At 44.3% G+C, this 59,721-nt stretch overlaps 1 protein-coding gene across 3 annotated transcripts; it reads right to left on the reverse strand.

Moving 5' to 3' along the window:
• Positions 1 to 20,785: 20,785 nt before the first annotated feature.
• LOC100380695 (solute carrier family 28 member 3) lies at positions 20,786 to 40,478 on the reverse strand. 3 transcript variants are annotated; one of them, XM_082966212.1, is made up of 17 exons: positions 40,291 to 40,478; positions 39,208 to 39,284; positions 39,015 to 39,106; positions 32,924 to 33,113; positions 32,625 to 32,769; positions 32,335 to 32,448; positions 31,984 to 32,061; positions 31,788 to 31,868; positions 31,466 to 31,546; positions 31,233 to 31,358; positions 28,990 to 29,120; positions 28,722 to 28,890; positions 28,366 to 28,563; positions 27,834 to 27,915; positions 27,410 to 27,508; positions 27,198 to 27,312; positions 20,786 to 21,125 (listed from the first exon to the last, which is right to left on the reverse strand). In XM_082966212.1, exons 1-17 carry the CDS (start codon positions 40,357 to 40,359, stop codon positions 21,011 to 21,013), a joined length of 1,962 nt encoding a protein of 653 aa, XP_082822338.1. In that variant the 5' UTR covers positions 40,360 to 40,478; the 3' UTR covers positions 20,786 to 21,010. The 3 variants fall into 3 exon arrangements, with proteins under 3 accessions (XP_082822338.1, XP_082822337.1, XP_082822339.1); XM_082966211.1 differs by having other exon boundaries at positions 39,208 to 39,302; positions 40,291 to 40,477; XM_082966213.1 differs by lacking the exon at positions 31,466 to 31,546 and having other exon boundaries at positions 39,208 to 39,302.
• Between the last annotated feature and the right edge of the window lie 19,243 nt (positions 40,479 to 59,721).

Below are 59,721 nucleotides of genomic sequence, written 5' to 3' on the forward strand. Positions count from 1 at the left end.
GGAGCCTTCCTCTGCGCCGGTGCCCAGTCCAGGTACGGCGGCCAACCCAGCTCCATGGCCGGAGCCTTCCTCTGCGCCGGTGCCCAGTCCAGGCACGGTGTCCAACACAGCTCCATGGCCGGAGCACTCCTCTGCGCCGGTGCCCAGTCCAGGCACGGCACCCAGTACCGCTCCAAGGCCGGAACCTTCCTCTGCGCCGATGCCCAGTCCAGGCACGGCGTTCAGCCCGGCGCCATGGCCGGATCCAGGATCTGGGCGGGGGCGGCGACCCGCACTGGAGCCGCCACCGACACTAGTCACCCCCCCTACCCTCCCCATTTGGTTTCAGGTTTTGCGGCCGGAGTCCGCACTTTTGGAGGGGGTACTGTCACGCCCTGACCATAGAGAGCCCTTGGTTCTCTATGGTGTAGTAGGTCAGGGCGTGACTAGGGGGTGTTCTAGTTCAATATTTCTATGTTGGTGTTTTGTATGGTTTCCAATTAGAGGCAGCTGGTAATCGTTGCCTCTAATTGGGGATCATATTTAGGCACCCTGTGTTTGTGGGATATTGTTTGGTTTTGTGCTTGTTGCACCACGTAGTCACGTTTTGTTGCTTGTTATTGTTTTGTTGAAGAAGTTTCACTGTAATTAAATATGTGGAACTCAACACACGCTGCGCCTTGGTACGTTTCTTACAACAACCGTGACAGCTATATTGCGGCTTCTCTGGTAACAGCTTCAAATGTGCCCTTAGATTAGGTTCTGATCTGCTGTTACATTGCTTAGTAATATTAACACATAGCCTTACCAACAAAATTATTTTAATTGTAAGGTAAATATGGGTGGTGATAGGGGCCCGTAATTTGTTTTGGCACCTAAGCCCATCATGATTAAGCTACGCTACTGATTCAGACCCTTTGCTATGAGACTCGAAATTGAGCTCAGGTGCATCCTTTTCCATTGATCATTCTTGAGATGTTTCTACAACTTGATTGGAGTCCACCTGTGGTAAATGCAATTGATTGGACATGATTTGGAAAGGCACACACCTGTCTATATAAGGTCCCACTGTTGACAGTGCATGTCAGAGCAAAAACCAAGCAATGAGGTCCGAGGAATTGTCTTTAGAGCGCTGAGACAGAATTGTGTCCAGGCACAGATCTGGGGAAGGGTACCAAAACATTTCTGCATCATTGAAGGTCCCCAAGAACACAGTGGCCTTAACCATTCTTAAATGGATGAAGTTTGGAACCACCAGGACTCTTCCTAGAGCTGGCCACCCGGCCAAACTGAGCAATCGGGGGAGAAGGGCCTTGGTCAGGGAGGTGACCAAGAACTCAATGGTCACTCTGACAGAGCTCCAGAGTTCCTCTGTGGAGATGGGTGAACCAAGTCCGGGCTCACACATACAGGTGTGCCAAGCTTGTAGCATTGTACCAAAGAAGACTTGAGGCTGTAATCGCTGCCAAAGGTGCTTCAACAAAGTACTGAATAAAGTGTCTGAATACTTATCAGTTTTTTATATTTAATACATTTGCTAAAATGTCTAAAAACCTGTTTTTGCTTTGTCATTATGGGGTATTTTATGTGGATCGATGAGGAAAAAAACTAATTTAATCCATTTCAGAAAAAGGCTGTAACATGTAAAAAAAAATGTGAAAAAAGTAACGGGGTTTGAATACTTTCCGAATGCACTGTATATCGGTGTGCCCGATGCCGCCTTCCTCTCTCTGCACTCAATATCAAGTGCGCCTATAGACTATTTAGTGTGGTCTCAATCCAATTAATCCTAGCCGATAGTCTACGAAGTGCATGCTCGGAGAAACACAGATCAGCAGCTGCTGGGATGTTGTAAATAGTAGGCACAAGTAAGCATAATTCATTTAAACCATCTTCATTTTAATTAGACCTTAATAACAAAAAGAGGGCTTTGTGTTGGAGCCTATTTCTTCCTATTTAAGAAAGAAGAGGTAGGCCTTCCTATTTAACAGACGAAATTAGGCTATAGGCTGCTATGTCCATAGATTTGTCGGTCAATTCCTTCACCCACCATACACTCTTTAAATAGGCTATACCTCCACGTCAGTGAAGGGCAGTTAAGTTAAAACCAAGACTCGCATTGAGGGGTATGAGAGGGTATGCCATAGCCTACCTTTTATTAAAGAAAATTGCAAAAAGCACAGGCCTACCTAGCTTAAGATTTTAAAGAAAATATAACTGATCCGATTATGTAAAGTCATCTATAACAGAGCTTTGTTCCGCGATACATTTCTGCTAGAAACCAGCTGTAAAATACCCGGAAACAACGTGACTCTGATGCATATGGGAATAACATTGTTTAGTTTCTTTGAATATTCAGAGGCTGATCTACAACCTCTTATAGCCGACCTGTCGTTTGCCTGCCCCTGTGGTTACAATAAACATTGTTACTTCACACAGTCTGCACTTTGGTCTTACCTTAATTCCTGATAATTGGAGAATTATGATAAGATGAACACATAAGCCTATCTCTCTGTCCACTCTCAGCCTGCAATTTCAGTAATTAGTGTGGTATTAAAAGAGATTATGCTAATGCTGTATGTAAAATTACGTAGAATTGCATGAAATGTTTATAAAATAAAAAAAATTCTCAGACATGCAAATACAATGTGAAATGTCAGAATAATAGTAGAGATAATTATTTATTTCAGCTTTTATTTCTTTCATCGCATTCACAGTGGGTCAGAAGTTTACATACACTCAATTAGTATTTGGTAGCATTGCCATTAAATTGTTTAACTTGGGTCAAACGTTTCAGGTAGCCTTCCACAAGCTTCCCACAATAAGTTGGGTGAATTTTGGCCCATTCCGCCTGACAGATCTGGTGTAACTGAGTCAGGTTTGTAGGCCTCCTTGCTCACACATGCTTTTTCAGTTCTGCCCAAACATTTTCTATAGGATTGAGGTCAGGGCTTTGTGATGGCCACTCCAATACCTTGACTTTGTTGTCCTTAAGCCATTTTGCCACAACTTTGGATGTATGGTTTGGGTCATTGTCCATTTGGAAGACCCATTTGCGACCAAGCTTTAACTTCCTGACTGATGTCTTGAGATGTTGCTTCAATATAGCCACATAATTGTCCTACCTTATGATGCCATCTATTTTGTGAAGTGCACCAGACCCTTCTGCAGCAAAGCACCCCCACAACATGATGCTGCCACCCCCGTGCTTCACAGTTGGGATGGTGTTCTTCGGCTTGCAAGCGTCCCCCTTTTTCCTCCAAACATAACGATGGTCATTATGGCCAAACAGTTCTATTTTTGTTTAATCAGACCAGAGGACATTTCTCCAAAAAGTACGATCTTTGTCCCCATGTGCAGTTGCAAACCGTAGTCTAGCTATTTTATGGCGGTTTTGGAGCAGTGGCTTCTTCCTTGCTGAGCGGCCTTTCAGGTTATGTCTATTTAGGACTCGTTTTACTGTGGATATAGATACTTTTGTACCTGTCCTCCAGCATCTTCACAAGGTCCTTTGCTGTTGTTCTGGGATTGATTTGCACTTTTCGCACCAAAGGACGTTCATCTCTAGGAGACAGAACGTGTCTCCTCCTTGAGCGGTATGACGGCTGCGTGGTCCCATGGTGTTTATACTTGCGTAGTATTGTTTGTACAGATGAACGTGGTACCTTCAGGCATTTGGAAATAGCTCCCAAGGATGAACCAGACTTGTGGAGGTCTACAATTGTTTTCTGAGGTCTTGGCTGATGTCTTTTGATTTTCCCATGATTTCAAGCAGAGGCACTGAGTTTGAAGGTAGGCCTTGAAATACATCCACAGGTACACCTCCAATTGACTCAAATTCTGTAAATTATCCTATCAGAAGCTTCTAAAGCCATGACATAATTTTCTGGAATTTTCCAAGCTGTTTAAAGGCACAGTCAACTTAGTGTATGTAAACTTCTGACCCACTGGAATTGTGATAAAGTGAATGGTAAGTGAAATACTCTGTCTGTAAACAATTGTTGGAAAAATGACTTGTGTCATGCACAAAGTAGATATCCTAACCGACTTGTCAAAACTATAGTTTGTTAACAAGAAATTTGTGGAGTTGTTGAAAAACGAGTTTTAATGACTCCAACCTAAGTGTATGTAAACTTCCGACTTCAACTGTATGTCACTCCCTTTGGTTCCTTCCCCAGGCGTCATTGTTTCTGATTCATGTCTGTGTGCTGTTAGTGTTTCTTGTTTTGTATTATGTTCCGTTTATTTTATTAAAACTGCATTGAGAATTACTGCCCGGGTAGGGAAGATTGATTATTGAGACTACCTAAATCATATAAACTGGAAAAGCCATCTCAATAATGGGTGTGGTACATTTACATTTATGTCATTTAGCAGACACTCTTATCCAGAGCGACTTACAAATTGGTGCATTCACCTTATGATATCCAGTGGAACAACCACTTTACAATAGTACATCTATATCTTTTTTGGGGGGGGTTAGAAGGATTACTTAATCCTATCCCAGGTATTCCTTAAAGAGGTGGGGTTTCAGGTGTCTCCGGAAGGTGGTGATTGACTCCGCTGTCCTGGCGTCGTGAGGGAGCTTGTTCCACCATTGGGGTGCCAGAGCAGCGAACAGTTTTGACTGGGCTGAGCGGGAACTGTGCTTCCGCAGAGGTAGGGAGGCGAGCAGGCCAGAGGTGGATGAACGCAGTGCCCTTCTTTGGGTGTAGGGACTGATCAGAGCCTGAAGGTACGGAGGTGCCGTTCCCCTCACAGCTCCGTAGGCAAGCACCATGGTCTTGTAGCAGATGCGAGCTTCAACTGGAAGCCAGTGGAGTGTGCGGAGGAGCTGGGTGACGTGAGAGAACTTGGGAAGGTTGAACACCAGATGGGCTGCGGCGTTCTGGATGAGTTGTAGGGGTTTAATGGCACAGGCAGGGAGCCCCGCCAACAGCGAGTTGCAGTAATCCAGACGGGAGATGACAAGTGCCTGGATTAGGACCTGCGCCGCTTCCTGTGTGAGGCAGGGTTGTACTCTGCGAATGTTGTAGAGCATGAACCTACAGGATCGGGTCACCGCCTTGATGTTAGCGGAGAACGACAGGGTGTTGTCCAGGGTCACGCCAAGGCTCTTAGCACTCTGGGAGGAGGACACAATGGAGTTGTCAACCGTGATGGCGAGATCATGGAACGGGCAGTCCTTCCCCGGGAGGAAGAGCAGCTCCATCTTGCCGAGGTTCAGCTTGAGGTGGTGATCCGTCATCCACACTGATATGTCTGCCAGACATGCAGAGATGCGATTCGCCACCTGGTTATCAGAAGGGGGAAAGGAGAAGATTAATTGTGTGTCGTCTGCGTAGCAATGATAGGAGAGACCATGTGAGGATATGACAGAGCCAAGTGACTTGGTGTATAGCGAGAATAGGAGAGGGCCTAGAACTGAGCCCTGGGGGACACCAGTGGTGAGAGCATGTGGTGCGGAGACGGATTCTCGCCACGCCACCTGGTAGGAGCGACCTGTCAGGTAGGACACAATCCAAGAGTGAGCCGCGCCGGAGATGCCCAACTCGGAGAGGGTGGAGAGGAGGATCTGATGGTTCACAGTATCAAAGGCAGCAGATAGGTCTGGAAGGATGAGAGCAGAGGAGAGAGAGTTAGCTTTAGCAGTGCGGAGAGCCTCCGTGACACAGAGAAGAGCAGTCTCAGTTGAATGACCAGTCTTGAAACCTGACTGATTTGGATCAAGAAGGTCATTCTGAGAGAGATAGCAAGAGAGCTGGCCAAGGACGGCACGCTCAAGAGTTTTGGAGAGAAAAGAAAGAAGGGATACTGGTCTGTAGTTGTTGACATCGGAGGGATCGAGTGTAGATTTTTTGAGAAGGGGTGCAACTCTCGCTCTCTTGAAGACAGAAGCGACGTAGCCAGCAGTCAAGGATGAGTTGATGAGCGAGGTGAGGTAAGGGAGAAGATCTCCGGAAATGGTCTGGAGAAGAGAGGAGGGGATAGGGTCAAGCGGGCAGGTTGTTGGGCGGCCGGCCATCACAAGTCGCAAGATTTCATCTGGAGAGAGAGGGGAGAAAGAGGTCAAAGCATAGGCTAGGGCAATGTGAGCAGGACCAGCGGTGTTGTTTGACTTAACAAACGAGGATCGGATGTCGTCAACCTTCATTTTCAAAATGGTTGACAAAGTCGTCCGCAGAGAGGGAGGAGAGGGGGGGGGGGAGGATTCAGGAGGGAGGAGAAGGTGGCAATGAACTTCCTATGGTTAGAGGCAGATGCTTGGAATTTAGAGTGGTAGAAAGTGGCTTTAGCAGCAGAAACAGAGGAAGAAAATGTGGAGAGGAGGGAGTGAAAAGATGCCAGGTCAGCAGGGAGGCTAGTTTTTCTCCATTTCCGTTCGGCTGCCCGGAGCCCTGTTCTGTGAGCTCGCAATGAGTCGTCAAGCCACGGAGCAGGAGGGGAGGACCGAGCCGGTCGGGAGGATAGGGGACATAGAGAGTCAAAGGATGCAGAAAGGGAGGAGAGGAGGGTTGAGGAGGCAGAATCAGGAGATTGGTTGGAGAAGGATTGAGCAGAGGGAAGCGATGATAGGATGGAAGAGGAGAGAGTAGCAGGAGAGAGAGAGCGAAGGTTGCGACGGCGCAATACCATCTGAGTAGGGGCAGAGTGAGTAGTGTTGGAGGAGAGCGAGAGGGAAAAGGATACAAGGTAGTGGTCAGAGACTTGGAGGGGAGTTGCAGTGAGATTAGTAGAAGAGCAGTAGTAGTTGGTAATTCCAACAACTAACATATTGGATTAGTTTAGAAAAATATATGTTATATGTGTGTGTGTGTAGCATAAGATTAATCAACCAATCAATGTACATGCAAAAATACAGGTATTGAAACAAACAATTCTGAAAATCAACCTACAATAGAGCAAGCTGGGAAATATGATGACGCATGGTTTTGAGTGCTTTTGAGCAAACATGCATTTGTAATTTTACTCAACAAGCTTATTAAAATTCAGCTCACTTCAAGCAGAGTTTGTTGAGTAAACAAACTTGAACACATTAGCTAAAATTCTTGTCCTGAAGTCCACTCAACTCACAGAATAACGTTGATTAAGCAATTGGTTACTTTGGCTTTTTTACAGTGTAGTAACTAAGGCTTCTACCAAAACCGCCATACAATCCACAAATATGGTTTTCACCCACAACCTGAATTTCAGTCTTGAAACTCACTGGAATATAGCAGTCCAAACCAAACAATCCTACCTTAATCTCTCTCTCTCTATCTCTCTAAGATGGCGCCGACAGAGATGGTCACCCCTCTTCGGAGTCCTTAGGAAACTATGCAGTATTTCATTTTTTAATGTATTATTTCTTACATTGTTACCCCAGAAAGTCTTAAGTCTTATTACATACAGCCAGGAAGAGCTATTGGATATAGTGCAGGAATACGATTTTCCCGAAGCGGATCCTCTGTTTGGACCACCACCCAGGACAGTGGATCTAATCCCAGAAGCCGACCCAAAACAACAGGGCCGCAGAAGGGGCAGACGGAGTGGCCTCCTGGTCAGGTTCCGTAGACGTGCACATAGCCCACCACTCCCGAGTATACTACTTGCCAATGTCCAGTCTCCTGACAACAAGGTAGATGAAATTTGAGCAAGGGTTGCCTTCCAGAGAGACATCAGAGATTGTAACATACTCTGTTTCACGGAAACATGGCTCTCTCGGGATATGTTGTCGGAATCAGTTCAGTGCCTCTTCAACCTCAGGAGGCTGAAGAAATGTGGCTTGTCACCCAAAACCCTGACAAACATTTACACCTGCACAATCGAGAGCATTCTGTCGGGCTGTATCACAGCCTGGTACAACTGCACCACCCTCAACAGCAAGGCTCTTCAGAGGGTGGTGCGGTCTGCACAGCGCATCACCGGAGGAAAACTACCTACCCTCCATGACACCTACAGCACCCGATGTCACAACAAGGCCAAAAAGATCATCAAGGACAACATCCACCCGAGCCACTGCCTGTTCACACCGCTACCATCCAGAAGACGAGGTCAGTACAGGTGCATCAAAGCTAGGACAGAGAGACTGAAAACAGCTTCTATCTCAAGGCCATCAGACTGTTAAACAGCAGTCACTAACTCAGAGAGGCTGCTGCCTACATTGAGACTGGCCACTTTAGTAAATGGATCACTAGTCACTTTAAACAATGCCACTTTAAATAATGACAATTTAATAATGTTTACATATCTTACATTACTCATATCATATGTATATACTGTATTTTATACCATTTATTGCACCTTGCCTATGCCGCTCGACCATCGCTCATCCATATATTTTTATGTATATTCTCATTCACCCAACTAGATTTGTGTGTATTAGGTAGTTGTTGGGGAATTGTTAGATTACTTGTTAGATATTACTGCACTGTCGGAACTAGAAGCACAAGCATTTCGCTACAGTCGTATTAACATCTGCTAACCATGTGTATGTGACCAATAAAAAGTGATTTGATTTGATTTGATTTCTCATGCTCTCTCTCTCACACGCTGTCTCTCTCTCTCTCTCTCATGCTCTCTCTCTCCCTCCCTCCCTCTCTCTCTCATGCGCTCTCTTGCTCCCTCTCTCTCTCTCTCTCTCGCTCTCTCTCTTTTGCCTCTATTCAGTGTTGCAGCTATGCGTAGTTAACCTTACCCAACTAATGGGAAAGCCTATTAGCCTCGGCGCGCTGAAAGAGCTACTATGACAGAGCCATGACAGCGCTACAATACAGACAGACAAAAACGTCTTCTTCTCCCTGACCCACTTCCAAGGCAGTCAGTCTATTCTTTCACCATATGAAATAATTACGTCCATTTGAATATGTGCTACACGGAAAAGAAAAGATTTAGAGAATGGGTAATTAAGCATAAAAAAAGACATAATACATTGGCCTCCACTTGTCCTTTCTTTAAATGGGAGAGACGGCTGTCAAGCTCGTTAATTGGAAGGTAATGAAAGTGGTATAAATCATGTTCATGTTGACCTGACACCACCTCAACCCCCCTTGCCTTCCTCATTCTGAACACCTGGAGGCCCAGATTAATGTTCATTAGGCACCAAATGGAAGAAACGCACTGAACTTCACCATTAAGAAACAACCATTTTTGTGATTTGTTGCATAATGTTTTCAAACGTGATCATTTGCATGCCCTAATGAACTGTCATGGCTGTCAAAAGGATCGGTCCAAAATGCAGCATGGTTGCAGTTCCACATATTTATTTATCCGTGAAACGTAATGCAATACACCAAATACTTCAAATAACAAAACAACAAACCGTGACGCAGAGAGAAAACACACTACCGTAATTTTCGGACTATTAAGCGCACCTGAATATAAGCCGCACCCACTGAATTTAAAAACAAATATTATTTTGAACATAAATAAGCCGCACATGTCTATAAGAAGCAGGTGCCTACCGGTACATTGAAACAAATTAACTTTACACAGGCTTTAACGAAACACGGCGTGTAACAAAAATAAATAGGCTTTAACGAAACACGGCTTGTAACAAAAAATAAAAAATTAGCAGTAAGCTTTAGTTGTCTCACGCTGCTGTTTCCAACGTCTTATCATCGACTCATTAAGACCAAGCTCCCGTGCAGCAGCTCTATTTCCTTTTCCAACAGCCAGATCAATCGCCTTCAACTTGAAAGCTGCATCATATGCATTTCTCCGTGTCTTTGCCATGATGAGGGTGACAAAATGACTACCATAATCAGAATGATGGGAAGTTTGAGAGCGCTCGATTGAATCTAAACAGTAAACAAAAAAGTTGTTTGACCTTAACCCGTTCGGCAATTTCATTGGTCTAATGAAAGCTTCATGCCGCCAAAAAACTGAGCACGTCACAGAATGTGTTTTTTTGGAAAAAAAAAATTGAAAGCGGGAAAAATCCATATATTAGCCGCGTGATTGTTTAAGCCGCGGGGTTCAAAGCGTGGGAAAAAAGTAGCGGCTTATAGTCCGCAATTTACGGTACTCAAAATATAATCACCCACAAAAACAGGTGGGACAAACATCAACTTAAATATGACCTCCAATTAGAGACAACGACGACCAGCTGCCTCTAATTGGAGATCATACCAAACAAAACCAACATTGAAATACAAAACTAGAAACTGAACATAGAAATACAAAACATAGACAAACACCCCTTGTCACGCCCTGACCTACTCTACCATAGAAAATAACCACTTACTATGGTCAGGACGTGACATGAACAGGAACCTGTTCTCATGTGTTAGGGAGGAGAAGATGATACAATGGAGAAAAGGTGAGGTTAAATATACCTATGCCATGGGTCATTTATACGCCTCCTTTAGGGAGTTGACACAGACTCCCTCACGCCACCCACTGAACTGTCCATGTAGATATTGCTCTAATCTCTGAACCAATAACCAAATTTCACATGCACTAGCCGGCTACTTGATTTGTTCCTGGGGGCTGAGGTGTTGAAATCGATACTGTTCGGAAGCATTTTTTACGTGTGTGGCGGGGGTGGGGGGGTATTCACGTGCCTAGGTGTGTTTATTGGTACTTTTTATGTTTATTGGTATAGATATTGCCATTTATTTATGATGCAGGATATGAATGTAAAGTCATCAACAGGAAACCATTGAGGAAACGATGAATTAAGGGAAATGAGGCCTCAAACTGAATAGTGTGAGAGAAATAAAGGCCACATAAAGGTTGAGGCGACAGAGCTCTAATCAGCGTCAATCAAGATGTCTTTCCATCTCTGACTTGCTGTATCCGAAACAATGAATGAAAGGTTTTTTGGCAGTTTTTTCTGTTGCCACAGTGATTAGCAGAGGATTAGGACAGATGTTCTCTAAATTGAAGGATATTTTTAGCTCACATCTTACCCAAGCCCTTCACAATAACACGTTGCCCTTCTTTAAGAGTTCTCAGATTGACCGAAGTATGGCTGTGCAATGAAATAGTTTTTGATGTTAATTTTGGGATACTTTGTTGCCCATGATATCCATACCTATGAGTGTGTGTGTGTCATTGTGTTTAACTGCATCCGTGTGCCTGTAACGTATTGTTTTCTGCTCACTCTAGCTGTTAAACCGCTCCATCTTCACCTGCTACTTTAACAATTGTAGATTGGTAATCTTCGAGTAACTTGAAAAAGTATTTTGATGGTATTTATACTTTTTTAAATGTATTTGCATAAAATGTCAATGGTCATTTCACTGGTAAAAATAAATGAGCCGGACTACTGTTCTTGAACAATTTAAGCTAGACACACCAAACCGACTTTAAATGTGCTCTGACTAAACTTTTATAATAACCCTGCTAATACTACTACAATAAACATTTTACACTACCATCCACCAACTTTTAGTGAGACTGTCTGAGGCCTTGCGATATCGTCTCCTTTGACCTTGAGTAGCCTACCATAAACATGCAATTTCCATAGTCTGTTCCCAGCAGAATAGGTCAACAAGGCTTTGCTGTGTCTCTGCTGATTTACACCATACCAGAGCGCTAGTTATTATGCATCCATGTTGTCACGACTTCCGCCGAAGTTGGTGCCTCTCCTTGTTCGGGCGGCGTTCGGCGGTCGATGTCACCGGCCTTCTAGCTGCCACCGATCTACGTTTCTTTTTCCATTTGTTTTATCTTGATTGTACACACCTGGTTCCCATTAAGTTATAATTTATTCCCTATTTAACCCTCTGGTTCCCACATGGTTTTGTTCGTGTTTGTTCTTTGTTTAGTGTTCAAGACTTCTGTGAGCTGGTGTGTTTCCCTGCGTGGAAATTATTGTTGTTTCTTTTCGAGTAAAGTACGTATTTTACGCAGTTCTTTGTCCTGCGCCTGACTCCGTCCTAACCGCTGCACACTGACACTTGACACATGTTCTGTATTGTAATGCTACCAATGGGCATAAACCTTCAAGAAGATACCGGATGGTCGATCTCATCTCTTGATTATAGACTGAAAAGGAAAACCTGCACAGTGTACAAGTGCTTTCCCTATTTTGAATCTCCTGATTTAATGGAATTGACTTCAACCGTCTTCTAATTGAGTCACCTTTCCCCCCATGGTCCTTCCAGTCTGGACTATAGCAGGTGTGGTTGTTAACAATGTTCTTAACAGCGAGGTACCAGGAGCAAGAACATAATGTCTACGAGTGTCGCACAGCTGGAACGACACAAGCCACCAGAGAGCCCGCTGCTAATCACTAAATTGTCACCACACACCAGCATTCTGTAAACAGCTAGCGCTCCGGCAACAGAGGTTAGGCTAGAGCGGCTAAATTATACCAACATAATTATGATCATCAGCATCTCCCTCTGTCAGAAACACAGTCACTCTGTCTAGAGACTTGATCAAGTTTTATTAATCTATTCAAATCGAAAATGTAACAGCTGGCAGCCAATAGTCTATCAATTAGAATACATTACATACGCTTGCAAGTTCACTACCTGTGTTTTTTTTATTAATAGGAAACATTGGCACATGTATGCTGCGACTACTTTTGTATTTAATATTATCCATATGAAACCATTTAACCCCACTTTTTTATTACATATAGGGGCGGCTTCCCAGACACAAGGCAAGCCTTGACATGGAATCCACAGGGGAAAAGGAAGGGAGGACTACCAAAAACACATGGAGAAGTGACATCGAAGTAGAGCAGAAAGATTGGCTACCTCTGGAATGAGATGGAGAAGACTTGGTTTTTAATCCAGGACTGTGCCCTCTATGAATCTCTATGCTTTTTACCAAAATGGAATATATTTACTTACTAGGTGAAAATTGCTTACAGTACCTAATTCACATATAAGCAACGGTATTTAACCTTATATTTTGGGTTATGATAGGGTAAGACAGGCAGTTATACTGAGCTCATACAAGCTGTTATTCAAGAGTCAATGGGGATTTAATTACCATTTTTAAGAACTGAAAATATCCCAGATTGTGCCTTTAAATGACACGTTTACATCCCTTACATTCAGACATGTGAGGCAGCAGGAGACATAGAGCTGGATGGTGCATGGACTTGGTTAGAGCATTAGAGCCTGCAGAGGCTTTTTGAAACAAGCGAAATAGCAAGAGCACATGTCCTTCCAGAGGCACCAGATGCTCTTTACCAAGGCCTCAGAAACTAACATCTCTGATTTGAGGGAAACCTTTTTGCGAAATGTTCCTTTGCCGTAATTGAGATGCCTTTCAGACTGAAATCCAATTAATAAACCCACCCAAAATACCACCCCACAGTCATGGAGGAAGAGAGGGGAAGAAAATGAACTGGATAATTGAATGGTCCTCTGCACGTGTTCCCTGAAAAGACTAGTGTCCACCAAAAAAAACGTAGAGAATGACGCACAAAATGGAGATGTGTCTGCGTCCTGCTCCCCCAAAGGTTTCATGAGTAGAAACAAGAACAACAATACATTCTGTTGCTACTTAACTTGCACATAGACCCAGTGGACCAAACTTAATCCCCAGACCTTTTTAGGGGTTTTAATATCCAATCTCTAATAAGATGTGCATTGAACAGGACGGATACAGTAGATTGTTACTAGGTCCTAGACCCACATCCCCTCTCAAGTTAAGACATTGTTCTCCCTAGCCGAAAGCATCCTAATGCATCTTCAAGGGCTCTCGTCTCTCTCTTGTAGACACCAGTTGCCATGGTGACGTTAGTAATTCAGCAGGAATATGGTTATAAAGGTGAATTTCCATGGTTATAAAGGTGAACGCGTGGAAACACCAGGAATTACAGAATGCACTCCTTGTGCACTTTGAAATGCTTTTAAAATCATTAAACAGACTTTTCTCCAACCAATACTTTATAGCCTAAAATAAATTATATTTTTAGACCAACTTGACCTGCAGCACCCTTTGTAAAAACGTATACAAAAAACAAAAACAACAACAGTGTCACGTCCTGACCAGCAGATGGAGCTAGTGTTTTAGTTTTGGTCAGGACGTGGCAGGTTTGTGTTTGTTAAATGTTGGGTTGATGATTGGGACTTCCAATTGAAGGCAGGTGTGTATAGTTGCCTTTGATTGGAAGTCCTATATAGGTGTGTGTGTTTGTCTTTGGGGTTGTGGGGAATTGTTCTGTGTTGAGCCTATGCTTTGCCAGACTGTTGGTTGTTCGTGCATTCTTGTGAGTTCTTTGTTATTTTGGGTGTTCATTTTTGATAGTTAATAAAAGTCAAGATGAGCCTGCACATACCTGCTGCGTATTGGTCCACATTTTCCAACGATGATTTCGTTATATCATCAGAGGACGAAGACAACCGTGACAGAATCACCCACCACCAAAGGACCAAGCAGCAGAGGAAGGAGCAGACGGAGTTTGAGTTGGACTGGCGGGAGAAGTGGACTTGGGAGGAAGTTCTGGACGGGGCCGGACCCTGGCATCAGGCTGGGGATTATCGCCGCCCGCAGTGGGAAATTGAGGCAGCCAAGGCAGAGAGGCGGTGGTACGAGGCCAGAGTGGACGCACTGATGGAGAAGCACGAGAGGCACCCCCAAGAAAATGTTTTGGGGGGGCACACGGGTAGTTTGGCTAGGCGTAAGAAGAGCCGGAAGCCAGCTACCCGTGGTTATATGGAGGAGCGTATGGGGTGGAGAGCGCTATGTTTCGCTGAGAAGCGCACTATCTCACCCATACGCACGCACAGTCCGGTGCGAGTTATTCCAGCCCCTCGCAGGTGCCGTGCTAGGGCGGGCATCCAGCCTGGTAGGAGGATGCCTGCGCAGCGCATCTGGTCGCCGGTACGCCTCCGAGGACCAGGCTACCAAACTCCCGCTCTACGCACGGCTACCATCAGGCCCCTGCACAGCCCAGTCTGCCCTGTACGAGCACCCCGCTCGTACAGGGCTACTAGTTCCATCCAGCCAAGGCGGGTTGTGCAGGAGGTAAGATCTAGACTGGCTGTGCGCCTCCATAGCCCTGGGTTTCCAGCTCCTGTCTCTCGTGCGGACCCGGAAGTGCGTCCACCCAGTCCGACTCATCCTGTTCCCGCTCCCCGCACTAAACTGCAAGTGCGTAAACCCAGCCTCGCCAGTCAACAGTCATCATCAGAGCTGCCCGCCAGTCAACAGTCGTCGGAGCTGCCCGCCAGTCAACAGTCGTCGGAGCTGCCCGCCAGTCAACAGTCGTCGGAGCTGCCCGCCAGTCAACAGTCGTCGGAGCTGCCCGCCAGTCAACAGTCGTCGGAGCTGCCCGCCAGTCAACAGTCGTCGGAGCTGCCCGCCAGTCAACAGTCGCCGGAGTGGTCAGACTGCGCTGAACTGCCGGTGTGGCCAGACTGCGCTGAACTGCCGGAGTGGCCAGACTGCGCTGAACTGCCGGAGTGGCCAGACTGCGCTGAACTGCCGGAGTGGCCAGACTGCGCTGAACTGCCGGAGTGGCCAGACTGCCCTGACCTGCCGGAGTGGCCAGACTGCCCTGACCTGCCGGAGTGGCCAGACTGCCCTGACCTGCCGGAGTGGCCAGACTGCCCTGACCTGCCGGAGTGGCCAGACTGCCCCGACTGTCCCCAGCTGCCAGACTGCCCCGACTGTCCCCAGCTGCCAGACTGCCCCGACTGTCCCCAGCTGCCAGACTGCCCCGACTGTCCCCAGCTGCCAGACTGCCCCGACTGTCCCCAGCTGCCAGACTGCCCCGACTGTCCCCAGCTGCCAGACTGCCCCGACTGTCCCCAGCTGCCAGACTGCCCCGACTGTCCCCAGCTGCCAGACTGCCCCGACTGTCCCCAGCTGCCAGACTGCCCCGACTGTCCCCAGCTGCCAGACTGTCCCGAGTTGCCAGACTGCCCCGACTGTCCCGAGTTGCCAGACTGCCCCGACAGCCTGGAACGGCCTGCACCTGAGCCACCTCCAGGATAGGTGGGTTGGGGAGGGAGGGTGTAGCACAGTGCCGTCGTTGACGGCAACCACCCTCCCTTCCCTCCCTTATGGTTTAGGGGTTATTGTTTGTTGGGTTTTTGTTGGGGTATTGGGGATTTTCTTGTTTTTCTTTTTTAGGTGCATTCCGGGGTCTGCACCTTGAGGGGGGGGTACTGTCACGTCCTGACCAGCAGATGGAGCTAGTGTTTTAGTTTTGGTCAGGACGTGGCAGGTTTGTATTTGTTAAATGTTGGGTTGATGATTGGGACTTCCAATTGAAGGCAGGTGTGTATAGTTGCCTTTGATTGGAAGTCCTATATAGGTGTGTGTGTTTGTCTTTGGGGTTGTGGGGAATTGTTCTGTGTTGAGCCTATGCTTTGCCAGACTGTTGGTTGTTCGTGCATTCTTGTGAGTTCTTTGTTATTTTGGGTGTTCATTTTTGATAGTTAATAAAAGTCAAGATGAGCCTGCACATACCTGCTGCGTTTTGGTCCTCTTCTCTCCAGTACGACATTTTTAAGGATGAGTACAACTATTTTTGTGACAAACAGAAACCAGAGGCGTCCATAGAGGGGAACAGGGGCACATGCCCCCTCAGAAAAAATGTGTTTTATTTATGAATTCAATATTTATTATTTCTGTGTCATAATACTAGCCACAAAGTAATTTTATGAAGTTGGCTTTAGCTAGCCCAGATAGGTGCCCGTTCTCCCAACCTCATAACTAGCTACCAAGAAGCCATTTCAGGCTATCAATCAAGTTAGAGTAGCTAGCTTGTCTAACTCAGGCCTCTCCAACCCTGTTCCTGGAGAGTTACCGTCCTGTAGGTTAATGCTCCAACTCTAATGTAGCGCACCTGATTCAAGTAAAAAGCTGGTTGATAAGCTGAATCAGGTTAGTTACAACTGGGGTTGGACTGAATACCTACAGGAGGGTAGCTCTCCAGGAACAGGTTTGGAGAGCCCTGGTCTAACTATTTTAGCTGGCATGCCTGCAGGCAAGGTTGGTAGACTTGGTAGAAAAGAAAGCAATAACTAAATGTACTGAATAAGACTCAAATGTCTTTCAGTCTTTTACACTGGTTTTAGCAGGCATGCCGAAAGCATATTTAGTTTCTTTAAAAAAATAACCAGACAGCTGGTTACAGACAGCTCAAGATGTATGCTTAGATATGCAGAATAATATGTGTATATATATATATATATATATATATGTTTTACATAGTGTTAAGCATAATGATTATAGGGGGGGCTTGCCTAACCTTACAGTAGAAAGCTGAGTGCCGGTGCATTTTATATAGGCAGTCAGACACGCCGTAACCTGGGCTTCCGAATGCACACATCCTAATCTAACTAAGGTGATACAGGGAATTGCAAGTGCCATGCAGTTGGCAGAACAAACACACAGCAGTATCTACATGGGGCAAAATACATTTAAATAATTAACATTTCATATTTATTTTTATGCAGCTATATTGGCTGTCCAATGCATTTCCCCCGTGGGGACAATAAAGTATTTCTTATCTTAAAATCATAATGAATAAAAACATACATTTATCTGAAATGTGGCATAGTGATGATAGATCATCTTGACACTGAACTAACTAGACTCTTGTGTTTTGAATTACATCCATCCTTCTGTTTAGGCACATGGGATTCTCCAATATAATTTTGTATTAAGCTCCAATGCCACTGAACACGGCCATGCAATTAAGTGTCAACAACCTCTTATACATCAATTAAGGTTGGTTCAGCATAATAATGAAGTAGTAGGCACTACACAAATGATTGTGTTGTTTATCAATATTTTAATCACCTGTTTGACAAATACAAACAAAAGTGAATTGAACTAAAAAAAAGGTATTTAGCCTACAATATGGTGCATAAATGTGTCTTTGCATTTGTCACCTTACCTGCACACATCACTTTGTATTGCAGCCGTATTAAAGGCCAAGTGCAGTCAAAATTCTGTTTTTCGTGTCTATCATATTGTACAACAGTGGATGAAACTAGCACTGTGTGATAAAAATGTAATCAGTGTTATTTCCTGATAGCTGCTGCTGGTTAAAAATCCAATCTACACAGGACCTTCTAATCAGCAGGTTAAAAGACTAATAACAAAGAGAGTTCCAAATCTCGCTGCCCAAAACAGCTAGTTTTCAGTTTCCCCCTCCACACTCAAAACACTCCCAGACAGTCCTAGCAAAATTCTTGCTTGAGAAAGTTTTTTTGCTAAAAAGCCGTTTTTGCCCATTTTAATGGAAATCTATTACAGTAAGGTACTGAATTGTTACCCAAGAAATTATTTGATTGTGATATAAAAATGGCTGCATTGGGCCTTTAACAAAGAAAAAAACAGTATACTTGTTTAACCACATGCTGCATTTGTAATAATAGGTAAGACCAATCAGTCAAGCAGTTTGGTAAAACATTGAAATGGTAGGCCACCCATTGCTTTACACTTTGCAATAATGGCACCAAGAGCTTAATTTGCTTAGTTATACACTTATTATAATCCAAAATATTCAACCCCAGATACTTAGACAATAACTAATGTGGCAGGTCGCAAGTGAACTTAAAAACCATGCTAAACAGTACACAACAAAATAGTCTATACAGCAGAGGTCAGATGATACCATGATAATGTAGTGTAACTACTGGCCTACCTAGACAATGTACATTTGTACCATCCAAATCTCAGTCTTTTTCCTACTTCCTTATGTACACACACTGAACAAAAAATTGTTGTTGACAATTGTTTTTCATGAGCTGAAATAAAATTTCCCATAAGTTTTCCATACACACAAAACCATATTTCTCTCAAATGTTGTGCACACATTCTTTTTACATCCTTGTTTCTGAGCATTTCTCCTTTGCCAATATAATCCCTCCACCTGAAAGGTGTGGCATATCAAGAAGCTGCTTAAACGGCATGATCATTACACAGGTGCACCTTGTACTGGGGACAACAAAAGGCCACTCTAAAATGTGCAGTTTTGTCAGACAACACAATTCTACAGATGTCTCAAGTTTTAAGGGAAAGTGCAATTGGCATGCTGACTGCAGGAATGTCCACCAGAGCTGTTGCCAGAGAATTGAATGTTCATTTCTCTACCATAAGCCGCCTCTAACTTCGTTTTAGCGTATTTGGCAGTACGTCCAACACAACCACAGACCACGTGTAACCCCACCAGCCTAGGACCTCCACATCCGGCTTCTCACCTGCGGGTCATCTGAGACCAGCCATCCGAACAGCTGATGAAACTGTGGGTTTGCAGAAATGAAGAATTTCTGCACAAACTGTCAGAAACTGTCTCAGGTAAGCTTGCCTGCATGCTCGTCTTCTTGACCTGACTGCAGTTCGGCATCGTAACCGACTTCGGTGGGCAAATGCTCACCTTCAATGCCCACTGGCATGCTGGAGAAGTGTGCTCTTTACAGATGAATCCCGGTTTCAACTGTACCTGGCAGATTGCCTACCTGGTTAAATAAAGGTGAAATAAATCTAAATAAATAAAATAAATAGCGTGTAAGGGGTCGTGTGGGCGAGCAGTTTGCTGATGTCAATGCTGTGAACAGAGTGTCCCATGGTGGTGGTGGAGTTATGGTATTGGCAGGCATCAACTATGGACAATGAACACAATTGCATTTTATTGATGTCAATTTGAATGCACCGAAATACCGTGACGACATCCTGAGGCCCGTTGTCGTGCCATTCATCCGCCGCCATTATCTCGTTTCAGCATGATAATGAATGGCCCCATGTCGCAGTGATCTGTACACAATTCCTGGAAGCTGAAAATGTCCTAGTTCTTCAATGGCCTGCATACTTACCAGACATGTCACCCAATGAGCATGTTTTGGATGCTCTGGATCGACGTGTACGACAGCATGTTCTAGTTCCCGCCAATATCCAGCAATTTCACACAGCCATTGAAAAGCAGTGGGACAACATTCCACAGGCTACAATCAACCGCCTGATTAACTCTATGTGAAGGAGACGTGTCGCACTGCATGAGGCAAATGGTGGTCACCCCAGATACTGACTGGTGTTCTGATCCATGCCCCTACCTTTTCTTAAGGTTGCGTTTATATTTGTATTCATTGTAAGTGGCTTCTCTCGGTTCTCTGTGGCTAGCTTTCTTTGTCCCTGTTTCCCTCCCTTCCTATTTCCTTCCCTCACCTCCCTAAACTATTTTTACTATTCTGTCTGTCTGCATGCCTACGCGCACACGTTTGTTTCACTATCTTTGTGGGGACCAAACAATTGATTCCCATTCAAAATCCTATTTTTCCCTAACCTCTAAACCTAACCCTAACCTTAACCCTAACCTTAAACCTAAACCCTAACTGTAACCCTAACCTTAATTGTAAACCTAACCCTAAACCTAACCCCTAAGCCTAGAATAGCCTTTCTCCAAGAGGGGGAGCAGCAAAATGTCCCCACTTGTCTGAATTTTCCTTGATTTAGTATCCTTGTGAATACTTCTGGTCCCCACAAGGATAATAAATATTTTTTTAAAACACACACACACAAAATGCACACACACAAATCCAAGAACTCCAGGAAGTTATGGAGGTCAGTGTGGACTGTCCTTCCCCCACACTACACTACACGGCTATGGGAGTGGAAACTAATAGTTTTCTGGAGAATTTCAATAGTAGAACCATATTAGGAATTAGAATACACGGGTACAAAGCCTGGCTATGGGGAACAAACTGACAGACAGACAGCACCTGGTCAGCTGACTTGGTCCAAAAACACACATGTATACCAAAAGAGATTGCTGTAGTGCCACCATGTGGTCACAAGCTATATAGGTCTCAGGAACGAATGAATAAAATAGCTTAACAAAGAATTCATCTGAAAATAGAAGCACTCTAATGACATCAATATGAAATATGAAACACACTTTCAATGCTCTAAAATATCTTTAATATCTTTACATTTAGAAAAAATGTCATTGTAAATGTCATGTAATTTCATTACAAATTTCCTCAAAATGGACAACTTAAACAATATCAGAATTTTTACGCTTGACTTGTGACAAGAAAGAGGTCAGGGTGCTTCCATTCTCCATGCTCCTCTTTCCATCCTTTTCTGTCCATCCTCTTCTCTCCGTTATTTTCTGTCCTCCTGGCTCTCAGGGGGAGACCAGGCTGCAGTTGAAGTGTGGGGAGGACAGGATGGCGCAACAGCCATTGAGAGAATCCATACTGAATCTTCCTTCCAGAGTCATGTTAGAAGGGCTCACCACACTGGGACACAACACACACACACACACACACACAGTGGTTTAGCAAGGTTGATAGTACATGGACACACATACAGCACATGCCGTTTTGCACCTCGCAAGCCCTCCTTTTATTAAACACGAACATTCCATTCCATTAGTTTTAGCTATACTTGCTGATTACATGATGAATTGACCTTGTGGCAGCTTCCACAATATTGGATGATTTTTTAGATCCTGATCCCGTCCCGATGTCACAGAGCAGCTACAGATTATAGTGGGTGTATCGACAACGAAAAGTGAGCAGCTGATTGGCAGAGTCGAGTGTTATGTGCAGGAAGTCATCCCCTTTCTGTTACATTTTCGGATGAGCCGAGGAACCTTTCAGGTAATTTGCATGTCTAAACAGGCTCTGTTTTGATTAAAGTAGCCTAAATAAAGTTCATCTCAAATGATGTAGCTAGCTATCCAGGGGCGCAACTTTCACTATCTGGGGTGACCACCACTTTCACATTCAGAAATTGCAATTTGCCCCCCCCCCCCCAGTTGTATAATTGCGCTGTGATACAAAATGTGACTCCGATGTGCTTTAGGACCATGTAGATGCCTAAGAGCAGTCAAGTAGGCTGTTTTCCACCTTCAGCCAGCTGGATTTAGGACCGCACAGACACCACAGAGCATGTAGACATGTTATATTAATGGCTGGCGTATAGGACAAGCACAGGAGAGATGAACAGAGGCAGCTGCTGTCTGTGTTGCGCTTTTTCTCTGATTTGTAAAGCAAGCAGAGCAGAAACTGGCTACTCTTTAGTTGATCAATCTAGCTGGCAAGGTAACTGCTGTTTGACAGAAAAGTACAGCTCGTACTGTAACTGACATACTACGTTAGTTAATGTTTCATACCATCTCGACTGATGTGAATGAACTACTAGCAGCTAGTTAGCTAGCTAGTGGCTACCACAGCCAGTTCAGCTCTAGCTAGCCTCTTGGTATTTTTAGGTAGCAGTAACGTAAACACACTCACTTTTGTACATTGCCTTGGTCCGTACAATTGACCTTATTTTAGCGCCCAAAAAACAAAATACTTCCAGATCAACTGTAATGTCAATACCATTGTAAAGCACCATTTCTCCCCTTTCCAACAAAATCAATGACATTAGCTCCACGCTGCCCGTTTCTGCATGATTCAAGAAGGCAAAGGGCTCCGTCGGGGCTTTTTAAAAATGGCGGGTGGGGAAGCGAAACTAATGCGTGATAGTGAGAAGGACAGATGTGTGGGAAAACTGCTTTTTTTCACTCGATCTGTCCAACTTATCACCTTATCGCCTCTAAAATGTTAATAAAACACTATCAAGAGTTTATATAATGTGTCATTACATACCTATTTGAAGGTTTGTGTCGAATTTGAATCGGGTTTTTAGGACAGTGCTAAAGTGATCTTCAGAAGTAAATAGCGGCTTTGAGAGTCATGATCGCATGCAGTGATGACGCAAAAAATGACTAGGTATCCCCCCTTACCCCCGTCACTGTCCATTTCTTGTTTTTAAACGATGAGAGAAGTGCTACACCTGGTGGAGAGAGATTGTAAGACAGAAATAGTTGCTTTATGCGTGCTGTACGTTACGGCATGACACGTCACGATGTAACGGATGGTCCGTTTTTTCAACTTTTCTCCAATACTATAGAGCCATTACCATGTCGATCAGCGCTTGAATAGAAACGTAGTTCACACCCCAGATTTTGAAGTCAACACAGTCGCTACAGTCCCGTTAGTTTTCTTTGCAGCCTCGTTTGAATGTCGCAGTTGCGCACATTTGTACAGAATGGGGTGAGTTTACGTTATCCATCAGCTGTTGTGTGTATTGAAATGTTTTGTAGCCTTTGTTTTGTCCTGTTTCAACAGAAGTAAATTTGATTGTGTCATTGTACCATTAGTTAGCAGAGCTAGTCAAAAGTTAGCTAAAGTTAGCTAGCTAGCTCACTAACTTTAGCTATTATTTTTGACTCAATCACACTAGACCTGAATCAAACAATGAAACCAGCAGTCAAATGACTGAAGACCGATATTGTGATGTTTTTTCAGTGCAATGTGAGTTTTTATTAGTCAGTATAGCAATGGAACGTTATTGATCTGTCAATTTCCCTAGCTAATTCCCTACTTTTCACACAGACACAGTATAAACAGCTCTACAGGCATCACTGTCATGGTGCACAGACAGTACGCAACACTATGCTCATCATGTCTTAGCAGGATGAGATGGTAACAGGTGTCCCTGCAGGGTCAGACAGCCAGGGAAGACCAGTCTACAGAGCTCAGGTACATTTTGCAGTATATTATAACAATCAGTGAATGGATACAAAGTTCCATCTTGAGTTGATGGGTAGGCTACAGTCTGGGATAATGGTTATTTAGATTGTTGAACCATTGATTCTAGTAATGTATAAATGTACACCAATTGTCACGTCCTGACCAGTAGAGGGTGTAGTTGGGTCAGGATGTGGCAGAAGGGAGTGTGTGTTTTTTATTGTTTCATTGATTTTGGCCGTGTGACTTCCAATCAGGCACAGCTGTAGAGGGTTGTGGTTGATTGGGAGTCACACATAAGTTGCCTATGTTTCCTTTGTGTTTCGTGGGTAATTGTTCTTGTCATTGTGGTTGCACCTGACAGGACTGTGTTGGCTGTCAGTTTTGTTGTTTTTGTGAATTGCATAGTGTTCGTTGAATTAAATATGACGAACCCTAACTCAGCCGCATTTTGGTCCACTTCTTCCTCAGACAGCCATTACACCAATGTAATTCTTTGTCATGCCTTATCTGAGCAGTATCAGATGGTGACAAGGGTCTCATCAGGGTCAGGCAGCCAGGGAAAACCAGTCTGTGATGTAGCTGAGGGGAAGTTTTGCAGATACAACGCTTTATTTTCTCTGTGCAGCAAACACTGGACAAGCAAGAAGCTTCAAACTATTTTAACCTGTTAGGGCTAGGGGGCAGTATTGACACGGCCGGATAAAAAACGTACCCGATTTAATCTGGTTACTACTCCTGCCCAGTAACTAGAATATGCATATAATTATTGGCTTTGGATAGAAAACACCCTAAAGTTTCTAAAACTGTTTGAATGGTGTCTGAGTATAACAGAACTCATTTGGCAGGCCAAAACCTGAGAAGATTCCTTACAGGAAGTGGCCTGTCTGACCATTTCTTGCCCTCCTTGATCATCTCTAACAAATACAGGGGATCTCTGGCATGACGTGACACTTCCTACGGCTCCCATGGGCTCTCAGAAGGCAGGAAAAAGCTGAACGATGTAATTCCATCCCCAGGCTGAAACACATTAGCGCGTTTGGCAAGTGCTCTATCAGAAGGGCCATTAGACTGAGGCTCGTGCATGAGGGGATAGCATGCTTTTACTTTCACTCTCTTTGTAATAAAAAACGATTTCCTGGTCGGAATATTATCGCTTTTTTACGAGAAAAATGGCATAAAAATTGTTTTTAAACAGCGGTTGACATGCTTCGAAGTACGGTAATGGAATATTTAGAAATGTTTTGTCACGAAATGCGCCATGCTCGTCACCCTTATTTACCCTTTCGGATAGTGTCTTGAACGCACGAACAAAACGCCGCTATTTGGATATAACAATGGATTATTTGGGACCAAACCAACATTTGTTATTGAAGTAGAAGTCCTGGGAGTGCATTCTGACGAAGAACAGCAAAGGTAATAACATTTTTCTTATAGTGACTTTGGTGAGTGCTAAACTTGCTGGGTGTCTAAATAGCTAGCCCTGTGATGCCGGGCTATCTACTGAGAATATTGCAAAATGTGCTTTCACCGAAAAGCTATTTTAAAATTGGACATATCGAGTGCATAGAGGAGTTCACCAGAAATGGGCACAAACCCACCGTCGCTGGACCAGACAGTACTGGCAAAAAGTGCTCTTCAGTGACGATTCACGGATTTCTCACCAGGGGTGATGGTCGGATTCGCATTTATCGTCGAAGGAATGAGTGTTACACCGAGGCCTGTACTCTGGAGCGGGATCGATTTGGAGGTGGAGGGTCCGTCATGGTCTGGGGCGGTGTATCACAGCATCATAGGACTGAGCTTGTTGTCATTGCAGGCAATCTCAACGCTGTGTGTTACAGGGAAGACATCCTTCTCCCTCAGGTGGTACCCTTCCTGCAGGCTCATCCTGACATGACCTTGCAGCATGACAATGCCACCAGCCATACTGCTCGTTCTGTGCGTGATTTTCTGCAAGACAGGAATGTCAGTGTTCTGCCATGGCCAGCGAAAAGGGGGATCTCAATCCCATTGAGCACGTCTGGGACCTGTTGGATTGGAGGGTGAGGACTAGGGCCATTCCCCCCAGAAATGTCAGGGAACTTGCAGGTGCCCATGTGGAAGAGTGGGGTAACATCTCACAGCAAGAACTGGTAAATGTGTTGCAGTCCATGAAGAGGAGATGCACTGCAGTACTTAATGCAGCTGGTGGCCACACCAGATACTGACTGTTACTTTTGGGACACATTATTCAATTTCTGTTAGTCACATGTCTGTGGAACATTGTTGAATCTTGTTATGTTCATACAAATATTTCCATGTTAAGTTTGCTGAAAATAAACGCAGTTGACAGTGAGGATGTTTCTTTTTTTGCTTAGTTTATATTATTCATAAGGCCCCTTATCTAGCAACAGTTACCACAAAGGGCAAATAATCCAAATGTAAAAATGTCGAAGTATGATGTAAAAGCACAATGTAGTCTACATTGTGAACGGTAAGCCCATAATGAGCAATACACAACTGTATCGTTGCTAATTGCCTCTGTGTAACAGTGGTGAAGGGCAAAACTGTAAGATGACAGAATCCATTATTTTTTTCAGATATTGTGTCAGGAACACAACCCTCTGGTTCCCTGCAGATGAGAACGCCTGGAGGATCACGTCTTGGCCTCTCTGTGGCTGTTGGCAAACCAGGAGAGCTTTTGTGGTGTGGCCGACTGTAACAGCTGTCTTCAAAAATGGACCAAGGCGCAGCGGGAATGTGGATACTCATATTTTAATTCAAAAAAAGAGTAAAGCATCCACCGGAAAAACAATAAGCAAAACAGCAACAGTTTTACAGGCTATACAAACGCAGTGCAAAAACAACTACCCACAACCCCAAAGAAAAACACACACTCCTATATAGGACTCCCAATCAAAGGCAACTCAACACACCTGCCTTCAATTGGGAGTCCAATCACCCACACAACATTTAACAAACACAAACCCCTTGCCACATCCTGACCAAGACTAACACAATTACGCCCTCTGCTGGTCAGGACGTGACACCGACCGCTTTGGCCCAAATGCAGGACAACGGGCTGATTTCGTGAGACATTTGCGGGACAGTGTGGCACAGCCAGCAACCGATAGGCCAAACCGGTCAGTTGCTACAGACGATTTTGTGGGAAGGCAAAAAAAAAAATTATATCTCAAGCTTAAACTGTCTGATTTTGCAGGGATTTTTAAAATTATTGTGCTAATTAGATTTCTGCGGGCCGCAGACATCGACTCTAGGGTATATTATTAAGGCAGACTTCTAAAACGGAATTGAGTGAAGTAGCAGCAAATAGGCCTATGTTGAATGATGAACAACTTATGAGCACGGAGAGCTTCACAATTTTGAAGAAATTAACTTATAGCTTTTTTTTCAGTCTAATAAGGGCCCTTCACTTAATTTTGCAGCTCTTCGTAAGAAGCATGCTTTTTGTAAGTAGTTTATTTAGCCCGAATTTAGCCCGAAAGGATTTGATTAATGTGATTGGTTGAAGATATGACATTGAATATCAGATCTCAACAACAATTGGAGAACTGTTTAACATCACCAGTACCACATCTGTATGTTGTCATGACTGCAAAAAAAGACAGTGACTGAAATACTGGACAAATAAATGTTGTTGTTGTTGTACATTTGTATTTTAAATTTGATAAAATGCGGGACATAATTGTTTGGTAGTGGGACGCGGGACAAAGGGACAAAATTCGGTACTGTAGCGCACAATCTGGTGGTCACCCTACCCCCTCCAACAAACATGCACACTGGCTGTACCTGTGGTAGAGCTCAGTACAGCAGGTGAGGAGCTGAGTGCTGTTAATGACTAATGTTGAGTTAAACTCTTCCTTCAGGAAGTCTTCACACAGCAGCTCTGGGATATACAACATACCTGGGAAGACACACAAACACATACAACCATGATGTCACAACAGAGGATAATGCATGATGATGACAATATTTATAACGCACACTGTTTTGGGGGTTACCTGCGATGCATGCTGTCATGAAGCATGCCACCGTGCCTGAGATAAGAGCTCTGATGGCACACCTGGAAATATCACCCCTCCGCTCTGGGGCCATAGCCGCTATAGCAGGTAACGTTACAAAAAAAAAAAACGTTTGAAGAACACTACATCAACCATACTGCCACAGCACAGCCACAACACACCAATAAACAGAGACAGTGTTACAGCAGAACAACATTGCAATGGTTTAACATACAGTAACATATTTGAAGAACCTCACAAATGAAACATATTCTTGCAAAATCAAAGTGGTGTCTCAACAATACTATAATACCAATAGGACAAAACACACTGCATTTGGAGTTCCTAGGGGGGGGGGGGGGGGGGGGGGCTAGAGGTTGATTTGAGATCCAGGATAGGACAGATGTTAGAGGGCTTGACTCACAGAGGCCTCCGATCACCACACCCAGAGAGCTGATGTTCGCGAAGCCACACAGAGCATACGTTGCTATGGTTTCAGAGTGGACCTGGGGGACAGAAAACAGCCCGGGTCTAAATCTTTAGATATATATTAAATATGCAACAGCCAATCGTCATCCATGCAATACGCAACAAGCCATTAACATTACGTATGCAAAAGTTCAATTACCATAAATGATATACACAAAATTGATCTGTTACTGAAGCACACAATGTTTCTTCACCAAATACAAGCAAATGCAACAATACATCTTTGATACAGAGAGCAATCGTACTGTCAGAACTGATTTAGTGATTTAGTGGTCCAAAAATATTTCCACCATTTATGGAGAGTTTGATGTAGACCAATCATATTTGAAAAGTTGAATAAAGAAAGTAGTCTGTGTGTGTTTGTCTGTCCGTCCGTCCGTCCGTCTGTCTATCTAGGAAAAAACAGATCAGTGCCCATATCAACTCAGTGCCCATATTAGCACTTAGTGACCGCTGACATCACTCACAGACAGGTACTGCTTAACGTCATCCACGTACTCTGGGCCTCTGTCCTCTCTCCTCTTGATGAGTTTTGCCAACCTCTCATAGGCCACAAACTCATTGAAGAAAGTCTTGTAGCCAATCAGCTCACCCACCATGAAGCTGTCCTCCCAGGCCACACCCATCAGGAAGGAGAAAGGCATGAATACGTACGAGCAGATGATCTGTCATCAGAGAGAGAGAGAGAGAGAGAGAGAGAGAGAAAAAGAGAGAGGGACAGAGAGTCTGTGTCTTAGGGAATCATTGATTTCTATCCAGCTTGTATTTAGTGTCTCTCTGTGTCTGAGTGCTTCTATGTACATGCACACTTGTGTGTCCTCACAGAGAAGCTGAGCTGGGGGTAGTTGAACATGTTGCCCAGCCATGACAGAGCGCCATTGAGGAAAGCGAGCAGGGCCAGGAAGGCAATGAGGTTGACAGCGATGTTGGCCACCAGGACAATAGAGGAGGATGCTCCGTGAGACGCTGCCTCCAGCAGGTTACTGCTCTTCCTAGACAAAACCAGAAAAGACACTCAGGCTCATATTCATTAGGCAGACATTGGTACTTGTGTGCATATGTGCGTGTGTGTAGATGTGTTAGTGTCTCACCCTGTCTCCAGTTTGAGGCCTTTCTTGGCTGTGACTTTGGGGATCTCTGTCTCTGGCCAAAAGGTTTTGGCGATAGCCAGGGAGGCCGGGGCTGACATTACGGAGGCTGTCAGCAAGTGGGATGCTTCAACCTGTATGTGTGTGTGTGTGTGCATGTGTTGGGGGGTATATGTGTCCAATGTGAGGGGTAAGGAAGAGGTGAAGCTCAACATTTTAAAGGCCCAGTGCAATCAAAAACATGAATTTCCTGTGTTTCATATACAGTGCATATACAGTGCATTGGGAAAGTATTCAGACCCCATTTTGTTAGGTTACAGCCTTATTCTAAAATTGATGATAAAATAAACGATTTAATCAATCTACACACAATACCCCATATTAACAAAAATAGGTTTTTAGAAATATCACATTTACATAAGTATTCAGACCGTTCACAGTTACAGACTCATATCTTCTTGGGTATGACACTACAAGCTTGGCACACCTGTATTTGGGGAGCTTCTCCAATTCTTCTCTGTAGATCCTCTCAAGCTCTGTCAGGTTGGATAGGGAACGTTGCTGCGAAACTATTTTCAGGTCTCTCCAGAGATGTTAGATCGGGTTCAAGTCCGGGCTCTGGCTGGGCCAATCAAGGACATTCAGAGACTTGTCCTGAAGCCACTCCTGCATTGTCTTGTGCTTAGGATTGTTGTCCTGTTGGAAGGTAAACCTTCTCCCCAGTCTGAGGTTCTGAGTGCTCTGGAGCAGGTTTTCACCATGGATCTCTCTGTACTTTGCTCCGTTCATCTTTCCCTCGATCCTGACTAGTCTCCCAGTCCCTGCTGCTGAAAAACACTCCCTCAGCATGATGCTGCCACCACCATGCTTCACCGTAGGGATGGTACCAGGTTTCCTCCAGACGTGACGCTTGATGTTTAGAGTTGGTTTCATCAAAGAATCTTGGTTTCATCAGACCAGGGAATCTTGTTTCTCGTGGTCTGAGAGTCCTTTAGGTACCTTTTGGCAAACTCCAAGCGGGCTGTCATGTTAATTTTACTGAGGAGTGGCTTCCGTCTGGCCACTCTACCATAAAGTCCTGATTGGTGGAGTGACCATCGGGTTCTTGGTCACCTACCTGACAAAGGCCCTTCTTCCCCAATTGCTCGGTTTGGCCAGGCTGCCATCTCTAGAAATAGTATTGGTGGTTCCAAACTTATTCCATTTAAGAATGATGGAGGACACTGTGTTCTTGGGGACCTTCAATGCTGCAGAAATGTTTGGTTACCCTTCCCCAGATCTGTGCCTCGACACAATCCTGTCTCGGAGCTCTACGGACAATTCCTTCAACCTCATGGCTTGGTTTTTGCTCTGACATGTACTGTCAACTGTGGGACCTTATATAGACAGGTGTGTGCCTTTCCAAATCATGTCCAATCAATTGATTTTACCACAGGTGAACTCCAATCAAATTATATAAACATCTGAAGGATGATCAATGGAAACTCATTTTGATCAATGGAAACTCAAGCTCAATTTCGAGTCACATAGCAAGGGGTCTGAATACTTAGGTAAATAAGTTATTTTTTATTTTTTATTAATTTGCTAAAATGTCTAAAAACTTATTTTTGCTTTGTCATTATTGGGTATTGTGTGTAGATTGCTGAGGATTTTATTGTATCCATTTTCGATTAAGGCTGTAACGTAACAAAATGTTGAAAAAGTCAAGTGGTCCGAATACTTTCCGAAGGCACTGTATTTCACAGCTATAAGGAAGGTGAAATCTTAGTTAATCGTTATATAAATGGATTATTCTACATTTAGGAAAAATAGAAGCAATTTCAAGCCTTATTCATACAGTTCTGTTAAATAGGAAATGTCAAATTTTAAATTTTATTTCATATTTGTACTGTGTACTTGAGCTTCATTGACTACAACAGAAAGGTGGGATTTTAACCTTACTTGGAGTATGCAGCCTTATTAATTATTGTTTATGGCCCTCTCATGATAAATGTTTACTTTTGGGGATTACATAGATTACATTTAGTTAAATTTAAGAGACACACAGAATGGATAAGCACAAGGTCAATTGGGTGAGATTTCAGTTGTGTCTTTGGTAGAAAACAAAGGTTTGACTTTCCTCCTCTTCCCTCTCCTCTTGCCTCTCCTCTTGCCTGTCCTCTTGCCTGTCCTCTTGCCTCCCCTCCTCCCTCCTCTTCTTCTCTTTCCTCCCCTCCTCCCGCCCCTCTTCCACTCCCCCTCCTCACCCCAAAAGAGATGAAGGCTCCCAGTACGCTGCCAGCGATGGTGGAGAACCCTCCTGTCATCACGGCATGGATCTCTGACAAGGTCAGCTGGGAGATGTACGGACGAATCAAGAGTGGAGATTCTGTCTGAGAGAGAAAGAGAGATAGAGAGAGAGAGGGTAATACTCCTTTGCTTGGCTGTCACAGATTTCTCTTTTGCTGCCTAGCACATCTGTCACTCATACTATTCTCACCTGTCCCACAAATATGTTGCCAGCGGCGACCATTGACTCAGTGGGAGAAGTTCCCATAGTAATCTGCATTATGAAGCCCAGCTGGAGGTATGCACAGACAAACATAAACAACGGTGCAAACGTTTCTGTGCCAAAATGATACTAAGGTATGCAACATAAAAAACAATAATGCTGGTCACATGAGCAGGTATCGTGGGGAACATGTCCCCCCGTAAATTACAACCTTGATACAGTACTATGTGGAGGCTGGATCATCCCTGTCTAATTTAGTCACTTGTATGATGACTGAATAAGATTTTAATGTATGTGATGTGATGACTACCTTGAGGATGAGCCACTGCATGAAGCCAAGGTGGTAGAGTATAGAGATGACAGTGCTGAAGAACACTACAATAGGCAGAACCTGGAAGCAGAGAAGAAGAAAAAATGACAGTGTTGGGTTTCTGTCTTTTCTTTTCTCTTCATGTCATTTTCTCACAGTCTCTCACGTATACAGACAAACTCATATGTTCCTGTACCTGGAATGCAAAGAAGTGGTCTGTGTATTTGTCGCCAAACACAAACCTAGAGCTAGTGCCAGTGTAGGACAGAAACACCTGGGTGAGAGAGGAGAGATGTTTCAACACAGACTGAACTAATCAGGTCACTCTTTCCTTACAGGTCTACTCTACTGTATATCTGCTGAGGGTGCTGGGACAGGGGACAGGGTAATGTGATTGTGCTGATGAGAGTGACATTAGCAATGTGGTCCAAATGAAAACGAGGGCCTTTGTGCTGGCTAATATTTGTAATATCAATGATCCAATTGATGTACATTTTGCCCTCTGCTTGACTTTCCCTGGATAGTACACAGTAGATGTATATTGTACCTCCACTTGATGGCCCAGCCAGTCTACAGCAGTGAATCCTGCTTTGGTTCGGAGGATGATGAGTCCAAACCAGAACTGTAGCGCCACACCCCACAGTAAAGTTCGCCATGACACCTATACCACACACACACATAAACACACAGGTAGACACACGCACAAACGTACAGGCTTGCAGGGAAGCACACACATGAACATACATCCACCTGGTCACTCAGAACTACAGCGAATGGTCTTCGGAACCATACAGTGTTGACGCATTAGGGGTGTTTGTGTTTGTTGGTTTGCCATACCCTGAATGGGTTCCTCGAGAACACCAGCATGAGCATTACGAAGAAGAGGAGTCCGGAGAAAGAGACTAGCTGCCGCGATCCCTGTTTGGCCGTGTCAAACACCAGCCAGCACACCACTGCCACCACCAGCAGCACACACACCACCCTGCACAGACAGACAGACAGACCGACCGACCAGAGGTAAGAGACCAGAGGAACAACAACATTGATCACCAAAAGGACCACACTTCCATGAAAATGTTCATATTATACGGAAAAGAGAGAGAGAGTGAGAAGGAGAGAAAATGCAGTTCTCCCACCATTTGCCCCAGAGCCAGTGTGTGTTGAGGGTGTTCCTGGCGGGTTGCAGGGCGTCCCAGAGGCGGTGTCCATAGCGGCCCATCAGCCAGTCCCACAGAAGAAAGAAGACAGCCAGCAGGGTCACCACCAACAGGGCCAGAGCACGCTGCAAGTTCAGCACGCATGCCACGATCACCATGGCAAAGTAACCTGAAACACATACAGGCTGTGTCCAAAATGGCACCCTATTCCCTATTGAGTAGTACTTTTTATCATTCTGGGTATTAACATACTGTACGTATAGTAGAATACACAACATGCAATTTCAGAATGTGGTAGTGCATCAGGAGTTTTCTTGACCTTTTAGCAGGCACTTATCTGGAGCAACTAGGGTTAAGTGCCTTGCTCAAGGGCACATCAACAGATTATGACCTTGTTGGCTCGGGGATTCAAACCAGCTACCTTTCGGTTACTGACCCAACGCTCTTAACCTCTAGGCTACCTGCCGCTCTCTTGTTATGTCAGTCACTCAGTTAGCCCGTGTCAGCTAACATTTGCTTTACAACGTGGTAATTCATGAAAAGTTGGTCTTCTATAACTTTAATTTCGCAGAAGAGTAGCCTCGATAGGCATCATTTGGCTGCCATTAAACGTCTTAACTAAATCATCGTCATTTTCACAGGCAACATTTCCAGTCAATTTAGTCACAGGCAATTTATTTCAGTTGTAAAATGTGCTATTCTTTCATTTAGATTTGTCCTATTTCAATTTCGTTGTTCCTTAGAGGATGTTAACTCATTGGGTCAGGAGTGTATATAGGGGGTATATATACACTGCTCAAAAAAATAAAGGGAACACTAAAATAACACATCCTAGATCTGAATGAATGAAATAATCTTATTAAATACTTTTTTTCTTTACATAGTTGAATGTGCTGACAACAAAATCACACAAAAATAATCAATGGAAATCCAATTTATCAACCCATGGAGGTCTGGATTTGGAGTCACACTCAAATTTAAAGTGGAAAACCACACTACAGGGTGATCCAACTTTGATGTAATGTCCTTAAAACAAGTCAAAATGAGGCTCAGTAGTGTGTGTGGCCTCCACGTGCCTGTATGACCTCCCTACAACGCCTGGGCATGCTCCTGATGAGGTGGCGGATGGTCTCCTGAGGGATCTCCTCCCAGACCTGGACTAAAGCATCCGCCAACTCCTGGACAGTCTGTGGTGCAACGTGGCGTTGGTGGATGGAGCGAGACATGATGTCCCAGATGTGCTCAATTGGATTCAGGTCTGGGGAACGGGCTGGCCAGTCCATAGCATCAATGCCTTCCTCTTGCAGGAACTGCTGACACACTCCAGCCACATGAGGTCTAGCATTGTCTTGCATTAGGAGGAACCCAGGGCCAACCGCACCAGCCTATGGTCTCACAAGGGGTCTGAGGATCTCATCTCGGTACCTAATGGCAGTCAGGCTACCTCTGGCGAGCACATGCAGGGCTGTGCGGCCCCCCCAAAGAAATGCCACCCCACACCATGACTGACCCACCGCCAAACCGGTCATGCTGGAGGATGTTGCAGGCAGCAGAACGTTCTCCACGGCGTCTCCAGACTGTCACGTCTGTCACATGTGCTCAGTGTGAACCTGCTTTCATCTGTGAAGATCACAGGGCGCCAGTGGCGAATTTGCCAATCTTGGTGTTCTCTGGCAAATGCCTAACGTCCTGCACGGTGTTGGGCTGTAAGCACAACCCCCACCTGTGGACGTCGGGCCCTCATACCACCCTCATGGAGTCTGTTTCTGACCGTTTGAGCAGACACATGCACATTTGTGGCCTGCTGGAGGTCATTTTGCAGGGCTCTGGCAGTGCTCCTCCTTGCACAAAGGCGGCGGTAGCGGTTCTGCTGCTGGGTTGTTGCCCTCCTACGGCCTCCTCCACGTCTCCTGATGTACTGGCCTGTCTCCTGGTAGAGCCTCCATGCTCTGGACACTACGCTGACAGACACAGCAAACCTTCTTGCCACAGCTCACATTGATGTGCCATCCTGGATGAGCTGCACTACCTGAGCCACTTGTGTGGGTTGTAGACTCTGTCTCATGCTTCCACTAGAGTGAAAGCACCGCCAGCATTCAAAAGTGACCAAAACATCAGCCAGGAAGCATAGGAAATGAGAAGTGGTCTGTGCTTACCACCTGCAGAACCACTCCTTTATTGGGGGTGTCTTGCTAATTGCCTATAATTTCCACCTGTTGTCTATTCCATTTGCACAACAGCATGTGAAATGTATTGTCAATCAGTGTTGCTTCCTAAGTGGACAGTTTGATTTCACAGAAGTGTGATTGACTTGGAGTTACATTGTGTTGTTTAAGTGTTCCCTTTATTTTTTTGAGCAGTATATATATCCTTTATTTAACTAGGCAAGTCAGTTAAGAACAAATTCTTATTTACAATGACGTCCTACACCAGCCAAACCCTGACAACGCTGGGCCAATTGTACGCCGCCCTATGGGACTCCCAATCACGGCCGGATGTGATACAGCCTGGAGTAGGCCTAGTGAACGCAGACAATGACCTTTCCCACTGTCTAGTAGCCTACCAAGCTGGCTTGACACCATAATAACGTCAGATCAGCTGGTCTGATCAGTTTATTCCGCTGTTCTTTTTGCTGTAAACACAGTTGTTTTCGCTCGGAGCTCCCGTTAGTAGCATGTTAAGAAATCCAGCGGTAACCGGCAGGTGTGCGTTATCTTCTGCCTGTCCATTGAAATGCACCCATTGTTATTATACAATTGTAGGCTGCTTCACGGAAGGATGATGACTCCCTATAGAGGCAGGAAATATCCTCCTTTGTGTCATGGTGCAGATAAAACCACCGCGTGCTGAATGGGTCTAAAACTAAAAAGCTGGTGGTAGACTTCAGGAGGAAGAACGAAAGCACATCACCTGTGATCAATAATGGGATCACCTGGGGATGGTGATAGATGACAAGTTGCAGCGGAGAGAGAATACCACCATGGTTTTTAAAAAGGCTCAGAAAAAGGCTATTCTTTTTAAATGAAGCTCAGATCCTTTGATGTCTGCCCAAAAACATTCCAAATGTGTTTTAATAGTGTTATGGCTAGTGTTCTGTTCTACAGTGTGATCTGCTGCAGGGGTGGGTAACATCACTAGGGATGATGCCAACAGGTTTAACAAAATCATAAGAAGGCTGGATGTGCCATCGGCACCCACCTGGACAATCGAGGATCCGCTTATCCAGGATAAGCGGATCCTCGAGAAGCTCAGGAGCATAGAGGCCAACATTATCCACCCCTTCACAGAATCTGCTTGTAGAATCGCAGTGTGATGACAGATTTATTTTACCTAGGGGGGGGGGCAAAATCAAAAGTAACAGTCAGTATCTGGTGTGGCCACCAGCTGCATTAATTACTGCAGTGCATCTCCTCCTCATGGACTGCACCAGATTTTCCAGTTCTTGCTGTGAGATGTTACCCCACTTTTCCACAGGGGCACCTGCAATTTCCCAGACATTTCTGGGGGGAATGGCCCTAGCCCTCACCCTCCAATCCAACACGTCCCAGACGTGCTCAATGGGATTGAGATCCGGGCTCTTCGCTGGCCATGGCAGAACACTGACATTCCTGTCTTGCAGGAAATTACACACAGAACGAGCAGTATGGCTGGTGGCATTGTCATGCTGCAAGGTCATGTCAGGATGAGCCTGCAGGAAGGGTGCCACATGAGGGAGGAGTATGTCTTCCCTGTAACGCACAGCGTTGAGATTGCCTGCAATGACAACAGTCCGATGATGCTGTGACACTCCACCTCCAAATCGATCCCATTCCAGAGTACAGGCCTCGGTGTAACGCTCATTCCTTCATAAATGAGAATCCGACCATCACCGTCAGTGAAGGGCACTTTTTGCCAGTCCTGTCTGGTCCAGCGATGGTGGGTATGTACCCATAGTCGGCGTTGTTGCCGGTGATGTCTGGTGAGGACCTACAAGCCCTCAGTCCAGACTCTCTCAGCTTATTAAGGACAGTCTGAGCACTGATGGAGTGATTGTGCATTCCTGGTGTAACTCGGCAGTTGTTGTTGACATCCTGTACCTGTCTTGCAGGTGTGATGTTCGGATGTACCGATCTTGTGCAGGTGTTGTTACACGTGGTCTGCCACTGCGAGGACGATCAGCTGTCCATCCTTTCTCCCTGTAACGCTGTCTTAGGCGTCTCACAGTATGGACATTACAATTTATTTTTTGCCCTGGCCACATCTGCAGTCCTCATGCCTAATTGCAGCATGCCTAAGGCACGTTCACGCAGATGAGCAGGGACCTTGGGCATCTTTCTTTTGGGGTTTTTCAGAGTCAGTAGAAAGGCCTCTTTAGTGTCCTAAGTTTTCATAGCTGTGACCTTAATTGCCTACAATCTGTGAGCTGTTAGTGTCTTAACGACTATTCCACAGGTGCATGTTCACTAATTATTTATGGTTCATTGAACAAGCACGGGAAACAGTGTTTAAACCCTTTACAATTAAGATCTTTGAAGTTATTTGGATTTTTCCGAATTATCTTTGAAAGACAGGGTCCTGAAAAAGGGACGTTTCTTTTTTTGCTGAGTTTATATATAACATTTGGCCTTTAATACTTTAGCCCATAGAAACGCATTGAAAAAGACATTCATGAAATGCAAAACAGAAATGCAAAATAAATCACAAGGAATAAGGTTTTGAAGTGTGTTTCCTATATCTAGGATATATAAGAACGCTAAGGATTTTTTTATTTATTTTTTGGACATATTTATCCCCTTGTTGGCACAAATCTACCTCCATACTTCCAATCATTTTTTTTAAACCGGCTACCTTCGGACGAGAACCGTGCCACTTGTGGGAGTCAGAGCAAAACACCATCGTGTTTGTTAGAGTCTCATCTTTCCATAGAGTGATCAAACTCTTCAGACGCAGCAGATGTTTTCTTCACAAGACCGATTTTCTGGATGTCTCATGGTCTGACAAACAGCTGTAGTTCGGCCTCCTTCCACTGCAGAAGGCCAACATAGGTGGATGCCTACTGTATGCAGCCCATGAAAAAAATACATTTTGATGTGGATTTGGAACATTTTATTATTATGTTACTTAGATTGACGCACTGGTGCATCAATAGACACTTAAGGACACTATTACAGCACACAGAGTAAGTCCATGCAACTTATGTGACTTGTTAAGCTAATGTTTACCCTTGAATCTATTTAGGCTTGCCATAACAAAGGGGTTGAATACTTATTGACTCAAGACATTTCAGCTTTTCATTTGTAATACATTTTAAATTCAGGCTGTAACGCAACAAAGTGTGGAAAAAGTTGAGGGGTGTGAATGCTTTCTGAAGGCACTGTATGTAAAAAATGGGAAAGTGATTCCGATCTTTAGCTCTGGGGAAAAAAGATCCAGGAGAGCCTCTGCCTTTTTTAAATATTATTTGACGATGTTCTTCTTTTAGTGTCTGTGTGTCCTTTGTTGTGTTTTTATTGGTGTTACGTGTATCGGCTGGTGTAATCAAATTTCCCCTTTGGGGGATTATTAAGGTGCTATTTTACACAACAAAAGGCAAGTTAGTACTGTTAATGTTTCCCCTAATGGGGAAACTTGGTGAGATAATGTTCAGAGACTGCTTTTTGGGCAAGTTGTTGAAAGGTTTCTTTCTCTAAATACATGTTTGCCAAGGAGTAATGTAGAGCCAGTGTGAAAATCGCAGCCAAGTCTTTGAAGGGCTTTGTCTCCTAAGTGGGTTTACAAGTTTATAAACTTTCCAAGCAGTATCCTCAAATTGTAGTGTATGATACACCCTACTCTGAATCTGAACTTTTAGAAACTGTAAAAAACAGTATATTGAATTTTGGATGATAAGCTTACATAGACGTGATGAGTCACATTTATTGATGGATGACTGTTGCAGGAAACATACCCAGACTCCACATTGAAATGATAGAAATTCACCCCCATGTAATTACAGGAAATGTAACCATCAAACACCAAATACAGCATCCACTAACAACTATACTGTATAAACAGCTCATTACTGGTCAGAGGCCTGTATTACAGGTTTTACCTGCAGCCAAGACAATGCCCAACACCAGCCTGATCCTAGTCCTGTGCTCCTCCAGATATCGGTGGATCCCTTCCATTCTCTTTTCCAGGAACCTTGGAGGGATATCAAGCAGTACATACAAACTTAGGGCTGACTTGGTGTAATTTTGAGGAATTGCTTGAAAATAAATTACAATTGATAAAACCATAGAGACCTTTTCTTTAGCTCCTCTGTGAATTCTGCATCCTCTGATGGCCAATGAGCAACTTCCACATCAATGCAGATAGTGTCCTGTGACAGACAGACAGACTACAACACCCAGAAATTTGTATGTCAGGTGCAAAGGGTATATTGTAGCTGGTAAATTACATTATGGGCCTGTGAACTCCAAATTTTAGAGGTGCAGCGCTCGCGCTTGGCAGATGTGGGTACCTTGTTGGCAATTCAAGTCATGTAAACAGACTTGGATATAGGGTAGTATAGTCTGTCTGAATGTTCACTCTCACTGTGTATATGCAACAGGTAAAACAAATATTATGCAATCCCAGGTGTGATTTGTTTGCACATTGTGAGTTTAATCTGTTCAAGAAAAACTTAACTGTTTTTCGACGATATCTCGTGATGATGTCCAGTAACTTTGGATGGGGAGAGCACATCACCTTCTGTCCACATTCAGAACCCACATATTTTAGGCAGAAGTTGTTCTCGCTTAGTCTGTTTCTGCTCTCTTGTCAATTCCTTATGGAAATGTTGTTCCGCAAGAGGTAGCAGGTAACCTAGTGGTTAGAGCGTTGGACTAGTAACCGAAAGGTTGCAAGATTGAATCCCCAAGGTAAATAGTTGTCGTTCTGCCCCTGAACAAGGCAGTTAACCCACCGTTCCTAGGCTGTCATTGAAAGTAAGAATTTGTTGTTAACTGACTTGCCTAGTTAAATAAAGGTTAAAAATAAGAGAGCAACAGACTGGCACCCAGGCTATTTCTTCTATTGTTTGAGAACAAACCCCCACTCTTCCCTATTAGAGTGTATCTCTTTGAAATGTAATTGATTTCAGGCACTGAATGGAGTGTTACACGAAGTGAGAGAATAAACAATTGAACATGAGTGTATGAAAAACCTAATTTGAATCATCCACACACTCATCCAAGGATTGCACACACACAGCACCAGAGTAGTACATTATCTTGAATGAGAGAAAGGGTCAGCAAGTGAATAGTATTTACGTCTACAGTGAGTGGATATAGAGAATTGTATGCTTCTATTGTGTTTGTTGAGTATGAGGATGTGTGTACCCTTACCTGAGAGTGGAAGGCCTGGTTGTCCAGCCCATTTCTCTGGCTCTTCTCTGATAAACCATTCAGCTCCATAGTAAACACCAACTGACTGCAGGTAGGCAGGAAGCTCTCTTATAGGAGACCTGCCCCCCCCTGCTACAAATCTTTACTGCAGACAGGGGTGCTTGTGTGCGTGTGTGTGTGTTTCAAGTCCAGTTAGCTTTCGTTTAACTACCAGATTTTTTTTTTTTACTTTCAGGATTGTATATAAAATTAATACAATCATTTTTTTAAAAATTTAAAAAAAGAACTACAATGACGAAGCTGTAAAACATTATCCAAAATATAATAAATACTGTTTGTGTCCAATATGAGGGTTTCAGCATGAAAGATCCTACCAGCTCTCACAGTCTCACGTTAGAATTAGAAGTTGTTCCAAATGTCACATTTTGAATATTCTAAAGTTGAGTTCAGGCATTAACTCCACATTTTTAAGGTTACAGTTTAGATCATGCATTAACTCTAAATTCTTAAGGTTAGACATTAACTCTAATTCAAATCAAATCAAATTTATTTATATAGCCCTTCGTACATCAGCTGATATCTCAAAGTGCTGTACAGAAACCCAGCCTAAAACCCCAAACAGCAAGCAAAGCATGTGAAAGAAGCACGGTGGCTAGGAAAAACTCCATAGGAAAAACTCCCTAGAAAGGCCAAAAACCTAGGAAGAAACCTAGAGAGGAACCAGGCTATGAGGGGTGGCCAGTCCTCTTCTGGCTGTGCAGGGGGGATATTATAACAGAACATGGTCAAGATGTTAAAATGTTAAAATGTTCATAAATGACCAGCATGGTCAAATAATAATAATCATAGTAGTTGTCGAGGGTGCAACAAGCACGTCCGGTGAACAGGTCAGGGTTCCATAGCCGCAGGCAGAACAGTTTAAACTGGAGCAGCAGCACGGCCAGGTGGACGGTGGACAGCAAGGAGTCCTCATACCAGGTAGTCCTGAGGCATGGTCCTAGGGCTCAGGTCCTCCGAGAGAAAGACAGAAAGAGAGAAAGAGAGAATTAGAGAGAGCATATTTAAATTCACACAGGACACCGGATAAGACAAGAGAAATACTCCAGATGTAACAGACTGACCCTAGCCCCCCGACACATAAACTACTGCAGCATAAATACTGGAGGCTGAGACAGGAGGGATCAGAAGACACTGTGGCCCCATCCGATGATACCCCCGGACAGGGCCAAACAGGCAGGATATAACCCCACCCACTTTGCCAAAGCACAGCCCCCACACCACTAGAGGGATGTCTCCAACCACCAACTTACCGTCCTAAGACAAGGCCGAGTATAGCCCACAACGATCTCCGCCATGGCACAACCCAAGGGGGGGCGCCAACCCAGACAGGAAGACCACGTCAGTGACTCAACCCACTCAGGTGACGCACCCCTCCCATGGACGGCATGGAAGAACACCAGTAAGCCAGTGACTCAGCCCCTGTAAAAGGGTTAGAGGCAGAGAATCCCAGTGGAAAGAGGGGAACCGGCAAGGCAGAGACAGCAAGGGCGGTTCGTTGCTCCAGCCTTTCCGTTCACCTTCACACTCCTGGGCCAGACTATACTTAATCATAGGACCTACTGAAGAGATAAGTCTTCAGTAAAGACTTAAAGGTTGAGACTGAGTCTGCGTCTCTCACATTGGTAGGCAGACCATTCCATAAAAATGGAGCTCTATAGGAGAAAGCCCTAACTCCAGCCGTTTGCTTAGAAATTCTAGGGACAATTAGGAGGCCTGCGTCTTGTGACCGTAGCGTACGTGTAGGTATGTACGGCAGGACCAAATCGGAAAGATAGGTAGGAGCAAGCCCATGTAATGCTTTGTAGGTTAGCAGTAAAACCTTGAAATCAGCCCTTGCCTTAACAGGAAGCCAGTGTAGGGAGGCTAGCACTGGAGTAATATGATCAAATTTTTTGGTTCTAGTCAGGATTCTAGCAGCCGTATTTAGCACTAACTGAAGTTTATTTAGTGCTTTATCCGGGTAGCCGGAAAGTAGAGCATTGCAGTAGTCCAGCCTAGAAGTAACAAAAGCATGGATTAATTTTTCTGCGTCATTTTTGGACGGAAAGTTTCAGATTTTTGCAATGTTACGTAGATGGAAAAAAGCTGTCCTTGAAACAGTCTTGATATGTTCTTCAAAAGAGAGATCAGGGTCCAGAGTAACGCCGAGGTCCTTCACAGTTTTATTTGAGACGACTGTACAACCATCCAGATTAATTGTCAGATTCAACAGAAGATCTCTTTGTTTCTTGGGACCTAGAACAAGCATCTCTGTTTTGTCCGAGTTTAAAAGTAGAAAGTTTGCAGCCATCCACTTCTTTATGTCTGAAACACAGGCTTCTAGCGAGGGCAATTTTGGGGCTTCACCATGTGTCATTGAAATGTACAGCTGTGTGTCGTCCGCATAGCAGTGAAATTTAACATTATGTTTTCGAATGACATCCCCAAGAGGTAAAATATATAGTGAAAACAATAGTGGTCCTAAAACGGAACCTTGAGGAACACCGAAATTTACAATTGATTTGTCAGAGGACAAACCATTCACAGAGACAAACTGATATCTTTCCGACAGATAAGATCTAAACCAGGCCAGAACTTGTCCATGTAGACCAATATGGGTTTCCAATCTCTCCAAAAGAATGTGGTGATCGATGGTACCAAAAGCGGCACTAAGATCTAGGAGCACGAGGACAGATGCAGAGCCTCGGTCTGACGTCATTAAAAGGTCATTTACCACCTTCACAAGTGCAGTCTCAGTGCTATGATGGGGTCTAAAACCAGACTGAAGCGTTTCGTATACATTGTTTGTCTTCAGGAAGGCAGTGAGTTGCTGTGCAACAGCTTTCTCCCAAAATTTTGAGAGGAATGGAAGATTCGATATAGGCCGATATTTTTTTTATAATTTCTGGATCAAGATTCGGCTTTTTCAAGAGAGGCTTTATTACTGCCACTTTTAGTGAGCTTGGTACACATCCGGTGGATAGAGAGCCGTTTATTATGTTCAACATAGGAGGGCCAAGCACAGGAAGCAGCTCTTTCAGTAGTTTACTTGGAATAGGGTCCAGTATGCAGCTTGAGGGTTTGGAGGCCATGATTATTTTCATCATTGTGTCAAGAGATATAGTACTAAAATACTTTAGTATCTCCCTTGATCCTAGGTCCTGGCAGAGTTGTGTAGACTCAGGACAATGGAGCTTTGGAGGAATACCATGATTTAAAGAGGAGTCTGTAATTTGCTTTCTAATGATCATGATCTTTTCCTCAAAGAAGTTCATAAATGTATTACTGCTGAAATGAAAGCCATCCTCCATTTGCGAAGGCTGCTTTTTAGTTAGCTTTGCGACAGTATCAAAAAGAAATTTCGGATTGAGTTAAGAGTTAAGGTAAGGGATAAAATATCAAAACAACTTTCTATAGCTGGATTTGAACTTACAACCTTTGGAGTCAGAAACACATGTCTATCCACCATCCCTGTCTACAATATCCTAACAAAACTGAAATGTACTTGAAGGTAACAGCGCTCACTGTTACTCCTAGTGGCCAGTTTCCAAGTCATCTCCCAACGTCCTCAGACATGGATGGAGGTCAAATACTGATTTGCATCATGGGTGACCTGACAGGAAATATCCTTCATACATTTACATACTTATTTATTTTACTATGTCAATATGTCTTTGTTGTAAATGTTTTGACACCACACTGGTGGCAGTTGTGAAAAAAAGTTAGTTGGAAGAGTTGCAGAGTTAATTGAAAATTATGCCATTGGTGATTAGCTGCTTACATTAATAAGGCATTTTTTTTCTTGAACTAAAACTCATGGACAATACGGACACAGATAAACATTGAGAAAACATTTTTTTATATGCATCATTTTTGTAAAAGTTATTCAAGTTTAAATTAGCAAAAATATCATATAGATTGCCTATTAATTACCATAATTACAGAAAATGTATCGTAACTTTGATAAATTACAGGTAGTTTGCAACCCTAGTTCCATTGTTTTAAGAGGGTCTTTCCCACCACTGTTTCCTTCTATAGTCAAGCGATCTGAATACTTTCCGAACGCACACATTTTGTTACAACATTATTCTAAAATGTATTAAATAAAAAAAGTCCTCAGCAATCTACACACAATACCCCATAATGACAAAGCAAAAACAGGTTTAGAAATGTAACAAAATTAATTAAAAATAGAAAGCAGAAATACCTTACTTACGTAAGTATTCAGACCTTTCGCTATGAGACTCAAATTTAGCTCAGGTGCATCCTGTTTCCACTGACCATCCTTGAGATGTTTCTTCAATTGAATTTACCATAGGTAGAATCCAATCAAGTTGATTGGACATGATTTGGAAAGGCACACAACTGTCAATAAAAAGGTCACGCCTGCTCCTGCCCCCCCCCCGGCACTCGAGGGCGCCAGGCTGCCCTGCATTACGCACTCCTGCCACAATCATTACACACACCTGCCTTCCCTCGTCATGCACATCAGAAAATTATTGGACTTATCTGGACTCAATCCCCTGTTTATTACCTCCCCCTATATTTGTCAGTTTCCCAACTCTGTTCCCCCCTGCTGCATTTGATTGTCTTACGTCTGTGTTTTACCCGGTTCTGACACTGTTCCTGTCCTGTTTTCATGTCTGTTCCGATTAAATGTTTACTCCCCGTACCTGCTTCTCTTCTCCAGTGTCATTCGTTACAGGTGATGCATTCAGGCCAAATACATAGTTCAATTTATCTCATCAGACCACAGAATATTTTGCCCTTTGCTCAGTCTTTCACGTGCCTTTATGCAAACTCCAGGGGTGCTGTCTCAGGAGTGGCTTCCATCTGGCTTCCGTCTCCCATAAAGCCCAGATAGGTGAAGTGCTATAGAGACTGTTGTCCTTCTGGCAGCTTGTCCCATCTCAGCCAAGGAACAGTACTCTGTAGTTCTGTCACAGTGGTCATTGGGTTCTTGGTCAACTCCCTGACCAAGGTCCTTCTTGCCCAGTTTGGTCGGACGATCACCTCTAGGCAGTCTGGGAGGTTCCATATTTTTTTATACCCTTCACCAGATATAGGCCAGTTTTAACATGCGTGGGGAGCAGCATGTTTAAGCAATTCACAACACACACACATAGAACAAGCCAGTAGGCAAGTTGTGTAAGGTAAGTTAGTTTGTGGCAGCAAAAGCCACAATATGAATGGACACAGAGTCGTAGTGTGACGCTAACGAAACACAAGTATGACAAACCATGGGCGGAAGATGCAGACCAACCGCGCGCAGCAAGTGGAGCACTCAAGAGGGGCTGACCATGTGGCCAGCTGCTCCAGGCTGCAAACAGCCAGTGAGTGTACTTCCACGCAAGATATTACACTTACCAGTGACTTACCAAGTGAACTTCAGAACGTTTGTACCTCAAACCATAAGGACATCCGCCGAGGAAATGAAAGAACGTGTGTCACGGCCATGGGGTCTATGTACATGTATAGGGGCGGACCCCAGCCGTGACAAATGTGTACATGGGAGTAAATCTGTAAATCCTCACCTCGGCTGTATCCCTTCGCCGCGGAGTGATACCAATATATTGGAGTGATCCAATATAGTGAAACATAAACACACAGTGATGCCGAAACATTGGTATTTTACCCAATACATTACTGGGAGTTTATATATAGAATGTGTGACTCTATTTATTTTCATAGCAACAATTGAATTGGCCACAGGTGGACTCCAATCAAGTTGTAATGAAATCTCAAGGACGATCAAAGGAAATTGGATGCACCTATTCTTATGTAAACAAGCCATTTCTGTATTTCATTTTCAATAAATGTACAAACATTTCTAAAAACATGTTTTTACTTTGTCATTATGGGGTATTGAGTGTAGATGGGCGAGAACAATAATCTGTTTAATCAATGTTGAATTCAGGCTGTAAGACAACTACATGTGGAATAAGACAAGGGATATTATACTTTCTGAAGGTACTGTACCCATTGATTCTTGAAGAATATAACTTTTTTTGCCGTATACCATCAGAATCCAATATATAAGCTTATTTTATTCTAATAAATAATGTAAATGTCCACAAACACTTTATGACTAAAAACATGGTTAAAACTATAATTGTGATATCATGGATGGTCAGTCCTTGCATCCATAGCTCTGTCTATGAATTTGAGAGTGGTTACATTTCTCAAACCCCATCCCTCAGCTTTTTACCGAAACTGAGGCGGGGTAAGCGCTTTGTTATTGTTTCAATTAAGGATTCTATCATGGTTTTATGTTCAGGCTGTTATCATTTTTTTGATAGCTTATACCTGCTTACAAATCCAACTTAGACACTGTGGCCTCAATTAGCACATTTAGCTTGATGCTGTGACTGAAGGTATTGATTTCTGAACGTGGTTTTAGATGATTGACAAAGTTTGTACAGTATAAACCATATTTAAAGTGCTGCTATACTCTACCAGAAATGACAGTTACAATACATTCCTCATCCATTTGGGTTTCTCTCAAGGCATTATTAAAGGGGTAGTGCAGTTAACTTGATTTTCCTCTTTAGGGGTAGACACTCTGTAGCCTAGCAGTTAGAGTGTTGAGCCAGTAACCAAAAGGTTGCTGGTTCAAATACCTGAGCCGGCAAGGTGAAAAATGTGTCTGTACCCTTGAGCAAGGCACTTAAAACTTCTTAAAGTGAAGGAGGCAGTATTTTCACGGCCGGATGAAAAACATACCCAAATTAAACTGGTTACTACTCTGGCCCAGAAACTAGAATATGCATATTATTAGTAGATTTGGATAGAAAACACTCTGAAGTCTCTAAAACAGTTTGAATGGTGTCTGTGAGTATAACAGAACTCATATGGCAGGCAAAAACCTGAGAATAATTCAACCAGGAAGTGGGAGATCTGAGAATTGTAGTTCTTCTTTCTAATCCCTATCGAAACTACAGTGTCTGTGGGGTCACGTTGCACTTCCTAAGGCTTCCATTGGCTGTCAAAAGCCTTCAGAAAGGTTTTTCATCGTTGTCCTGTAACCGGGCAGAGAATAGTAGCTCAGTCAATGAGTGGACTGCCTGGGGATAAAGGGATTGGTAATGCGCGATCCCGCGAGCATGCCTTTCCTTATTTTTCTTCTGGAATGAATATGCTATTGACCAGTTGGAATATTATCGCATTTTCCGTAAAAAATACCATAAAGATTGATCGTAAACAACGTTTGACATGCTTCTAAGAACAGTAATGGAACATTTTGAGTTTTTGTGTCTCGAATTGCGCTCACGCGTTATGCCTTTGGATAGTGACCTGAATGCATGAACAAAACGGAGGTATTTGGACATAAATATGGATTATTTCGAACAAAAACAACATTTCCTGTGGAAGTAGCAGTCCTGGGAGTGCATTCTGACGAAGATCAGCAAAGGTAAGAGCATATTTATAATACTAATTCTGAGTTTAGGTGACCTCAGAACTTGGCGGGTGTCTGTATAGCTTGCTTTGATGGTGAGCTATGTACTCAGAATATTGAAAAATGTGCTTTCACTGAAAAGCTATTTTAAAATCTGACACAGCGGTTGCATAAAGGAGTAGTGTATCTATATTTCTTAAAATAATTGCTATGTATTTTGTCAACGTTTATGATGAGTATTTTTGTAAATTGATGTGCTCATTCACCGGAGGTTTGGTGGGAATACATTTTCTGAACATCACGTGCCAATGTAAAATGCTGTTTTTGGATATAAATATGAACTTTATCGAACAAAACATACATGTATTGTGTAACATGATGTCCTAGGAGTGTCATCTGATGAAGATCATCAAAGGTTACTGCTTCATTTAGCTGTGTTTTGGGTTTTTGTGACATATCTCCTTGCTTGGAAAATGGCTGTGTGTTTTTTTTGTCTATGTACTCTCCTAACATAATCTAATGTTTTGCTTTCGCTGTAAAGCCTTTTTGAAATCGGACAATGTGGTTACATTAAGGAGAAGTGTATCTTTAAAATGGTGTAAAATAGTCGTATGTTTGAGAAATTGAAATTATGATATTTTTGCTGTTTTGTATTTCTCGCCATGCTATTTCACTGGCTGTTGAATAGTGTGGGATGGTCACGTCCCACCTTGCCCAGAGAAGTTAATGTTAATTTGCCCAGATGTGCTGTACTACTATGGCCGACCCTCTAAAACATCACATTTCACTGCACCTATCTGCTGTATGTGACAAAACATATTTATTTCATATAGCTCTTTTCATTACAAGTAGAATCTCAAAGTTGCTTTAAAAGCAAAATAAACCAGGTAGCCTAGCGAGGTGGGTAATAGGCTAATACAAGGGACCACATAGCACGTTGGGGGCAATGAAACAACGGATGCCCATTCATTTTCAATGAAGGAAGCGAAGTGGGTGGGGGCACAGTTGGGCGATGTGAGCATGAGAGAGGGACGTGAACAGGGCGGGACCAAAATTGGAATAAGCTGAGCTTTATTCAAATACTCTGCGACGTTGCGGAGTGATTGGCCAATCGAAGCTCACCATAGTTTCCAGACCCTACTGGATTGGCTGTTGATACCTAGCACTAACTAGCTTGCTAGCACCAACATGAGGCCAGAGCAAGAGACGCTATCCGAATTTACGTGTTAAAAGGATCTCGGCCATAAAGCAACTTTGGGCCCACCTGGCCAACATCCGGTGAAATTGCAGAGCTCGAAATTCAAAATACAAAATTCGTAATATTAAACATTCATGAAAATACAAGTGTCTTACACAGTTTAAAAGCTTAACTTCTTGTTAATCCAGCCGCTTTGTCAGATTTCAAAAAGGCTTTACGGCAAAAGCACACCATGCGATTATCTGAGGACAGCGCCCGGCGTACAAAAGCATTACAAACATTTTCCAAACAAGCAGAGGTGTCACGAAAGTCAGAAATAGTGATAAAATAAATCACTTACCTTTGAAGATCTTCATCTGGTTGCAATCACAAGGGTCCCAGCTACATAACAAATGGTCCTTTTGAAAGTCCCCAAAAAGTCCTTTTTATCCCCAAAAAGTCTGTTTATTTGGTGCGCTACAGTGCATTCGGAAAGTATCCAGACCCCTTGACCTCCTCCACATCCCGCGACACTACAGCCCCACTCCAAAACTGATCAAAATACAAACAATACCCCATAATGACAAAGCAAAAACCACTTTTAGGATTTTTTTGTAAATGTATTAAAAATAGAACTGAAATATCACATTTACATAAGTACCCAGACCCCTCACTCAGCACTCTGCCGAAGCACCCTGGCCGCGACCACAACCTCGAGTATGTCCCCAGCTTCTATCCCCAAGCGATAAGACTGCTAAATAGCTAACAAAATGGCAACACTGACTATTGCATTTACCCTTATATTTAATTTTTGGCACTGACACTATGCACACTCACACACTCAAATTCCAACACACACACACACACACACACTCACATACAATCATCATATACACTGCTGCTACTCTGTTTATCATATATCCTGATGCCTAGACACCTGCATTGCTTGTTGTTTGGGGTTTTAGGCTGAGTTTCTGTATAGCACTTTGTGACATCTGCTGATGTAAAAAGGGCTTTATAAATACAGTTGATTGACATACAGTGGGCGAAGGTTCACCTTCCAACAGGACAAAGACCCTAAGCACACAGCCAAGACAACGCAGGAGTGGCTTCGGGACAGGTCTCTGAATGTCCTTGAGTGGACCAGCCAGACCTCGGACTTGAACCCGATAGAACAACTCTGGAGTGTCCAGAGAATAGCTGTGCAGCAAAGCTCCCCATCCAACCTGACAGAGCTTGAGAGGGGACAAACTCCTCAAATGCAGGTGTATCAAGGTTGTATTATAGTGTATTTATATTCTTGGCCATGTAGTTCATCACACACAAAAATCCCCTCGCTGTCTCAGATATTTTTATATATTTATTTGCGATTGGTCCATCAGTTTATTATAAAGCCATTATGGTCCCTGACACCAGCATCTAATCGTAATGTGTATCTAGATTAGTCATAGTTTTACTATTGAAAATGTTTCTGACATATCTTTCCGACCTGGTAAAGGGAATGTAACGAAAGAGGTCTATTGCTTGAGGAGATTTCTATCACTGAGTTTCTACGGTGCCTTTGGGGGGGGGGTTTTCGGACCCCTTGACTTTTTCCACATTTTGTGGGGTTGCAGCCTTATTCTAAAATGTATTAAATTGTTATTTTTCCTCATCGATCTACATTCAGTGCCCCATAATGACAAAGCAAAAACAGGTTTATAAAAAAAAAAAAACACTGGGGTATTGCATTTGCATGGGTGTTCAGACCCTTTGCTCAGTGCTTTGTTGAGGCACCTTTGGCAGCGATTACAGCCTCGAGTCTTCTTGTGTATGACGCTCTCAACTGGTTGTCTGTTGAGCAGCTCACAAAAGAACGACAGTGGTCGGGTAGGTAGGAAAGACGTTTCAATTTAAGATATTTAACAGTAAATGCTAAGTCAACAATGGGTATGCAAACCAGGTATTTAAAAGGTTTGTCTGAAGTCTTGGTTAAATCTTACAATTTAGTCATGCGCTGTTTGAATGGCATTTTGAAAATGCTTTCCCCAAAAAACCTTCCCGATTAGGCTACAGTAAATGTTGACTGCAAAGTAGACCTACCTGGCAAAATGATATCATGATGATTTGTATAAGTTACGTCGGCATTTGTTTAGAAAACTCTGCCATCATATCTAGGCAACGTCACTGTACATTGTAGCCTAGGCTACAGAAACACCACTAGACAAACACAACTGTCTCTTGCTAGGTGCGCAACTGAATTAAAGGGCAACTACAGTCTGTGAGTTCTCTCTGAGGTGCACTGTCTTTCAACAAGTGGTGCTGGCAGGCTTAAATAATAAATTAATGTCAAGTCAATTGCACTAAGTTGTTGTTCTTTTTGTTTTTACTGTCACAGTTTACCATGAGGTGTAAAAAATTACCAAACAAAATTTGTAAGTAGTACTTAAGTAGTTTTCTGACCGGATATTATTATGAATGTTTTCTACAATACAAAGCTTAAACATACAAACAACAGCATACAAACAAACATCAACGATATCACACCAGCCCAGACCCACCTGCTCACACCCTCATCTCCAGCGCCCGCATCAGTGTTGGGCAGAGATGGGTACTAAGCTAACACAAGAGATCCACATAGCCCGTTGGGGAAGATAAAACAACGGAAGCCCATTTATTTTCAATGAAGGAAGTGAAGTGGTTGATGCGAGCATGGGCGAGGGACGTAAACAGGGCGGGACCCAAGTTGGAATAAACTGAACTTTATTATAATACTCTGCGACATCGCATCTTGATTGACCAATCGTAGCTCACTATAGTTTGCTGGATTGGCTGTTGATACCTAGCACTACCTATCTTGCTTGATAGCTTGCTGGCACAACATGAGGGCGAAGATGGGGTGGCTATCCGATATGGTGGCTTTCCTGCAGTCAAATGACCAAATCGCCCTCTAGTGGCCTCATGGGTGGAACGGTTTTTATATTTTTCATAATTTATAGTTAATCAACATTATAGATAAAAAAACTGCCTAAAATCTGGAGTTTCTATGTCAAAGGATTCAGTTATATTTCAGTCTTCAGTGATTTATATAAGTGTAATATTAGGATGAAAACTCAAAATGTAATACATTTCAACTCTACATTGGACATGGTGAAAGTTCCTTTTTCTTCAGCCCATAACCATGTGTATGAGGTGTATACTTTTGTTTCAAAGTATATTTGTTTAAGACTAACAAGAAACACTGTGTGTGTCACGCTCTGACCTGAGAGAGACGATTTATTTCTATATTTTGTTAGGTCAGGGTGTGGGGTGGGCATTCTATGTTTTGTATTTCTTTGTTTTGGGCCGAGTATGGTTCCTAATCAGAGGCAGCTGTCTATCGTTGTCTCTGATTAGGAATCATACTTAGGCAGCCTTTTCCCACCTGTGTTTGCGGGTAGTTGTTTTCTGTTTTGTATTTCGTTACCTGACGGAACTGTTTAGCTTTTCGTTTTGTTTCTTTGTTCTAGTGTTTCATTGTTTAATAAATAATAATGAACACTTACCACGCTGCGCTTTGGTCCCCTCTCTACGACAGCTGTAACAGAACTACCCACCACCAAAGGACCAAGCAGCGTGGGCAGGATGAATGGACCTGGGAGGAAATCCTAGATGGGAAGGGACCCTGGAGGCAGGACGGGGAGTATCTCCGTCCGAAGGAGGAAATAGAGGCAGCGAGAGCAGAACGGCGATACTATGAGGAACAAGCACGGCAGCAACGGAAGCCTGAGAGTCATCCCCAAAAAATTTGGGGGGGGCACACTTGGAGATTGGCGAAGTCGGGGTTGAGACCTGAGCCAACTCCCCGTGCTTACCGTAGGGAGCGAGTGACCGAGCAAGCACCGTGTTATGCGGGGATGCGCACTGTGTCACCAGTGTGCAGCTACAGCCCGGTGCACTCGGTGCAAGCTTCCCACAGTTGCCGTTCTAGAGTTGGCAGTGAGCCAGGAAGAATTGTGCCGGCTCAGCGTTCGTGGTCTCCAGTGCGTCTCTTCAGCCCAGGTTATCCTGCGCCAGCTCTACGCACGGCACCCCCGTTCACCAGCACAAACCAGTTCGTCCTGTGCCAGCGCTCCGCCCTTGCTGTGCAAAAGTAAACATCCAGCCAGGACGGGGTGTGCCAGCCCTAAGCTCCAGACCTCCAGTGGCGACTCCACGGCCCAGTATACCCTGTGCCTGCTCTGCGCACCCAGTCTCCTGTGCGTCTCCCCAGTCCGGTGAGACCGGTTCCAGCTCCACGTAGGAAGCCTCCAGTGATGATCTATGGTGCGAAGCCTCCAGTGATGATCCATGGTCCGAAGCCTCCAGTGATGATCCATGGCATGAAGCCTCCAGTGATGATCCATGGCCCGGAGCCTGTAGTGATAATCCATGACAAGAAGGCTGTAGGGATGATCCATGGCCCGGAGCCTGTAGAGATGATCCATGGCACGAAGCCTCCAGTGATAATCCATGGCCCGGAGCCTCCAGTGATGATCCATGGCACAAAGCCTCCAGTGATGATCCATGGCACAAAGCCTCCAGTGATGATCCATGGCGCGGAACCTGTTTTGTTATAGATGTAAATCTTCAGTTGGCTCCCTTTTCTGATCATCGTTTGATTTCCCTGAATTTACAGGCTACTAAAAAATGTAAAGGTATTCGAGGATAATGGAAATTTAGCAACACACTACTTAAAGATCCTATTCTCATTGGAAACATCAAATTGTTAGCCACAGATATTTTTGCAAGAAAAGACTTGGAAGTAGATGGGAATTCTTCAAATATAAAGTCAGAGTTGAAGCCATTAAACATGCTGAAGCACCTAAGAGAGAAAGATTTAATGAGCAAGCGTGACAGTTTTCTAAAGAAAGATAATCTATCTCAAGAAGAAGAGTCTGTATTTAAGTCTTTACAACTAGAATTTGGAACAGCTTTACACGGATTTGGCAAAGGGTGCCTTTGTCAGATCAAGAGCAAAATGGATTGAAAAGGGGGAAAGATAACACTAGTTACTTTTTTGCACTTGAAAAGAGAAACCAGAAAATAAAATCTAACTGCGCTCAAAATGAATGTGTTCTACAAAGATCCCATTATAATATCATCATTTGTCAATTCCTTTTATGAAAACCTTTACAACTCACAACTTCAGGACGATGGTTGTGAAAGCTACGTTTGCCACATTCAGAATTATATCCCTGTAATTGAGGATGATTTCCACTCAGTTTGTGATTCACCTGTGTCAATCAAAGAAATTAGAGAGGCTCTGAATTCAAAGAAAAAAGGGAATTCAAATGGCCCTGTCAGTTTAATTCTATAGGCAGTTTTGGGAGTTACTAGAAGACCCTATTTTTAATGTTTCAAGATTGCATTGAAAATGGTCTCCACTATGAAACAGGGCCTGATTTCACTGATTCCGAAGCCTGATAAACACCCTTCTCTCATTGACAATTGGAGACCATTATTAATGCGACTCAAACAGGATTTATGAAGGGCCGTAACATAAACTCCAACATTCGTTTAGTCTTGGACCTCTTAGATTATTCAGATGCAATTGACTCAGATGCTGTTGTCTTATTTTGGGACTTCTGCAAAGCCTTTGACACAATTGAACATGAATTCCTCTTTCGGTCTCTTAAACTTTTTGGTTTCGGTGAACATTTTATCAAAGTGATTTGCATGTTTTACGAAGATATAAATAGTTCTGTGTTACTAAACCTTAATGCATCCAAAAGATTCAGTATCAACAGAAGTGTATGGGATGCCCGATTTCACCCTTTTTATTCATTTTGGTAGTGGAACTTCTATCACTAGATATTCTGAATAATGCAAATCTGCATGGTTTATCCATTCTTAACTGACTGGCTGATACTACTCTTTTTTTTAAAAGACAAAGACCAGGTCGCCCATGCCCTTAATGCTATCACTGCATTCTCTATTGCATCTGGATTAAAACTGAACGTTTCTAAATGGGAAACCTTATGTTTATATGACTCTGATGATAAAGAAATAGAAAATATTTCAATTTTTACTAAAATGTCATATTCCTGAAAGATTACCCGCTAAATTGGCTTGGTGTCCTGCATTACTTTTCCCCACATAAAGCTCTTTTGTGGAATAATTTAGACTTAACTGTAAGGAATAAGTCATTGTTCTACCCTAGGTGGCATGAGAGGACTATTGATTTTATTCTTGATGTTTTCGACAACGGGGGTAATATTCTTGCATATGAACAATTTATAACATTGAATGAGTTCCCAATACCGTTCAGAGTTTATTTCTGTGATCAAAGCCATTCCCAGTAGTCTAACTACACTAATGACAACTCATCTTAGCTTTGGTGATGATCACAGAGCTTATCCAAAACTCAGTTTGGAAGGCGTGGGTTTACTTGAGAAATCTTGTTGTAATAAATACATAAGACAAATTTTCCACCGCAAGTTTAAGACCATGCTTAGCCATTGTTCTCTTTCTTACATTTTGTCATAACAAGAGATGGTCACTGTTGTTTTACAGTATACTGGGATCCTTGATTTATTTGGCATGGGCTACGATCAAACAATAGCCTGTGTTCGTAAACTGAATCCTCTGTCTGGACATTTGGTCATTTATGATCTAGCCAGGTGTCATGATTATATTTAGGAGAAGTAGAGGAGTCAGGCGCATGACACAGGGATCAATGTAAACAAACGTGTTTACTTAAATAATCAATAAGTCTTCTCCGAGGACAATACATATCGCAGAAAAAACACCTCCGTTCACACACAACAGGAAACAATTACCGACAAGACAAACAGGAAATGCAAAGGTTTAAATAATAAACATAATTAGGGAAAATCAAAACAGGTGCACAAAATAAAGACAAAACCAAACGAACAGTGAAACATCGATCGGTGGCAACTAGAAAGCCGGTGACGTCGACCGCCGAATGCCGCCCGAACAAGGAGAGGGGTCGACTTCGGCGGGAGTCGTGACAGTACCCCCCCCCCCCCCCTGACGCGCGGCTCCAGCAGCGCGCCGACACCGGCCTCGGGGACGACCCGGAGGACGGGGAGCAGGGCGATCCGGACGGAAGCGGTGAAAATCCTGGATTAATGACGGATCCAGGATGTCTTCCGCCGGTACCCAGCTTCGCTCCTCCGGGCCATACCCCTCCCACTCCACGAGGTACTGAAGGCCCCCCGCCCGACGTCTGGAGTCCATAATGGCTCGTACGGTATATGCCGGGGCCCCCTCGATGTCCAGAGGGGGCGGAGGAACCTCCCGTACCTCCTACTGCTGGAGCGGACCAGTCACCACCGGCCTGAGGAGAGACACATGGAATGAGGGGTTAATATGATAATCAGGGGGAAGTTGTAACCTATAACAAACCTCGTTCAATCTCCTCAGGACTTTAAATGGCCCCACAAACCGCGGACCCAGCTTCCGGCAGGGCAGGTGAAGGGGCAGGTTTCAGGTCGAGAGCCAGACCCGATCCCCCGGTGCATAAACCGGGGGATCGGCACTCGCCTTTTGTCGGCACTCGCCTTTTGGCGCCTGATGGCTCGTTGAAGACGTACATGGGCAGCGTTCCATGTCTCCTCCGAGTGCCGAAACCATTCATCCACCGCAGGAGCCTCGATCTGGCTCTGATGCCATGGTGCCAGGACCGGCTGATACCCTAGCACACACTGAAACGGGGTAAGGTTAGAGGAAGAGTGTCGTAGGGAATTTTGGGCCATCTCCGCCCAAGGGATAAATAATGCCCACTCTCCCGGCCGGTCCTGGCAATAGGACCGTAGAAACCTACCCACCTCTTGGTTGACTCTTTCCACCTGCCCGTTACTCTCGGGGTGGAACCCTGAGGTAAGACTGACCGAGACCCCCAGGCGTTCCATAAACGCCCTCCAGACTCTAGACGTAAATTGGGGACCCCGATCAGAGACTATATCCTCAGGCACCCCGTAGTGCCGGAATACATGGGTGAAAAGGGCCTCCGCAGTCTGTAGGGCCGTAGGGAGACCGGGCAAAGGAAGGAGACGGCAGGACTTAGAAAACCGATCCACAACGACCAGGATCGTGGTGTTACCCCGTGACGGGGGAAGATCCGTCACGAAATCCACCGATAGGTGTGACCATGGTCGTTGCGGAACGGGAAGGGGTTGTAATTTCCCTCTGGGCAGATGTCTAGGTGCCTTGCACTGTGCGCATACTGAACAGGAGGAGACATAAACCCTCACGTCCTTGGCTAACGTGGGCCACCAGTACTTCCCCGTAAGGCAGCGCACCGTCCGACCTATACCAGAATGACCAGAGGAGGGTGATGTGTGGGCCCAACAGATCAAACGATCGCGAACATCAAACGGCACGTACACGCGCCCAACGGGACATTGGGAGGGAGTGGGTTCTGCACGTGACGCCCGTTCGATGTCCGCGTCCACCTCCCATACCACCGGTGCCACCAGGCATGAGGCTGGAATTATGGGAGTGGGCTCTGTGGACCGCTCCTCTGTATCATACAGCCGGGACAGTGCGTCTGCCTTGACGTTCTGGGAACCTGGTTTGTAGGAAAGAGTGAAAACAAAGCGTGTGAAAAACATAGCCCACCTAGCCTGGCGAGGGTTCAGTCTCCTCGCTGCTTCGAATATACTCCAGATTTCGGTGGTCAGTCCAAATGAGGAAAGGGTGTCTAGCCCCCTCAAGCCAATGTCTCCACGCTTTCAGAGCCCCGACAACAGCTAACAACTCCCTATCCCCCACGTCATAGTTTCGCTCCGCCGGGCTGAGCTTCTTCGAAAAGAAAGCACAGGGGCGGAGTTTTGGTGGGTTACCCGAGCGCTGAGATAGCACAGCCCCTATTCCAGCCTCGGATGCATCCACCTCAACTATGAACGCTAAGGAGGGATCAGGATGCGCCAGCACTGGAGCCATGGTAAACAGAGCCTTCAGGTTACCAAAAGCTCTGTCCGCCTCAGCCGACCACCGCAACCACACCGGTCCCCCCTTCAGTAAGGAGGTAATGGGAGCCGCCACCTGGCCAAAGCCCCGGATAAACCTCCGGTAGTAGTTGGCAAACCCTAAAAACCGCTGCACCTCCTTTACCGTGGTTGGAGTCGGCCAATTACGCACGGCTGAAATGCAGTCAGTCTCCATCTCTACCCCTGACGCGGACAAACGGTACCCAAGGAAGGAGACGGACTGTTGAAAGAACAGACATTTCTCCGCCTTGACGTAAAGGTCATGCTCCAACAGTCGACCAAGCACTGTACGCACAAGGGACACATGCTCAGCGCGGGTGGTGGAGTATATGAAAATATCATCTATATGCACCACTACACCCCGCCCGTGCAGGTCCCTGAAGATCTCATCCACAAATGATTGGAAGACGGATGGAGCATTCATTAACCCATACGGCATGACGAGGTACTCATAGTGCCCAGATGTAGTGCTAAATGCCGTCTTCCACTCATCCCCTCCCCTGATACGCACCAGGTTGTACGCGCTCCTGAGGTCCAATTTTGTGAAGAAGCGCGCCCCGAGCAATGACTCTGTCATACTGGCGATCAGAGGTAGCGGGTAACTGTATTTCACAGTAATCTGGTTCAAACCTTGATAGTCAATGCACGGGCATAAACCTCCATCCTTCTTCTTCACAAAAAAAGATGCTCGAGGAGACAGGTGAAATGGAGGGCCGAATGTATCCCTGTCCCAGAGATTCAGCGACATATGTTTCCATAGCCGCCGTCTCCTCCTGTGACAGAGGATACACGTGACTCCTGGGAAGTGCAGCACCCTCCAGGAGATTTATCGCACAATCCCCCGGTCGATGGGGTGGTAATTGAGTCGCCTTCCTTTTACAGAAGGCGATTGCCAAATCGGCATATTCGGGAGGAATGTGCAAGGTGGAAACCTGGTTTGGACTTTCCACTGTAGTGGCACCTAAGGAAACACCTAAACACCTCCCTGAACACTGACAGGACCATCCCTTGAGAACCCTCTGTTGCCACGAAATAATAGGATCATGAGAAGCCAACCAGGGAAGCCACAACACAACGGGAAACGCAGGAGCGTCAATCAGATAGAGACTAATACTCTCTTCATGACTCTCCTGCGTCACCATAGCAATGGGAACTGTGACCTCCCTAATTAGCCCAGACCCCAAAGGACGACTATCTAGGGCATGTATGGGGAAGGGAACATCAACGGGAACAATAGGAATCCCTAATCTATTGGCCAAAGACCGATCTATAAAGTTCCCAGCTGCGCCTGAATCTACTAGCAAACATTACGTGGCGAACAGGGGTTGAAAATGCTTAGAGGGAATCCGAAAGTGAAGGAGGAGGCAGGAGACGATTATGGCTAAGGAGGTGCATGTGCATGGACGTCGGAGGATCTGGCCGAGGAGATCGCCAGGGCCGATCACCAGAGCACAGAGGCCGCTTGAGGGTGACTGTTAGAAGGATGGCGGCTGAAGTGGGCATGGGTGCTTCTGCGACTGAGTTTCACGCGGATTCTACTGGACGGACCGAAGGGGTGCCGTCGATTCTGCGTGACAAGGAGGTTGGAGCTCAGGATGTAAACAAACATGGCCGCGCCCAGTCTCTGAATAGTATCTGTTAAGACCCCGAAGTTCTCTGGTAAGGCGGATTGGGAAGCTTTTCATGCTCAGTTTGAACTGTTAGCTCATTCTGGGGTGTTGTCGAATGAAGATGGGGCACTGCAGTTAGCTTTGTGCCTCACGGATGATGCTCTGTCCTGTTTGATATTGATTAGCCCCGAAGACAGACGTGATTATGGGGCTTTAGTTGGAGCACTGAGGAGGCGCTTTGGACAGTGTGTACAC

Source organism: Salmo salar, chromosome 20 (genome assembly GCF_965601325.2).
Source record: "Salmo salar chromosome 20, fSalSal1, whole genome shotgun sequence".
NCBI lineage: Eukaryota > Metazoa > Chordata > Actinopteri > Salmoniformes > Salmonidae > Salmo > Salmo salar.

Coding starts and splice junctions, on each gene's coding strand:
- LOC100380695 (XM_082966211.1), bottom strand. CDS start 40,359: ATGGAGCTGAATGGTTTATCAGAGAAGAGCCAGAGAAATGGGCTGGAC. Junction 32,770..32,923: donor CACTGGCTCTGGGGCAAATG/GTGGGAGAACTG, acceptor CTGTCTGTGCAG/GGTGGTGTGTGTGCTGCTGG. Junction 27,916..28,365: donor ACGTTAAGCAGTACCTGTCT/GTGAGTGATGTC, acceptor TCTGTCCCCCAG/GTCCACTCTGAAACCATAGC.